The following is a 72,089-nucleotide window of genomic DNA, read 5'->3' on the forward strand; positions in this document are numbered from 1 at the left end:
CTTCTAACTTGTGGACTATTTTGGTATTTGTTTTATGTCTCCTTTGTCGATCTTGTATCGCCTTCCATAGCCCTTTATTAGTTCATGACTGATAAGTACATTTTCATGAAGCATCCTCCCTAGAACAAACGCTGCTTGGGATTTATCTATAAGATAGTCCATACTGTAGCCAGTGTGCAAGCATATTGGAGATAATTTTGCATATGGATGGGTCTATAGTCCCTGATTGACTCTGGGTGCTTGATTTTGGGTATGAGAGTAACAGAAGTCCTATTAATAGGTATGATACATATTACCGATTGCAAAAAAGTGGAGCACAACATCAGTCACCTCTTGACCTATAACTGACTAGCTTTTCTTAAAAAAATGTGAATTAAAACCATCAATTCCAGGGGTTTTGTCATTCGCAATCCCTTTAAGGGAATTCTCAACATCTCCGGCATTAAAAGGTTGAATAAGTTGCATTTGCTGAGTTCTTGTGAGAGTTGGACCATTTCTGATCATTGCAGGGTGAATTACAGGCAAATGAGTGCCTGCTTAACCTAACAGTGTTTTATAAAAGCCCACTACCTCATTCTTTATTTCTTCTGGGTTCTTAATAATAATACCAGCAGCTGTTGTAAGTATTTTAATCTGGTTATGCAGCTTTCTCCCCTTCATCTGTGCAAAAAGATAAGTTGTATTAGAATCCCCTAATTTGATCCATTGCACTCTTGATTTTTGTTTGTATATAATCTCCTCTATTTGGCTCCATTTGTTTAATTGTAATTGCAGCTCTTTCTCCTTAGCAAACAGTTCACCTGTTATGGATATATCGGTCATGAGACTTTGCTTAGCAAGTAGATCCTCCCTTGTGTTATGTATTCTTTCAGTTACACCTAGAAACTACTTCTTATTTAATTGTTGCATTGCTTGTCTCACCCCTTTCAAGTTTTGCCATACACCCTTCAGCCCCTATCCATGCAACACCCACCTAGCCTGTACTGCAGCTTTGAACTCAGGGTGCTGGGCAATGCAATTGTAGAATATAAAAGGTCTGTGCCTATTATCATCTACCTCCTCCAGAGATAAGCTGATTAGTGAATGGTCTGAGAATTGAGGCTCCATAACTTGTACTTTGGAAGAGGCATGTGCATTGGCCATTCTGCATTGAGGAAAACTTTGTCAATCCTTCTATACACATGCCCATTTTTTCAGGTAAAAGATCTCCCTACTGCAGGTAGTTTTGAGATATTACAGTCTTCCGTAAACTCCTTGAAGCCCCTAATTTCATATTCTTGTACTTGGGTACCCATCACTTTATCTTTTAGAGAGAGGATGGCATTGAAATCCCCCATAATCAACCAGGGTTCCTGGACCTGTACATAAATATTTCGTAGAGTTGTCCACAAAGAAAGCCCGACAACGATGGTGTGTAGGTCATATACTGCTGTAAATAAGAATTTTCCATTTCTTGCATGGCTGGACAGTTCACCATGTATGTATTGCTCAGCCGTCTCAAGCATTGTGAAACTCACTTCCATAGGATCCTGTCACGACCCAAACTAGGGCCTGGCCGTGACGGACATCCCGAACCATGAAGGCCCGGGACGCCCTTCTCTATCTGGTAATCATGCACAACATTCATTTAATAAAAGAAGATGCGAAAACATAATCTGCTACGGAAACATAGTCAATTCTGAATTCAACATAAGTATGAAAAATGAAAATCAACTACATCTAATAACATCTGACTCAATCTGCGAAATCTCTACTACAAGAAAATCTGACAACTGTCTGAAACTGGGACAAGGCCCCAGTAGATCAAAACAGAAATAAATGACATAATCTGAAAAGACAGACCTTCTGAAATAGAGAAGGCTCACCAACTGGACACTGCAACTCTATTTGAAATAATCTACTGCCTTTCTGGACCCCCAGACTGAGCCTCAGAACCTGGAGAGAGGAGTGAGGGTCAATACAGATGTACTGGTATGCAAAGTATTCCTAAACAAAGCTTTTATATAAATAAAATAGTTGGAGAGTAATTTGTCAAATACCATACATGAAATAGTTCTAAAACACATGGGCACTTTCTGAAAATCACAAATCATTCTTATCAATGCACTGTCTGATCTTTGTATTAATTCTGAGTTAGGTGGCACTCCCCTACAATTCTGATATTCCATGGGCAGTATGGAATCCGTTATTGACTTGGCAGGGAAGCCCCCAACCCGAGTGTGCCGCAGGGATTGGAGTTTCTAATTTTGATACGCCACACGACACTAGGCTAGCGTAATATAATATACCCGGATCGACAAATCACGATTTTGGGCAATGAGTTGTCTGAACTCATGCCTTCTTCGGGAAACCACCTAAGCTCTCTTTATGCCCAATTTTATCCCATTCTGAATCATGCATTATTCTAGTTTTCAACATCTGAAAATTCTGACTTTAAACGTGCATTCTATTCTGTTCTGAATTACATGGCATAATCTGAATTGGTGTCGTCACACAAAGACTTGCAAGTCCTATTTCTGAGCCATAATGCATCATGCATAATTATTTCATTGAAACATAGTTCAGACCACCCAAACATGCAAATAGTATAAGAGATTTTATGTTCTGAAAGCATAAGTCAAAACTATGCAAGAACTCTTCAAACATAAGGTGGTCATGTGCTTTTAGCAAAATCCATGCACTCTTTCATTATATGTATTTTCAACATTTTTCAGTACAAACAACCCTCTCTTTTGAATTCAAGATTCATAACCAAATCATTCATAAATCAAGACACTTCGTAACATGCTTTTCAAGATGCATTTCAAAAACAATCCATATCATGTGAAACATGGGAACAATCACATCAAGATAGGGATTTCATGTGAGTCATGCTCTCAATTCGAATATTAACTTAAATCACATACATACATATATATATATATACAATTTCAAATCAATGTAGGGAAGGTCAAAAAACTAAAACAATACCGTCAAGATTTCTAAAACATGAATGTATTCATAAATCTGAAAACCCCTTTCTTAAAATCATGATTTCTATGCCCATGAGATTTTAGGAAAACCCTGCGTAACTTAATTCCAGAAGATAATAGGTAATTCTTGAAGCTTACGGATTGGGGATTCTAAATCTTCAATCGTTTTTGAAAACCCACGGTTTAATTTTGAGATATTCGGGTTTTAAATTTGAAACCCTAGGGTGAGTTCTTGATGAATTTTGGTGAAGGTGTATGTATTTAGATGTATTTGGGATTAAATTTCGTGTTTGAATGGGTTTGGGGCTGTGGGAAATGTCTAATTTGACCTTGAAATTTAAAATCCGGGACTGGAACGCCGTAAAAGGCTTCACCGCGATGCGCTGGAAATCGCGGTGAGCTACTGGAATTGACAATTGTCAATTTAAGGCTCATCACGACGTAGTGGCCAGTCAATCGGGAATGCTGACACTAAAAATACTCTAACTTCTTCACCGAGTGTCCGCTTTAGGTAAATTTGGTATTGATGGAAAGCTTATTCGAAGATATTTCATTTGATATATAGTAAGCCACCCAGTTCGTTATATACAAAGAGCTATGGTCGATTGAAGTTGACTCAAGTTTCGATGCTCACTAAAACTCGAACGATATGAAAGCTTTCAACTTGACCTTGAGTTAGGGGACCTTTATGATCTCAATTGATGCTCAAATAGGTTACCACACTACATACTTGATTAACATGGAAACTTTTCATAGGATTTATGGCTTTTGGATCATTTACGCATAGAAATGATGGTTTTCATTCTAGCCCGAAACACGGGACGTTACAGATCCCATACTATCCAAATTCTACCTCTAACAATAGTATCACTTTATTTATTATAAAACCGACTTATCATCTCTAACTTTATGCTCACTTACAGTAATAATACTGACTTTATTTCTTCTTAAAAACAACTTTAGCTCTTTTTGCTTTAATTTTTGGTTGAAGCCCCGTACATTCCAGGCAACGATCATATTATATGCAGGGGTCCGATGGTTTACCACCTGAGGTTTCAATACGCACTCCACTATTTCTAGAACCTGTCTTTGAGAGGATATTATCAGTATATGGTTCAGGCTCCAGGTGTTGCTTCTCCTTATCTTTTACACTAGTTTTCCTTTTCACAGTTTACCACCCATCTTGGTTATGACTTCTTAATTGTACAGACAGACCATCATCATTTGTGCTACTTTCCATAACATGCTCAGTTCTTTGAGTTGCTTCATTTTCCCCATCCTTTGTTGGCTTCCATGCTTGTTTCAATGTAGATGCCTGATCACTCTGTGGATTTTTGTTCTTAACAGGTGAGGGCTGCAGATTTCTCTTTGCAAACATATCCCACTTGTAAGCATTTTTGACAAAAAGGTAGGTTTCCAATCATACCGTACCTGTTGTTCGCATATATTTCCTTTAGGGTCTTTCACCTTTATGCTCGTAGGAAATTCTCGAGTAACATCGACTTCTACTAAGATTCGGGCATACGAGATTCGACTAGCCTGAGTAGTACATTTGTCAGCATACAACGGTTGTCCCAAACTACTCCCTATTTTACTTAAAGCAACAACATTCCAACAATTCAAATGGAGGTTGGGAAGTTTAATCCATAGGGGAATGGTAGACAATATCTCTTCCTTGAAATTGAAATCTGACGTCCAAGGCTTCATAATTACTGGTCGCTTTAGCAGATAATGTGGCACAAAACATAATACACCATCTCTTTCTCCTTCACAGGCAAAACGAACCATAGAATACCCATTCGTATGATAAAGCATCGTTGGTTTGACTGTGTAAGTTCCCGGCACCATGATAAACCTCTCCATAGCTCTTATCGATGGGGTCGTACCCACAACATAAAGGACTATAGCTGCTTTTCACTTAGCTTCCTCACTAGCTACATCTTCAGTTGAGATTTCCGTTACTTTTTCACCATCTGTAATTGTCGGTGGAATGAAAGACAGATTCATACCTTTAGAGGCCATACGATTAGTACTAAATAGGTGTTTCCATTCTTTTGCCGGTGTCATCTCCGACAACAATAATTTGCGAGATGCATCAGTTTGAGCAGTGCCCTGTTCCACTAGTCCATTGTTAGCGCTTGTTATAACTCTATGTTATAGTCTTCATGGCCTCGATTTGATGATCCCCATTCGCCCACTTGGCAAGTTGCTACTAAGAACAACGAAGTCAATGATGCTTCTAAAAACTATCTACGTTCTTGTTAGAAGATTCATTCTTTCTTTTCTGTTCTATTGAGAGGTTGATTCTTGTCTACCGCCTGTGGTGTTGGATAAAAAAGATGATCACATCTAGTTTTGAGGTTGGCCTAACCTAACTTGATAACACGTCTATAGAGTTTCTCGACTTGAAAATTAGTGCAAAGTGTCTTTCTTGCTCGGTGATTAGTTAATGAAGTCATTCTGATTCGTGACTCGTCTCGTTTGAGCCTTTGACCAGTTTGACATCGGGTCAAATCTATCCTTTTTGACATTATCCCTTCTCTTAATCTACTTTAGTTACAACCGAATAAGGAACGTTAAGGACCCTATTTTTCATTTTGACATTCCATCTCGACCTTATTCTATTTAAACATTTTAATCCCTTTTTTTTGTAACCTTCAAATATAAAATACTACTACTATTTTTTTTATGCTTTGCTATATTTATTTGTATTTTTCAAATATAGTTTTGCACTTTAACAACTAACCAACTTTTAATAATTTTAATAAAAAAGATAAAAACTAATGGACGTCCATCGATTTTCTTTACAAAATAACAATTTTCTTTTTATATCTTTTGCACGTTAAATAACCTATACCAAATAATATCTTCTTATGTTTAAATATTATATTATAAAAAATAAATTTAGAGGGTTAAAATAAAATATAGTAAAATTGAAATGAAATTCCAAAATAAAAATTTAAATAGGATAAAAGAATTGTCTATATGTCTAACATTTTTAAAAAATAGTATTTTTGATCTCCCAAACTTGGCCAACAGGCTATAGTAGAAAATAGAAAAGTACTACACATAAAATCCTTTATCGCCAACCGGGCTCGGATAAACCCATCCCATCCCCCTCAGCCAGAAAGAATGGCGATTCTTGCACTGCCATTAGTCACTTCAATTCTCAAACCCAACAAGTCTCACTTCTCCTCCTTTCTCCTAACCACCAAGCCTCTGCCCATCATTCTCCACAGGCGTTTCTTCTCTAAATCTGCCGCTGTATCTGCACTCTCCACTTCTTCTTCTTCTAATGTGTCTCACAATTCAGAGCATCAGAAGAAGTCGTCTGTTCCTACTTTTCAACAAGCCATTCAAAGGCTTCAGGTATTTTACTTAAATGGGGTTACAATTTACTTTCTTGAGCAAATTACAAATGTATATCTTACTTTTCTTGGACATACTATGTTTTTTTTGCAAAGAATTGCTCTTCATGGTTTCAATATTATATCAAGTCACTATTTTTATGTGTTACTTGTCACGACCCAAAAACCAAGTATCATTATGATACTTGCCTTGTTAGAACCTTTTCAACATGCCCATAAAATTGAGAAGTACAGGAGGAGGTTGGGGATGCCTACTGCTTTGTCAAATATTAATGGGAAAATATGGGCGTTTGTGGATGAGAATTATGAGGTCACGGTGCTCATGGATACGGAGCAGCAACTCTCTTTGAAGTTATTCAATAATGAACTTGGCAAGCAGATAATAATTAGCTTGTTTACACAAAGTGTAATGGCAAGCCTTGACTAGTAAGCTTATCACCCAAACTAATATGGATTGAGAAAAACGACGTCAGAACCCACGGCAAGACTCCTAGAGCGGAATCGAACCACATGCATATATAGTAAAAACGGAAATACATAGTCAACGACACCAGGTTTTGGGATTTGGTTTGTATCATTGACTATGTATTTCCGCTTTTACTATATCTGCGTGTGGTTTGACTCCGCTCTAGGAGTCTTTCCGTGGGTTTCGATGTCATTTTTCTCAATTCATATCGGTTTGGGTGATAGGCTTACGTGTCAAGGCCTGCAGCGACAAGTGCCACCACAACCCTTGGTTTTTGGGTCGTGACATTACTACTCGTAGAGCAAGTATAATTTAGTTTTTACTTTGGTTTGTTCGATAATGGGAAAGGAAAGTGTGACAGGTAGGAATGGTGTACACTCTTGAAATGCTTGTTTTTACTATGGTTTTTAGAAGCTACTTCTGTCTCGCAAAGATTACAGATAAGGTATGCGTACACCCTACCCTCCCCATACCCCACTTGTGGGATTACACTGACTAGTTCATATTCTCATACTTGCTAAAAGAGGTAGATGAATGTAGTATGGATGTTTTCTGGTTGCTTTGTCTACCCTATACATATCTCTTGATTCTCTTAGCTCCTCTTTGGCAAAGATTAACATCGACACTCTTAATCATTTTTAACCTTCCCAATCGATATAGATACACTTCATATCTATCTTAGTATTATCTATGGATTAACCTCTCCTTTTAACATGGTAGGAGTATTGGGGTTCCGTAGGATGTGCCGTGATGCAATGCAGCAATACTGAGGTATGATATTATCCTTTTTAGTACTCAAAATGTACAAGACATAACAGGAAAAAATGAACTTGCTTTTCCGCTGGAATTGATGTTTTGCTTTTTCATGAGTCTTGATACCTTATCAAAGTCATAAATTGTGATTTTCAAGTTGCAAGAACTAAGTGTATTCTCCTCGCCTACTTTCTTTTTTGATAGTTGATGTGCAACTTTTATTAGTATACCTGCATAAAGGAGTTGTTGAGCACATTCTCCTAAATGCTTTAGGACACGTTTATACGTACCGTATATTGCACTGAATCTGGATTGTATGAATACATATGATTTGATAAAATATGCTTTGTAGTATAGCCGTACCATCAATGATCTTTTAGTGGTTATTAGATCTCTGTGCATTTAAATTAGAACTTTTTTTGATATCCATGGTGTCCGGGCCAGCTTTCGCGCACCTCCCTAAATCCACGGGATGCCTGTCACTTGCGACCAACAACAGATATAAGGTAACTCTATCCACCAAGGCTAGGACAAATGGGAAGAATCACCTAGTGTCTTAGATTGTCACTGCAATGACCAGGCCACACCCTTGGATGCATTTAAATTAGATTTTTAATCTTTAAGAGTTTTTCATCTTACTTTACTAACTTGCTTAAGTTCAATGCATTGACCAGGTTGGAGCTGGGACTATGAATCCTCTAACATATTTAAGAGTTCTCGGTCCAGAACCGTGGAATGTTGCGTAAGATTTTCTGATTGGCTCATTTCATTTATTAAGTTCTCCGATGATATTATCATCATCATATTTGACCTGAATTCCCTAAAGGAGAGAGGAAATGTGCAAAAACGTCGTCCACATCTTAGAAAGTCTCTTTAATGTGAAGTAAATGAGAGTGAAATAGAAAATGTTGCCGTTTTAACTAAATGAGAATGAATTTGGCAAAGAGAATGGACTAATCAGTTGTGCTAGCATACAGCTTTATTCCAAATATCCTGTTTCTTTAGTTCACATCTGTCCTTTTTCCTTGAGGTGCACCAGAGGAGGTGTCTGCAGTAACTGATTCACTATCTAGTTCTTCATGCTTCACTTACTCTTTTCTGGATTGCCATACTCTTAATTTTGGGCGTGAAGGATGATGTTATATTTGCAAAGAAGTGGATACATTACTATCTAGTTCTTCATGCTTCACTTACTCTTTTCTGGATTGCCATACTCTTAATTTTGGGCGTGAAGGATGATGTTATATTTGCAAAGAAGTGGATACATTACTATACTCTCATGTATGGCTATAATTTGACTGTCTAATGGCAGGTATGTAGAGCCTAGTATCCGTCCAGATGATAGTCGTTATGGAGAAAATCCAAATAGGCTTCAAAGGCATACACAATTTCAGGTTAGTTTGCTTTCAATTTATTGTCTAAAATTCTGATCTACACTTGATTGCTTAGTGCTGTTGAAACTCTATATGCGATTATTGTACATCCGACTTAATTCTTCTGGATGCTTTTCCTGTTTGAACTGAAACTCAGGTGATTTTGAAGCCTGATCCAGGAAATTCGCAGGACCTGTTCATCCGTAGCTTGTCAGCTTTAGGTATACCTACTTTCTTTTTTCCCTTTTTCTTTTTCCTATATTATGTCTTCCAGAATAACTTATGTGGTAGCTGCAGCAATAACTTCTTCCATAAAGTACTTCTGGTAGGTAATAAGACTCCTGCACGGCCTACCAATCTAAGAACTTGCAAACTCTTATCATATTTAAGCTTTGAAGCCTGGGATATAGGACCATGATTTCTGATCTTTTGCTTTTTGTGTTTTGACCAGAATGCCGTGGTCACTAAATTTGGATATGTGTCTGATCTGCTATCTTAAAGGCGTACATGGCAACTACTTTTTAGAGATAGAGCATGTCTAGAGTTAGAACTAGGATATGAGATAATCTAAGTTTCAGGCAAAGAACATGTTGGGAAATGTGATTAAGAAGAATTGCAAGGATGAACTAAAAGAAATGTGTCCAATATAGATGATTGATCGTGCTTTGCTGGAATAGGTCAAGGAAAGCAGAGTTTCTTTCTGTTCATTAATCACATAATATAACTTTGCTTTATATCAACAACAACAAACCCAGTGTATTCCCACACAGTGGGGTCTGGGAAGGGTAAAATGTACGCAGTCCATACCACTACCTCCGGAGAGGTAGCAAGGCTGTTTTCGATAGACCCCCGGCTCAGGACAAAGAATAATAAGTAAATTCATAATAAAGCACGGTGGAATAATAAAAATAAGGCACCCACACAGTAGAACCCTATACTAACAAACCAAAGGCACCCTCACCCACAATACCCCCACCCCAAAGCTCTCCTAGCTTTCGACTATGGCCCACCCACAGGCACTAACCTTCTACTCTTATCCACGTCCTCCACACCTTCCTATCTAGGGTCATGTCCTCCGTAAGCTGTAACTGCTCCATGTCCCGTCTAATCACTTCCCTCCAATATTTCTTCGGCCTTCCCCTACCCCACCTGAAACCATCCAAAGCCAGTCTCTCACACCTACGAACTGGGGCATCCGCGCCCCTCCTACTCACATGCCCGAACCATCTCAACCGAACTTCCTGCATCTTGTCCTCCATCGAAGCCACTCCAACCTTCTCCCGAATAATCTCATTCCTAACCCGAATAACTTTGCTTTATATGGCGACCTTAACATATTAAAAGGGAATTGACGGAAAAGCCCTGAGAGGAACTAATTTTAGGAACTCAAAAGTTAAAAGCAACTTGTTAGTTATGGTAAAGAGGCTATTTGTTTCTTTTGTTCTAGTTAATATTTGGCACACTTTCCTACTTTACTATAGATGGTTGAATGTTATATGTAGAGAACCATATGGTTGAATAGGTTTTCTACTGTTCTTAAAGACTTGTATAAGACAGCTATCCTTCCAAATTAATTAAAAGAAACTATATAAAAAGAAAAGAAGTAGGTGTCTGTTACATTTCCTCTCCGTGTTCTTATTTTTAAATAATATAAATTTTGTGTCACTTGATGTCTAGGTAACAGCCATGCTCAACCAAGTATGCATACACTTACTGTTAGTTTTTTCTCCTTTGTCGTTGTTGGACGTTCGTACAAGTTTCATGTCGTGTATGTATTTGTGTTTCTTGTATACACACACAACACAGACATATGTGTATGTGTGTATATTAGTTCTAGAAATTGTTTTGGCTTGAGCTCTTACTTTATTGTGTTGAAAGGTATTGACGTCAATGCTCATGATATTCGCTTTGTTGAGGACAACTGGGAGAGCCCTGTAAGATTATTCTTTCACTTGATAAGGGATATTTGACATTCGTACATATGCACAGTGTTTCATGAACAGAAAATTTCTTTTGTACTTATTTCCCTGTTCAGGCAAATTTCCAACTTTTTGTTTGGATTTGCATGAATGTTTTTTTCTACTACTTGGTGCACAGTAATGTTTGTTCCTTCCCTCTGCATATCACAGAGCTGTATTGTTAAATGTTTGTTGGCTTGAACTACTAGTAGGTGCTTGGTGCCTGGGGATTGGGCTGGGAGGTTTGGATGGATGGAATGGAAATCACACAATTCACCTACTTCCAGCAGGTTATTCTCTCTCTTCAGACAAAAGGTGTATTGCAGTTTTAGAATCCTTATCTTTTCTCGACAAGCACATTTTAAAAACTTCATTTGCTTTACTGGTTACTAATGACTTAAAAGAACTTGTCCTTTTTGCTTTTCTGATTGACCCTTTTTCTATATTTTTGAACACATCCAGTCATTAGCTCAGTCATTAATTTTTAACTTTCCAGGCTGGAAGTATTCAGCTGATGCCAGTATCAGTTGAGATCACTTATGGGCTTGAACGTATCCTCATGTCACTTCAGGTTAATTTTGCTTGTTGATATCACTTTCAGGCTTGTTCTTTCTCCTCTTATGCTTTTTTTTTCTTTCCTTTTTTTCTTCTTCAAACACATGATGAGGTTCATTATATACATTCTGCATTCTCTTCTCACTAAGGGATAAGGCATTAGAGCTGTTTAATCTTTTAATTGGATCATACTGTGTTCGAAGCACTTCTTACTGCTTTATTTCTGTACCAGAACCTCCAACATGATATCTACATTTACTATGTTTCTTAGGTAGCAGAAAGACCTTCATATTCGTCACTGCCCATATCTTAGAATATAAAGAGGATAAACTACCTGCATTTCTCTTCTGGTTCTCCAATATTTTGCTTTTTATGACTCATTATTACTTAACTGCAGGGTGCTGACCATTTTAAAAAGATTCAGTATGCAGATGGCATTACATATGGAGAGCTTTTTTTGGAAAATGAGTAAATAAGCTAATTCAGCCAGAAAGCTTTCTCCTTCCTCTTTGATCATTTCCTTACTATTAGATAGATCATTTTTCCTCTTATGCCTTTTGAGAAATTTTACAGTCTGGTGTTTCTTAAGGCTCAAACTATCTTGGATAGTTAGACAGTATCTTCTTCATTTTCTTGTCATTGGGCATAAATATTGCTTTTAACTTCCAATTCTAAACTGTATAGAAAATGAAACTTGTATTTATATTTAAAATGTATAAAAGGAAAAACAGTTGTAGATGGTGCATATCATATGATAAGGGCCAGAATGTGTAGACTTTTTGTGTTTGTCATGTAAGCAAATCAGAGTGTTTGCAAAGATTTTACTATTTCCAACTTAATTTGGAAAAATTCTGAATATCTGTCATAATTTAATTAGGAGCACTTATCAGAAAAATACAACTAAAATTTGGAGTATGTGTGCTTGATACATCTGTCATTTTCGGAAAAGAGATCCCGATTGAAGCTTCTGTTTCAGGAAGGAGATGAGTGCGTATTATCTGGAGCATGCTAGTGTTGACCATATACAAAAGCATTTTGATCTTTTTGAAGCAGAAGCTCGCCGTTTGCTTGATCTAGGCCTTGCAATACCTGCGTATGTACTTATATCTTAATGCTAATTTTTCCCCACGGAATGGAGATAAGAATAAATCTTCTGTGAACTTTAGCATCAAGTAACATTATTCCCTGTACTGTGCTAGGTATGATCAGCTTTTGAAGACTTCTCATGCTTTTAACGTTTTAGACTCGAGAGGCTTTGTTGGGGTGACAGAACGTGCTCGTTATTTTGGGCGCATGCGTAGGTAGACATTTGTATCACTTCTCTTGATTATTTTTCTTGCCAGAGAGTTTGTCGGGTTTCCTTCGGTTGATGATTGAGAAATCTTACCTTTTTGGGCACATGTAAAAATTTGCTCCCGCAGTTCCAAATGCTAGTATCATACTTAATATATATTCCATCTGTTTCATTTTATATTACTCTCTTTCTATTTAGTTTGCTCTATAAAGAATTATACCTTTCTATGTTTAGGAATTCTTTAACTGTATGCCTCTTATTTACTTCTAATTATGTGCTCTTGGAACCATAGAAAAGACATGTTCAATACCACAAATTCTAAGGGTACTTTTGATTGGTGCCAAATGTTTTTCTTTTATCTCCTTACCTCCGTGCCTATTCTAACACTGCCATGTAAAATGGAACGGAGGGAGTAAAACTTTATTACTGTAAAGAGAGGTCAGGTCTATTGGTGCCAAGCCTTTTTACCCCAAAAAAATTTAAAGGCTCAAGTTTGAAATTTTTTGTTTTTATGTATGTTTTTTGTCCCCTCGTGCAGTTTGGCTCGTCAATGTGCCCAACTTTGGTTGAAGACAAGGGAGTCTCTTGGCCATCCCCTAGGTGTTGTTTCTCATAGTGATCATCTTCTTGTTCAAAGAGGGGTCTCGGAGGAAGGAACGGGAAAGGTATGTTTTTTCACTTAAGATTTTGCTTGGAACTAGAGAAAGCATGAATTATTTTAAAAGTCTGCCATTCTAAAGCTTGGTTTGTTTACTGAATGAGAGAAAGCATTCCTTTGGCCCCATTATTTTAGTTCAATAAGAAGGATAAATAAACATTCTGATGTTCCTACCAAACTAAACAATGGAAAGAAACTGATATTCCCACTCTTTTACGCTCTATTTTCTTTTCTGTTGTTCTCGATCCTTGTCTCTTCCTTCCCTAGTTTCCATGCATAGATTAGTTGGTCCCTTAATTTGCTGTGCATCTGCCAAAAGAGTTGTAACTTTATTCTGTTTCTTTTATTTACTATATCCTTCCATTAACACTTTATGAACTATATTGTTACTGTTTATGTTCTTTGTTCCGCTGCTTGGGGAGGGGATCCATCTGTAGAAATGATGCTCCCAAACTAAGTTTGAAAGTTATGGGCTCTTTTGAGTAGACTACGCTATCCATCCCTGGTCAAATGATCCTTTTTTTTTTCCAGAAAAGCAAGGTTTATTTTGAAAATGTGGTTCATTCCTTTTCAGTGATCAGTTCTATGAAGGTTTCAACCTTTTCTTCTCAAATTGCCGTCATCTTGTAAGAAGAAATTTTACTTCGATTCCATTGCTTAGCCTGCGAGTTTTTAGTTACAGGCATGTCGAGGTCATCCTTTTCCATGGGGTCTTTTTAGACTTCCCCTTTCCTTCTTATTTTCCCACTTGGCTCTTCGCTCACTAGCATAATCTCCATATTTTCTTGGTTTACCTGGTTTTTGATAGAACCTGGTTTTTGATAGACTTACCCGCATGCATATTTTTTGTGGACGCTTGATTTGAATTTATGGAATATTGGTTTTCAGAGCTTGCCAGATTGCTTCACATTCTTTTCGTAACCTTGTTTTAAAGCATAGGTAAAATTTCTTTCACACTTTTTTTCCTGTGATACAGGTGCCTTCAGAGCCACGGTTGTTTGTTCTTGAAATTGGGACCGAGGAGTTGCCTCCAAATGATGTATCTAGTGCATGCACACAAGTATATATCTTTTTTGTCATGTGATTTTCATTCCTATTATTTGCAAGTTATTATTTGCAAGTTTCTCTTCCTGAACTTTATACTGTAAATACGGTAAGGGAAGCAGGGAAGAGAAACCGTGCTTGTCTTTTCTCTTGCCTTAATTCATTCTGATGTGATCTGGTGTGAGTTCCCAAGCAAGCAGTTCAGCTTAGTTGATTGTATTACTGCTCCCGTTAAATCTGATTTCTATTTGTGCTGGTCATGGCAGCTCAAGGATCTGATTGTTCAGTTACTGGACAAACAAAGGTTGCCTCATGGGGAAATACAAACACGTGGCACCCCACGTAGATTAGTGGTATGATTTGTTTCATTGTGGTTGGTCTCCTTCACAAATTCTCCTTTTCTGGTTAGTTTAAAAATCTGTGCGAACTGTCTATGAGACACGAACTGGTAGGAAAGTGAGTGCAGGATTTTGGAATATTTTATCTAGCATTATCGATATACTTTTTATATCTGTTCTCAGATCCATGTTACTTAAAAATGGAAAAGATTGAAGCAGCTCCAATGCCTGCAGCTTCTTAGAAAAACCTTTGCCAAATCGTTTTTATGTTACATGTGTGGTTCAATAAGTATGAAAGCCAGTATCAAATCTTGTAAATGCTACCAGAATTCTTAAAAGTACAAAGCCAGTACTATAACATCTATTTTTATCGGAACTTCTAATATTTTTTAAAGAATGGCACATGTTCCAGAAAGAACAAAAACCAAACTCCATTCCCCCCCACCCAAATTAGAATGTCTGGATAGAAAAATCCATGAACTTAGCTGAGCTGGACTTTCGCTTTTTCCTCCCTTATTTTCAATTTTTTCATGAGCTTCATTTAAGACTGACTTCATATCTATGTTTTCCACCTCACCCAACAGTGTCTGTCATTCCTAACTTATATCCATAGATTGCATCCTAATCATCATCATCATAGTCATCATTTTCCTCTTTGTTGTCTTCTCCTCACCATTACTTAAATTTTCCCTTCTTAGAGGGCTTCTTGCTCCTTCCGTAGTTGGAAGACAATGCTGATGTGGCCGGTCCTCGCTACATTTGTTGAGTCCAACTTGGAGTTGATTTAGCTTTGCTTTGCTTGCCTTGTGCCTTGTGCCTTGTGCCTTGTTTCTGTTTATAATAAACTATCATGTTTAAATTTATAAATCGAACAAATAAATGCCCAAGAACCACAATGCAAAATATATACGAGGACCTTTGAAAGGAGAATGCTGTGTGTGAAAAGATAAATTTATCATGTTTGGCCAAGCTTCTAAACTCAACTTATTTTGAAAAGTGCTTTTTCCAGAAGTACTTTTGGGGAAAACTACTTTTTCTAGCTTCTAAAAAACAACTTTTGCTGCTCCTCGGAAAAACTTATTTTCTTGGCCAAACGCCTCATTTTTTTTTTAAAAATGATAAAAAATGACCTCCCAAAAGTTCCGCCAAACGGGCTATTAGTATGAATTCTCACCTCTATGGACTTCAAAGGTGTCGAGTAATCTTATTTTCTTTTCTTCCTTTGCTTTTGAGGACTTGGAGTAGCTCTTAATTGTTATGTATGTCAAATTTTGAGTTTTGGAGGTAAGGCTGGCAAATTGATAGAATGTAGGGCTCAGTTCAATAGTAGATTTGTTAATCCTGTTCAAGAGGATGGTTTCTTTGCCAGGAGTTGAGGTGTCCTTCATTTTGGTCTATTTACAGCATTATGGCATCAGAAATGGTCATGCTTGTAAAGTTTTCTCAGCCTTACATAATTGTTTCTTACTTCTATAAGGGCCTTCCGGAAAGGTTCTCTGAAGTGGACAAATCTCCATTTTCATGAATTGGTTGAGATTTCTTGTTCTTGCTCTCACTACCTCCTAGTTAGTGCAGTTTGTCACAATTCACTGGGTTAATTCTGGAGTCTGAGTAATTTGATACTCAATAGTGTGTAAGACGTACTCGTAGTTTTATCTATCCAATCCCAACTTGACCGAGTTCTTGTTAAATGAGCTGAATTAATAACAGTAATTAACATATCTATAGCATATTGGAGTCTTTTCAAACTGCATCATGGACTTTGTGCAAGCCTTGGACTTTCCACCCGTCAACGTACTTCCTGCAAACTCACTACTCACTGGTTTCTCGTCACCTTATAGATGCTGATAAGGATCATTTGCAGGTTAGCATTGAGAAGCTACACCCTAAGCAAGTGGAAAATGAGGTTGAGATTCGTGGACCTCCTGTTTCTAAAGCTTTTGATAAGGCTGGAAATCCTACCAAGGTGGAGTGAATTGAGTTCTAGTTATTCGTTATTTTGATGGAAGATTGCTAGAATATGTATTATTGCTTGTATCTTGGGTCTTGGCCTGCTAAATAGAGGTGAAGGGAAAATTGCAAGCGAGTTGTTTCTCTTTTTGACAAGAGAACTGCAAGCAAGTCATTTTTCCCCTGAATTATTAGGGACCAAGAACTCATATATTTCCTTACATTTAAAACCTTACACAAACTAATCTATAATTAAATGTTGCCGGTGTTTCCGAGAACAAGTTATACGCTATCAATATCAGTCACCAGCTTTATATTTATATTGTTACTATCTATTTTTTGTTCAGGGAAGCTCTGGATTAAAAATAAAATTGCACATCATTTAGGGTTTGATGACAAATTGCCACACAAAGTATCCTTAATAGTTTCAATAGGACATGGAAATCCGCACAAAAGATAAGGCCCTAGCAGTTAATTTTTCCCTAGGGTAAATTTCCAAATTCCCATCCCTGGTTCAAACTTAGGTTTCAATTCAAAATTTTCAGTTCTTGATATGAGCATGATCCTCTCTGCTTGAGAAAATCCATAACTTGGAAAAGCAAAAAATCAAGATGTATTTTTAGGATCTTGTAAATTTTTAATGCATATCAATAAGGCTCAACCTAAGTCAGTTAGATGATGTATGTAATTTGATTTTCTGTTTTCCTGAGAATATTTAGACTCATTGTTTAACATCCAATAGTGTGATTTAATTAACAGTATTTGCTCTCAATCTTCTTTTTCTTGTTTTGTTTCTCACATGGCGTTAAAGCATCTCGGAGATATTAGTCATTGTGCATTTACAAGTGACATCAGGCAGAAGAGGAATCATCGTAGCTAGATTTTGAGTAGATTCTCCACTTGAACTTTAAAGAATCCTAACAATGTAGTAGCTAGATCTAGTGCAGATTCAGAATACTGAGCATGGCTTTGGCTACAAGTGAGCTTAGATGGCTAAATCAATTTCTCCAAGAGTTTAGCTGTTGAACAGTTATACTCGGGAATTTCTCAGTTATAAAACATGATCAAGCTGCAATGCATACGACTTCATCTCCAAGTGTTTCAACCTTCATGAAAGAACAAAGCATATGAAAATGGATTGTATTTTTATTAGACCAAAGATTGAGTCTGGGTGTATTATGACAGGTTTCATCAACTAAAATATGATTAGTTAGCAAATATTCTTAGAAAATTACTCTGTGATTCCAGAATTGGGTATATCTGTGGCAAGTTTGGACTGAGGCATACTATCTAGATTCCAACTTGAGGGAGAGTGTTTAAATATTAGAAAATATGTCCATTCCTTGTAAATATGACAAAGATCGAGAATCCCTATATTTGTAATTTAAATAGTTTATTTTCCTTTTCTGGAATTCTTGTAAGCACTATTAAATTCCAAATAAGAATAAATAACCAAGAGATTATATTCCCAAAATTTCTGGTTTTACTCCTTTCTTCAGATATAGAGGCAATGTATGACATCTCTCTTTTGTATAATCAAGCACTATTGTAACTCTTGGAAGTTATATTAGTAAGTTTTCTCCTTATAGAAAACATACAATAAAATAATTATATCATCAAAAAAGAAAATGTTCAGTATTTGTCTTGTTCCATATTTCAATGTTCCTTAATAAATCTATTGCCATATATTGCTTGTATGCTAGACTTAATTTTTGAATTGAGCTCTAATCAAGTTTATTATTTCAATGAATGTAGGATCATTTTGTGTTTGCTAACTCACATTTGATCTCTAAGCAAATTTCCTTTGTATTTGATGTACTCAAGTCATTCTGAATTATTCAATTCATACAACTTTCAGGCTGCTGAAGGTTTTTGTCGCAGAAATAATGTGCCTTTAGCCTCCATGTATAGACGAGCGGAAGGTACTTTACGTTACATTAGATGGACACTTATTTTACTATCTCAGTGTTTGTTAATGTGAATCGTGGTGTCGATTTAGTCTATCATATGCTAATCATAGAAACTTCTTTTGCTTAAATGTGGAAAACTACTTGGATTTAACTTTTGATGTCTGATATGCTATTTGCTATTGATATTCCAGACTCCACTTGTGGTATTACACTGGGTATGTTGTTGTGATATGCTATTTGTTATCCCGTAAAACCTGTAAAGTACTTACCAAAAAGATCTGAAATTTTCTATTCCCTATTTTCTTCTTTCAAATTTTGTTCTGAATTTTTGTGAGGTCTACTGTTTCTATGGTTTCTTAGCAAAATTGTGCCATTTTTGGACGATTTTAGTAAAGAAAATTGGAGGATGTATCACGGCAGTGAATAGAAATAAAAGAGTTGTAAAGAGCTTCTACTTTTTATTTTTAGTGTAATAACAGAATACTTGTTCGTATAGGTATGTTGGTAGAGCTTCTACTTTTTATTTTTGGTGTGATAACAGAATATTTGTTTGTATAGGTACGTTGGTAGGTTTGGATGGAGATCTGTAGTAGCCTAAAAACATCATTTTACATATCTTTTGACACCATTGTTTTATTTGATACAATGAAATTTAAACATCATTTTCTAATTATATCTGTTGCTCGAAGGTTATTCCATCTCAATAGTAGAGACGTACCACTGATTCAACTAATTTTCTTTGACCAAGTAACAAAATTTTTTTTAACAAGGGCAAGCTACCATTCAACTAATTTGTTGTATCAGTGTCACATATGCTTCAAACACCTGTAGATTTACCAAACAGACCCAAATGGAGGGAGATAATTACTTCTATAGATTTCATGTCTGACAATGCAAGACTAGGAGAGTAGAGATTTCTTTACCATTTTCCTCCTGACAAGAACTAGGAAATACTATGAACCTTTAAATCACTGTTGACCAAAATGTTCTATGAGTTTCTACTTGTGAATTGCGACTCATTTTGCCCTTGTTGACAAAGTTCCGAGCCTTATTTCGGATACATGCCTTTAATGGGTAACAGCACAGTAAGGTTTGTTACTACAGGTGGCTGCTGAAGCAAGTTAGACATGGTGCATTTCACTGTTCAGCTGTGTGAGATGTTTCTTTTGATCTATCATTGGTTCCTTAAGGCTCTTCACTCCTCATCTTAACAGATACTTATAGCTGTATAAATTGTCATTTTGCCCAGCAAAAATAAATTAGCTATATAAAAGTGTTAAAGGTTTCACTGGTTCACTGTTTGCATAACTGCATGTTGCTTGTTTATCTGCTTTTTCTATGCTACAAATGTTTGTGTTTCATTGTTTGCTTCTGATTGCAGGGAAAACAGAATATGTCTATGTTCGTTTGGTGGAGCCAGCACGTCTTGCATTCGAGGTACACATAGAAAAAGTGTTTTGTGTATGATTTCGTGAAAAAGTTAATTTTCCCTTTTCAATAACTAGCTGACCTTAGTAGGGTAAGTGACCAAGGCTACTGCTGCAAATTCAAGGTTAATATGGAGATAACTTGTGATTAAGTTTGGCTGTATTTGATAAAGATTAATTATATGAACTGGATAACGGAAATGGGTATATTACTTTTGTTTAAGTCCACATAAGCTGAATTGAATGAAAAATGTTTCTGGCGCTCCTTATTTAACCACAAGAATGTTATTTAGGGCAGCACCTATGATGTTCATGATTGGCATCAAACTACATCAAAATGGTGTAGTTTCTCTTCTTCTGAAGCTTTCTCTGAGTGTGTGTCTGTGTGTGTGTGTGTCATTTTTTCCTTCAGGCCTTTTAGCATAAGTGGCTAGCATGCAACCGAAGATACTCTGTTACTCAAACTTCTTTTATCAACTTGAGTTGTCCGGGGATGAGGCCCACGTTTCTAAAGAAGTTCACTATTATTATACTCTGGTGAGGACGTGATTTGCGGTAACTCGTGGTCGAAGGACTTTGGGAAATACCATTTTGAAATAGCTGGAGTAAGAGGATGCAACACTATGTTCCCTCATGAGTTACTCGTGTGTAGGACGTACATAGATATCTCATCATATTGTTCATCCACTCGTGTGTAAGAAGTACATGGATATCTCATCATATTCTTGTTCATCCTATATTAGTGTTTTGTGATGCAGAGGTGGCTCTACTACTAGATGCAAGCACATATCCTATGGTTTCAGGTAGTTTTAGGTCTAAAATTCAGAATAAAGAAATATGCAATTATTCTAGAGGGAGAGGTATAGAACATGGAGCAGCTTTTGCATGTGTACTAATTTCAAGGTTAGACCAGTCTTAAGTCTTAATAGTGTGCCTGGGCATACATTGGATCCACCTGTAAGAAATGTGTAGCAGGGATTCTATGATTGGAGGAAGTCGAGAAAAGATCTATCGGATGGGGGAATGTGTGTGTGTCTCTCTCTCTCTCTCTATATATATTGATAGCCATGGTGTCTGGACCACCATTCGTGCACCTCGACTAATTCCATGGAAAACTTGCCATCTACCACCACCAACAATTACCATTTATGGGAAGTAAGCACCTAGTGTTTTTTGTCTCTGCTGAGATTTGAACCCGAGACCTCATGGTTCTCAACCTAGGCCACACCTTTGGGTGCAAGAGATATTTGTATTAAAGGAAAGTAGATTCTGCTAGAAAGTACTCTTATTAGTATTTCCATGTACATACATGTCCCTGATTCCCAGACCTACAGTTGTGTGAGAAATTTGAAAGCTGAAAGTGATTTTTCTGAGCTGCACGAATGAGGATGTGACTAAGTACTGGTTGATAGATTGGACAGAGATCATCGTATCCTAAGAAGATGTTGGCTTAGAGGTGAGAGTAAGTAGTTTTAACGCGGTTCGAGGGGATTGAGCTAAGCAAAAGATCTCTTTCGTAATACAGGCTTCTTGTGTTTCTTCTGGGTGTAGACCGCTATTAGACATGACTTAGTTACGAGTGCTGTCCAACAACGTGACATGGCCAGCTAACTTAGTTACGAGTGCATTGTCGGTGATTTTACGTGGCAGTTAGCTGGCCATGTCACGTTGTTGGACAGCTTGTTTGAAGAACGATGAAAGAAATGGACACTAACTAGGAAGTTGGTAGTAAATCTCTACGAAAAAACTTGAGCTACCTTTTGAAGTTGAGTTACGCCCAAAATCTGTGTCTTAAGATTGGCATGTGGTATGTCTTTGGGGTGTGTCGACCATTAGGCATGACTTAGTTATGAACACATTTTTGGTGATTTTATGTGGCAGTAAGCTGGCCATGTCAAGTTGCTGGACAGCTTCTACGAAGAAAGATAAGAGAAAAGGCCAACACTGTAATGGGGGAATTTGGTAGTGAATCTCTACGAAGAGCTATTTGTTCAACTTGGACTGGCTTTGGTCCAAGTACCTAAATTAAATGTCTGTGGATCTGAATTCTGTAGTTTTAATTTTATCTTTAATTGAAAATGAAATATTTAGCCTTCTTTGTACTTGTTCGAGTTAATTTTTGCAGCAATATTTATGCCTTCCTCATGATTGGTACGTAAAACCTGAACAATCTCTTAAAGGTTGCTGCATGTAGTTCTTCTATTGCTCTGTATAAATGAAATTGTTTTTTTTTTGGAGGAAAAAAAAATTAGATATGTTCCCTTTTTTGTTTTTCATTATTTAGCTTTCCTAGATCTCATTGTTTGAATCACTATCAACAGGTTTTGTCTGAAGAGCTACCTGAAATAATTGCCAGCATATCATTCCCCAAGTCAATGCGTTGGAACTCTGATGTAAGTGCTACGACTTTGACTAACTTTTCCTTGCAATATGTGTGAGTTGTGACCGTATTTGTTTTTATCTTTTTCAGTTTGTTTGTTATGATCCAAGTGTTGTATTGCCTTTTTTTAATCATTGAGATTATGTAACAAACCTAATGTAAAATTGGGTTGGAGTTGAGCTTCAACGCCAAAAACACTTTGGCTGTTACTGTTAAAAGATGAGGTTTCACCAGAGACTTAGTTTCAAACTCATTTAATAACGTGTCTTTATTGTTATCAAAAGGAAAAGAAACCTTTGCTTTTGTTCAAAAGAAATTTTTCTACAACAAAGCAGGATGTACTGAAAAAGAGTAATTCTCATCATCCCAACCAGGAGCTACACCAGATAAAAGAAATCCTCCAATCATGGCTTCAGGGCAATTTTTCATGAAGAAGGCTATTACGTTACATCATAGAAACTTAACTCTATTATATTATGTGTTGCCCAAAATAAAATCTCGGATTGTTCTGAAGTTCTGCGTTTTCTTTATATGCCATACTACATAATTAATCGTTTAAGATATTATGTTCCATTTCTTTGGAGGAACTGTGCTTTTCTTCTGATCTAAGTATATCATAATTTTCTTTTGGGTCAATTTATCCTTTCCCTTTTAAGGAATCTTCTCCCCTTTTTGTACAAACAGAGATCCAATCAAGTTTCTTTTCGGATTTTCCATATCCTTCTTTTTCTATTAAAGATAGAAGTTTGTTATAATTTACTTATCCATGGTCATTTCTTCTTATGTGAAAAAAAAAAGACTAATATATGTGTCTTATGGGATTGAGATATAGCAACAGTAACGTGTTATTCTTGAATTAATCCCCTTAACCTCTGCTTGTCCGTTGTCGTTTGAATGCTTCCCTCTTTTCCATTATTTTCCCCTTTTCTTTCCTATAACAAAAATACTTGCTACATAGTAAAGGACATTAAATCAACCTTGAACTGAGTGATATATTTTTTGTTGTCCTTTTCAACTTTGCTCTCTTTTCCGTTTTAGTACTACAACAAAATAGTCAACTAGGCTTATGTTCCCAGAAGCAAATTTATGTCATTGTCTGGTGCTATTTTTTCTTTAATTGGCATTTTGTTCAAACTTAATCATCAATTTTTCTTCAATTCATTCTTCACAGCCCTTTGTACTTTTAAATTCTATAATTGTAAGAAAATCCGTAAATTCTGTATGTGTATAACATGCTTTCGAGACTGTCATGCAGGTTGCTTTCAGCAGACCAATTCGTTGGATTTTGGCCCTTCATGGAGGTGTAGTTCTTCCCTTCATGTATGCTGGAGTTGTAAGGCAAGTTTGGCCTCCTGCCTGCTCCTTTTTCGGTTCAAAAGAAATTCCTTTACTACTACACTCCATATGTGCCTAACAGGTGACTTGAGGTTTCGATACTTTCAACTCTTAGTTTTCTTTTTTTTTTTCCAAAAGGAAAAAAACTAGATATTCTATGATTTATCTCCTTTTCTTGCACGCATCCATCACAGAGAAGGGGAGAGAGACGCTGGGGGTGGGGGTAATAAAGCTAATTCTCTGCTTTATGTTAACTGTCAAGAAACAACAACATTCCCAGTATAAATCTTGCAAGTGGGGCTTGGGGAGGGTGGGGTGTACACAGACCTTACCTTACTTTGTAGGGGTAGAGAAACGTTTTTCAGAACATGGTTTGAAAGAAATGCAAGAGTAAAAGCTACTATACAACTACAAACTCTAATTGACTGAAGTAGAAAAAAATACCATAAACACCTTTTCTCCGCAAAAATATTTGAGCGAGACCAATGTTCGTTTTTTCCATTTTTTTAACTGGTTTTGCAGTTTTTTTTGTCTCTTACTACTGTTTTTCTTTGATTTCGCTACAGTGGAAATGTTTCTCATGGTCTACGCAATACTCCATCAGCTACAGTTAAGGTGTGTAAACAAAATTTTAGACATCTCGCTCCCGCCTATGCTCACCATTTTTTCTACTTAAGTGTTAAGTAGTGGTAGTGGAAGTGGGGGTATGTCACACTTGATCTTTTGGAAGCTCTTCTACTCTTGTCATCATGTTCAAATTTTAGAACCCTGTCATCCTTTAGTTGCATCTACATGTGTTCTCTCTTATTACATTTGAAAATCAAGGGAATTGATATTGTTATATCTTCAAATCTAGATTTATTGAATTTGAGTATGCAAGCAGCATTCAAGTCGTCCTATATTTCAATCTTGTTCCGTGGGTCCCCATTGCCTTGTGGCAGTGCCCAATCATGTTTATCTCAGAAGAGCGTGCTTAATCAATCTTACGGAAGTGCTAAATGAATTTATCTTAGGCAATATTTCTCCGCGGTAATATCCAAAGAGTAGTACTTGGACAACACTATTCAAATAATACTTCCCCAACGTCTATTAATTTGTGTACTACTCCAATACACTATTGAGGCATTATATATTCCTATATTACTCAAAAATAATTTATGTCTAGTCTTGAGTGTTCGGGGAGGATGGTTATCAAGTGTCTTACATTGGTTGAGTGGTTGTGCTATCATATCCAAAGATGATCTTGCACAATTCCATCTCATGAGTTAGCGCTCGAGTTTGAGTTAGGCGCAAACATCATTTTCTTAACAATGAGTTTTTCCCCAACTGTAAATAATTTATTTTTATCATATCAGGAAGAAATATTCACATATCTTACGTGGTTCAAGACTCATATATACATAGTTAATAATTGATTCAATTCAAGTTCCCTTTTCTTTTTCTCTATTTTAAATATTTTATTGTGCACTTTTAAAGGAGAATTTGCTGTACTTACTCTACCCTTGGAAACAAATCTCTGATGAATTGTTTCAACAAAATACTACAGATATTGGATGCAGAAACCTATGCAGATGTAATGCAGGATGCTGGGATTCTTGCTGATGTGGAGGTAATTCTAGTTCTGCATAAACTTCCATTTATACTTACTACGCTTGTTGATGAGCTTTTTGATGTTTAACTATCATCAAATGTCAGCATCGCAAGAAAACAATTACGGAGAACTCAAACAATTTAGCAAGAAGTGTACATGGACATATTGTAATGAAGAGTGATTTGCTTGATGAGGTAACAGATGAAGTTTCAGATTTTTCCTATTCAAATGTCAGACAAAACAGTATTTAAGCATTTTCCTGAATGCTTAGGTCGTGAATCTTGTTGAGGCACCACTCCCCGTACTTGGAAAATTCGATGAGTCCTTCTTAGAGCTTCCAAAGGAACTACTTATAATGGTAAAATCTCATATTCTCATGAACTTTAATTGTTTTGTTGCTGTCTTCATTTGTGATATTATAAGGATTGAGCAAAAAAATACTATCGTCTCTGGTGAAGGAAATAAGCATGGATATTCTACTTGTTGACTATAACCTTTTAACTCATCTCGTTCTCAGAATCAGAAATTTAGATGTTACAGTTCTGGGAGATATGTAATGCTTCTGGTACTGTAGGCTTTTAAATGCTATAAGAGCTTCTTTTAGGATATGTATTTGTGTCAACTTCCTTTTCTTTACCAAAATGATATCTATTTAATTCTCTTTCTTTCTTACTTTTATCCAAAAACCAATTTCTTAATTCCTATATGACTGCTTACTATTGCAATACGTAGAGGAATATAAATGGACTTTCGTGGATCCATGCATATCGGTTATCATTGGTGACTGTCAAGCATGGCCTTGACTGCAGGGTCGTTGAAGGGTGCTGGTTTAAGAATGATGTTCTCTTTGTCATTTTCCTTACCATTGCATATTATTACTTTTAAGTATTTCCGAAGCTCTTTATTATGTCAGAGTTAGTAAAAACCTTTCTTTTCTTTTTTTTTTGCATTGTGCAGGTGATGCAGAAGCATCAAAAATACTTTGCCATGACTGATGAGAATGGGAAACTTTTGCCTTACTTTGTCACTGTGAGATCCTAACTATGTTGTATCTGTGGCAAACTGTGACCTGCTTAGCTTAAAGTGAGACATTAACTTGTAACTGGTAACTTGTTATGGATTTAACTTTTCAGGTTGCGAATGGATCAATTGATGACAGGATAGTTAGGAAAGGAAATGAAGCTGTGCTAAGGTTATTATCCTTTAGTTAGGTTCTTTCCTTCAATATTTCTGAAGTTTTGGATTGAGGTGCTACTTGCACTTTTTATATTCTACTTGATCCTTTATCAGCTTACTTTATGGATAACTGGTATATGCTTAAAGATATGAACTGCATACACATTGCAGAGCTCGATTTGAAGATGCAAAATTTTTCTATGAGATGGACACCAATAGAAAATTTTCTGAATTCCGTACTCAACTGAAAGGGATTCTTTTCCATGTAAGTCTTAGAATTCCATCTTGACTTTCGCCTTTTCCTCCTGTTGCGGTTTGATGCTTCAAATTTCTAATATACTTTAGCTTTCACTGGCCTTTCTAATTGGGGAATTTTTATTTACAGTAAATTTAGTTAATCCATATTCTGTGCATGAGTCTTATGCAATTGATAGTTATTAAATCTGAAATTAGTCATTTTGATGTACATACCAGCACTTTGTTTGCATAATCGATGAAATCTCACTTTCACTTAAAATATATCAATTATGAAATTGTAATGATATCGTATATTTGACTAGTGTCAAGCTAAATTTCTATAAATGGACCTTGATCCTCACTCAACCCCAAAAGCTAGCTCTAGAGGTGAAAACTGCCTAAGTCATATATAGAGACCACCCATTCCATATTGGCTGATGCAGGACTCTTCAACAAGTCCTCTGCATGCCCAGGATTGAACATCTGAACATCTGGAACATGGACAAAAAACTTTGGTGGCCCAACCTCGGGAAACCAAGAATTCAGATGCGTCCTTCTCTGATACCATGCAAAGAAATGAACCTTTGACCTAACTCAATCGATAAAGCTAGCTCAAGAGGTGAAGAGCGAGGATTGCCTAAACCATACAAAGAGATCACCTATGCTGTAAGAGCCCAATGTGAGACTCTTCTACAAAAATGATAATTTCGCTGATTCTTGCAATATGTTAGTTCTGAATCCTTATTTTCAGCTGATCTTTAGTAGTTTTCACTAAAGATAGTGCCTATACTCAGGAGAAGCTTGGGACTATGCTAGATAAGATGACACGAGTTCAGAATTTGGCTGGTGAAGTTGGGTTGTCTTTTGGAATAAGTGAAGGCAAACTCAAAGTCATCCAAGATGCGGCCTCATTAGCCATGGCGGATCTTGCAACTGCAGTTGTTGCAGAGTTTACTTCTCTCTCAGGGACAATGGCACGCCACTATGCACTTAGAGATGGCTATTCAAAGGAGGTAGTGAGAGCCAATTTTCTTTAAGGATCCTTTTATGATTAGTTTCCTCATTCCTGTTGAATTGATCCTAAATTTTGTTTTTGATTATCTTCTAATTGTATTTGTTAACTAATTGTATGCGTATTTTGTTTATTCTAAATTTTCATTCCCTTATTTCTGGTCTTTAATTTAATTGCTTTACTAGCACTACTGCAAAAGAAGCGTCTTCCAAAGCACTGAACAGATGAGGTTAAGGCTGATCTTTGTTTCTTATAGCAGGAGTGGTTCTCTTGGAGTTTAGCCTTCACTAATATTGAATTCCGAGGGAATCAATGTTTAACTAGTTTTTTAGCCGGCAATAATCAACATCAGAAGAGCTTTATTTCAAAGAGATGGGAAATTTTGTAGCAAATATGTTAAGAGTGTTATGAGAGTTCTTTGTTCTATCCTTTTGTTTTGAATACAACAAGAGCTCCTTTTAAATTGGAAGAAGAGTACAGAAAAGAGGACCTGGTGTTCACAGGCTAGAAAAAATTAATTAGGGGCATGGTGATTTGTGTGAACTCCACTTTTGCTGAAGATCAACAACAACATACTCAGTGTATTCCCACAAAGTGGGGTCTGGGGAGGCTAAAGTGTACGCAGTCCATACCACTGCCTCAGATGAAGTAGAGAGACAGTTTCTGATAGACCGCTGGTTCAGGACTGATAGCAATATAAAAAACAAAAAAACATAAAAGCACACAACAAAATGGGATAACACACTGCTAGATAATAAAGAAAGTTTTGCTGAAGATCAGTCTAGTGAATATTTTGAAAGAGGCCTATAGCCTTGCACCACATACTTTGTCAAATCACGTGTACAAGCTTGGTGCAGAATATTGTTGAATGACTTTTGAATAGATCACTCAGATACTTTGTTGTACCAATATATTATAATTGCGTACCAATCATACTCTTGCCTGCTATTTCAATGAATTGCCTGCTATTTAAATTTATTGAAGCAAAGGTTCACTATTTCAAATAACTGCGAGATATTTTATTTTGTATGCAGATTCTCACTTTTGATTAATAAGAAATTTTGGTTTCACCCTTTTTTGATTTATCTCAATGTATTGGTGTTCTTTTCATGTTATCTGACTACATTAAAAGTTTTCCTGTAATGCGCTTTTACAGATTGCAGAGGCTTTGTTTGAGATCTCACTTCCTCGATTTTCTGGAGATATGCTCCCAAAAACTGAAGTTGGGACTATTTTAGCAATTACTGACAGGTGTGAATAATGTTGGTTACCTTCAGTTTAGGTTTTTCCAGATGGTCATTAGGATTATGGATAAGTACGTTTCATGTCATTGCGTGTCACATGAACTGCTTCAAGTGGTCTAAACAAAATATGGGACATCTTTTGTATTGCAGATAGTTTTCGAGACTGAGATTTGTGTGAATGAATTTGTATTTGAGACATGGCATGTGTTTTGCATTAGCTAAGGGAGAATTTGTAAATGCACTAAAAAGTGGTGTACTTGTAATGATCTTCGGATTGGTAGTCTGTAATCTACTAAACCTGTTTAGCCTTAGCTCAATTTCATGTCAGGGCTTGCCTCTAATTGGCTGTTCTTAGAAATTATCCACCACTAATAGTGCATGCAAAAGATGCTTTATATTGCAGTGTTTTTACATGCTTTAACTCCCAAATGCATGCACTTCTTATCCTAGTGATACAATGATGAATGTGTTCTCTTGAATTTCATTCTTCTGACTTTGCAGTTCCAATTTTTTGTCGTCTCTCATATAATGCTATTTCTACTGCAGGCTGGATAGCATTGTTGGCTTATTTGCTGCTGGCTGTCAGCCAAGATCAAGTAATGATCCATTTGGCCTGCGGCGGATCTCTTATGGTCTTGTATGTCTCAATCTTGAACAGCCTGGTTCATTTGAAGAATTTTAGAAGTAACACTTGCTTTTGTTTTTCATAGGTGCAACTCTTGGTTGAAATTGACAGAAATGTGGACTTAAGACAGGCTTTAGAACTTGCTGCTGCTGTGCAACCCATTGAAGTAGATGTCAGAACAATCAATGATGTAAGATTGCCGCCCCATTTGCTTAGTTAGTTTAAAGGATTACAGAAGTATTGACTCGATTCTGTCTCTGTTGGTCTGGGTTATATTGAAGGGAAGTATGCCCCCTTGCAGTTGCCTGTTCATTATACCTTTCGAAATAAAGGATAAAATCCACCAACCGCAGTACGTTCTGTATGATGGATAATTTAATATGATGTATACCTACTCCCTCTGTTCCGTATTACTTGTCACATTTCCCTTTTAAACACGTCCTTTAAGAAATAAAAAAATAAGTAGTGTATTTTTACTAATTTACCCTTTAACTCTTTTCCGTTAATACACACTCTATTTATGAGCCTTATCCATTAAGACCAAGTGTGCCTCAAAATAATGAACTCACTTTAATGAGGTATTTAGATCAGTTAAGCAAAAGTTACTTCACTAGCACGGAATATATATAAATAGACACCGTAAACTCATTTGGTAACTCCACTTTAAGATAACTGTTTTTGCTAAATTGGATTTTTAAATGCAGTTATAATCCTTTTTTTCCAAAATCTTTTCAAACTGTTAGTTTTGAAAAATTTCAATGTGAAATATTCTTGGAGCCAAGCATTTCTACATGAATATGTCAAATGATTAGTGTTTAATTCTTTAACAGCTACTTCGACTTCATTTTTTTTGGGGGGGTGGGGGTGGGGAGTGGGGGGTGGGGGGTGGGGATTATGCAATTTAATTTTTTAGCAGCCACCTCAACCTCTTTTTTTTTTTTTGGATCTTCAATTATCGGATAATCAGTTTTTAATTCTTTCTCCATCTTTTTCAGAAAATATATTCATGGTATTTCCTTTAATAATAGTTCTTATAGATGTAGTTCCCTTTTTTGACTCAATGAGTACAGGAATAAGGCTAACAATAACTTCTTTGAACTATTCAAATTTACAAGATTCATGCATTGTGATTAATTGGTCACTTTAAAAAACAATTAATTTAGTGGCAATATGAGAAGGAATAAATTAATTCCATCTTGGTTTTGTAAATTGAAAAATATTTATATATATTTTTTTGAGAAAGTAAATTGAGAAGTATTTTGGGACACATATTTTTTAGTAATGTTGGCAGGTAATATGGGACAGAGGGAGTAGTAATACTAAGTTAATGTAGGTGAACTCTAGCTATAAATTGGTAGTCTTTCGTCCTTTGCGCAATGCATGCAGCTGTCCTCTTCTTATATCTCATTCTCGCAACTTCAGCAGTCATAATATGACATGATATTCTTTTTCTTTTGTCCATTGCGCGATGCATGCAGCTGTCCTCTTCTTATATCTCATTCTCGCAACTTCAGCAGTCATAATATGACATGATATTCTTTTTCTTTTGTCCATTTAAGGTACATCAATTTGTAACACGCAGACTAGAACAATTCCTGGTATGTTCCGTTTTCATGCACGCTATTACTCCACTGTTGTAATTTTTTTCCGCTGGTTTTTGTTTTCCCTTCTTTCCTTAGTCAGTAATCCTTTTAAATATGTCTTTGGTTTCTCTGAACTTGGTATTGATTTTGCCTCTTTTAGGCTCCATATTTTTATCATCTTAGTGTATAAACTATTTCTAGGTTTCCTTTTGTTCAGCATTTGAAGACCGTGGAATGATTTTGATCTCTTCAATAAATCCTTTTTATCATTATCCTTGTGAAAAGGATTATGGTCTTTTGCTTACTGACAGTGTTTAGGACCATTCTATTACTACCTCCTCCTCCCTCCAAAAGGAAAGAAAGGAAATAAAAGAACTCTCCTAAGACAAATGATGCTATATTAATCGGATACATGTCTGCTGCATTTTAATTACAGATGGACAAAGGTATAAACCCAGAGGTCGTTAGGTCTGTTCTTTCTGAGCGTTCAAGACGACCTGGTTTGGCTACTAAGTCGGTGTACAAAGTAAGTACTATCAGTTTCCTTTCTTGCGCACTCACTTACTTGTTATTATGCTTTGCTGATACTTTTGCCACTTTCATGTCTTAAGAGGCAGTACCTTTTGGATTCCATATGGCAATTCAAAAATTTTCTTTTAAAATTTTTATCAACAAAAGTCAGAATGCCTTATACCCAAGCGGCACACAGCTTATGAGTGCCCTATGGAGAGTCCTCTTCTTTTCATATTCTGTAATGCATGTTGAGGATCATTGCCCCACTTAAAATATAAAAGGTAGGGACACTCGTAAATGCACTAGTGAGTGTTTTCTCTTGAAAGCTCTTTATTGCTTTCTCCCTATGTAGTCCACATAACTTCTCGAATGGAATGTCCTGAAAAATTGGATGCATTAGAGATACACCTGAGTGTCCAGGAGTTTGATGTGTCCTTGATGTATCTTCCATTTGCTATTACTCCACTAAATGTTCAATTGTTGTCTCCTTTGAAATGACAACCCCGTTTCCCGCTACTCTCCACTATCATAAAAAGTTACTCTTTAATTTTATAAGAACTTATTCTTTGTACTACCCCATTGCATCATAGTTTGACTTTGAATGCAAACTTTATAATTTTGAGCATGTTCTGTAGTACAATAATTTTTGAAAAACATGTTCATTAGGATTCTGTCACTAAGTATCCTGGAAACCTAATAATGGTAGAAGTACTGTTGTGTATTTTTCATTGTTCCTGTGTAGTTATAAATACTTAGATTTATCTGAAAGAGTTTATGCATATCTTCAATCTGGAGTTTGATACGTTGTGTTAGAAGTCAATGATTACAATAAGGAGGCAAGATGATATCTCGAGTTATATCCTTGACCCTGGACACAGATAGGCGCTTGAGCAGTGCTGCATCGGGAGGAGGTTGTATTATTTTTAACTCTCTTTTCGGAAGTTTTCTCTATGTGCTCGTGGTCAAAGCTACCTTTTCAGCTGAACCCGACTATAAACAACTACTATGCTTCAGTGCCAAGCAAGTTACTGAATTCGAGTATAGTGTTCAATGAATTATAACTCTTCATCTAGAACTATAAATTACAGCTCAAGAACTTTGGGCTTCAATTCTCCAAATTTGTGGCCAAGTGTTAGGAATCTTTTTAGTTGCTTCTTCTTTTGATAAGTAAAATGTCCTGTATTGTGTCTTATGTTGAATACATATGGTTGGTTTTGGAGTGTAGCAATGGGCTAGTTTGTATAGATGTATTTATTCAAATTCATTGTGATGTTTTGGACTGTGTGATTGAATATTTATTGCCATCATTTGTAGCTGGAGTCCTTGTCCAAAGGGGAGCTTTTGCCTAAGGTTGTTGAAGCATATTCACGTCCAACAAGAATTGTTCGCGGGAAGGATGCCGATGTTGATGCAGAGGTGCTTCTTATTCTGTACTCAGCGAATTTCCTTCTGTAACATAAATCTTCTCTGTGCTTATACTCCACTATAAGAGGTTTTGAACATATTCTGTCCCATTGAGTTTCCTTTATAGAATAGCTGTGCATGTAAGTAGTACCTGTAACACAATTGCATTCTTGATACAAAGGGCATTTTGGTGTTATCTAGAAGCTTTTCTCTGTGACACAACTACCAATAATTTGTTTCAAATTGCTCTGCTAAATTGGTAATACAATTGTTAATTTGTCAACCTCCATGGACATCTTACATACTGTAGCATTGGTTTCTCTTCTTAGTCAAGAATCACAACTCTTCCTACGATTGGTGATTAGTTGGTAAAGTGTTGAGCATAAATTGTTTTTTTTTGGATCATCTCTATGAACACTCAATTCTGCAACATCAATGATTTAGTTGGCTGCCTATTAGCATTTTTTGTTCTTATATAGTAAAAACATATTTTTATTATAAAATTAGGTGGATGATCAAGCTTTTGAAACAAATGAAGAGAAAGCTTTGTGGAGCACGTTCTTGTCATTAAGAAGTAAAATTCATACAGGTATAGTCTCACCTCCAGATGAATAACCTTTCCTAATATATTCAGATAAATGTAGTTGTCTGTCTGTTCCATTGATGTTAAATTATAAATATATTCAACTTATTTTGCTCCTTGTTATTGGTGGGTTGGGTTTTTCACCAAAAGACTTGCAACTGAGCATGCATGTGTGACTGTTCATCTGCAGACATGGAAGTTGATGATTTTGTTGAAGCATCATCAGTACTTGTAGAACCGCTAGAGGATTTTTTTAACGAGGTCTTTGTAATGGTGGTAAGTTCTTCTGATTTCATTTTCTTACATATGAGAACTGTAAAGCATTAACCAGATAATCTTAATTTGTGCACATCCAATAGAGTATAGGTTTATACCTGATGAAGTGTTTGAGTTATTTTTCTTTTTTAGTTTAGTAATTTTATTTCTGAAATTCAGTTATTTAAGTTGATATAAAATAGGATTTATTAGTCCTAGTTGAAGGTAGAATAGGATTTTATTAGTTTCCTAGTTAGAAATAGAATAGGAGTATTTTTGTCTATTTATATTCTCAGATGTGGATGAATAAACAAGCAAAATATTTTCTATCCTCAAACGTTTTCTTTTTCTCTGTGTTCCGTAGAACAACAATTGGTATCAAGAGTCAATTTCTTGAGGGATCTGTGAGAGAGAAGACCCCCAAAAATAACCTTGCGTAAAAGTCAATATTGTTATGGCTTCCAACAATTTTTCAATTCCTTCACCCCCAATTTTTTCTGGTGAGAATTATCCAATTTGGGCTATCAAGATGAGAACATACTTGCGAGCATATGATCTGTGGCAAGTGGTAGAGGTTGGAGGAGAGGTAAATCCTTTGCCAGATAATCCAACTATGGCGCAAATTAAGAATCACAGAGAAAAGGTTGCAAAAAACTTTAAAGCTCTCTCTTGCATACAATCAACACTTTCGGAAGTAATTTTCGTTAGAGTTATGGCGAGTGAGACCACAAAGGAGGTTTGAGACAAGTTGAAAGAAGAATTTCACAGAAGTGACAAGATTAGGCAAATAAAAGTGATAAATCTGAGAAAAGAGTTTGAAATTCTCAGAATGAATGATTCAGAAACTATTGAAGAATTCTCCAACAAGTTGATGAACGTTGTAAACCAAATCAGACTTATGGGAGAAGAGCTCACAGATTCAAGAATCATGGAAAAGGTTCTTCTAAGTTTGCCGGAAAGATTTGAAGCAAAGATCTCCTCACTCGAAGATTCGAAGGATCTCATAAAACTGTCACCTTCAGAACTTGTACATGCTCTTCAAGCTCAAGAGAAAAGAAGATCCTTGAGGCTAGAAGAAGCTACTGAAATTGCTCTTCAAGCCAAGTTCAAAGGGAAGATGCAAATGCAAGAGGAAGGTAATATCCCTGAAACTTCTACTAATTCTAGTAGAAATAATCAAGGCGATTCTCGCAATGGAGTCAAGAAGAGAGAAAACTTTCTTCCATGCAAGTACTGCAGAAAAACCAATCATAAAGAGGATGATTGTTGGTTTAAGGGGAAGGAACCACCTCTCCAGTGTAGATATTGCAATAAGCTTGGTCATATTGATAGGTTTTGCACAGGTATTGATAGGTATTGCAATAAGGAGGAGTGTTGAAGTATTGAGTTATTTGCTGTTATTTTTCTTTTTTAGTTTAGTAATTTTATTTCTGAAATTCAGTTATTTAAGTTGATATAGAATATGATTTATTAGTATCCTAGTTGAAGGTAGAATAGGATTTTATTAGTTTCCTAGTTAGAAATAGAATAGGAATATTTTTGTCTATTTATATTCTCAGATGTCTTGGTGCTTGCATCAATCTGCTTTTTCTTTTCTAATTCAATTTCTCTCTCAATCTAAAAGAATAGTAGTTTGTCTTATAATGTCAAAAACTAGAACTACCCAAAATTATAAATACCTGTTCCTCCAAGTTATTTCTTCATTTCAGTTCTTGAAGAAACTTCATGACCATAATAGATAGCTGCCCTACAGTTTTTCATGTCATGTTATGCCTCCTATCTCGTGCTGTATTATTGATTTTGTTCTAAAAGCTTAGACATCTCCACTGCATATTGTCAATACACCAGTTGCAGTCAGACATTGTTCTGTTTTGGCTTAGACATGTTCATTGCATATTCCTACACCAGTTGACAATTACGTAATTTTGTTTCTGAATAATTCAAAAAAAAATCTGATAGGTTTGGTTCCCAACATCATATTTGAAGCCAAGTATAACTAAGGTTTTGGATTTAGTTGGAAATGTTCTTAGTTCCAGTACCAGCACTCTCTCAATACATCTACGACGACTATTACTACGCCTCAATCCCCATAAAAAGATAGTTTTGATACTTTCCTGCACTGTAGATTAGCTGTTAGGGAATTGTACGGTGCGGCTTGTTTCTTAACTATAATACAGAGCTTTTTCCTACCACACGTGTATGTTCTCTCATATGGTTTTCAATAATGTGTACATTTCTCACACTTTGGAAAGCAATAATGTATTTTATGATGAACCAAAGTAGCAAAATCTACACCTGATTCTCGTGCATATTTGTGCCTCCTATTCTTATGTTAATTGTGCTTTTATGCATACTGCAGGATGACGAACGGGTCAGAACAAACCGGCTTGCACTGCTGAAGAAAATAGCAGAGTTGCCAAGGGGAATAGTCGATCTCTCAGTTTTACCGGGATTTTGAAGTAACAACGAAGAACAAGTAGCAAATAGTCATTTTTTTTCGCGGAGGCAGCTAGGAAAAGGGATACGACGACAACAGAGCCAAGTAGAGAGGAGAGACTATTTACACAGATCTCATAACAATGTCACAATTTTTGACTGTTGTACTAGTATGTGACAAGTGAATTCATCGCTTGTATGTTCACTTTGCCTGAGGAATGTATTATTCTGGTTCAAGTTATTCAAATAAAAGTTCATTTGGGTAATCAAGTAAAAAGCAATAAATATTCAGATTTGTTAAAATTTGATAGTCCATTAAATTAAAATTTTAAAATATGTGAAAAGATCTTTGGGAAAACTTAGATTTGCACAAAATAATGTGTTTTATTGCCAGAGTAATCGGTACTCCCTTCGTTCTTAATACATGTCACCATTATTATTTTCATTTTCCTTAAAGAAAAACACCTACTACATGCTAAATTGAATAAATTACTTTTTATTTAATATTTATTTTTTTATGACAAAATAAAGTTTGAGATCATTAGGTTAACGGTTTTTCCACGTTGATGGGAGGGTAGCCTTGTTGGATTGTTTAATCTCTTTTTTTTTTTTTTTTTTTTTTTTTCTATTCATATTTATAGTTCACTCACGTTTAAGACACTACTAAAATGACTTTTTAGGTAAAATGCATAAAATTTATTTTTTATTTTAATGTTATAAATGTTGGAACTTTAATGCCAAATTTAAGCTTAATCACATTTTGTATAAAGAAGGAAATCTTCTAATGATGAAGACATATATTGATATAATATTTTGTCATATAATGTATTAAAATATTATCAAATAAATCTCTAAGATCTATTATTGGTAATTTTGAGCGATTCCATTTCTACAAAAATGGTTAATTGTTACATTACTATAAATGGATAATTTTACAAAAAAACATACTGCTATAAAGACGATTATTTTATATTGTAAAAAGTTATTATAGAGAGGTAAATGTTACATATAAAAATAGTTAGTTGTTATAATAAAATAATGTTTTAGAAAAACGTTGTTATTGAAAGATGTGAGTGTACATTATAATGGACTGGGGATTATATCAGATTTGAAATCTAAAAGGTTTAGGATAAGCAGGATCATAACTGAAAATTTGAAATACAAGTTCAATGCGATAACTCATGAGGCTAATGTGGAGGGGAGAAGTAGTTTGAAGTACCTTGGGTCTAGGGTTGTGTAAAGATTGATTTAGCCAAAAAAAAAATCGAACCAGTAAAATGTTATTGGTTTATCTATATTAGGTAATTAAGTTCGACTTAACGATTTTACAATTTTTTTTAATTGGGCTATCAATTCGATTTTAATTTTAAGATTTTAGTTAATAGTCAATAACCCAATAAGATTATATCAAAATTATCTTTTTATCCTTGATTATAAATAGTGGCTTTAGATTTTAAATATATATTCTATCGTTTTTTGGATTATATAATTATTGTCTTAGCGTTGTTGTTTCCTTTCTAAAGTTGTCTGTCCGTGCAAACTATGAAATGGTCTTTTTTCTTTTTGAGAGATTATTATCATTACCACTATATTTAAATGTGCTACTTAACTAGAAAAAATAAGTCTTTTTCAGTAATCACATAAATTTAAAAAATAAGTCTATTTTAGTAATAATATACTTGAATTTGCTTATGCTTGTAAGTTGTGTAGATTTTTATGTATGAAGGTAGTGAATGAAAATAAGAGAACATAAAGAAATTATTGGAGCATTTTTTTTGCCGGTTAAACTAAAAATCGAACTGTTAATGATCAAAATTGATTAATCAAAAATCGACAACGAATATCTTATTCGTTTAGTTATCGATTTTGCATGTTTATAATCTGAAAATCGATAAATCGAATTGGTAATATACAAAATCAAATTGAACCAATCGATGCGCACCGCTACTTGGGTCTATTATCCAGGGTGATAAAGAAATTGAAGAGGATGTCACTCACCATATTAGTACAGAGTGGATGAAATAGAGTCTCGAATCTGAAATGTTGTGTGATGAAAAGGTGCCTACTAAACTTAAGGCAAGTTTTACCGAGTGCCGGTTAGACCAGATGTTGTATGAGTCAGAGTGATGGTTAGTCAAGAACTTTCACATCCAAAAGATGAAGATAACGGAAATAAGGATACTACGATACATATATGGATTGAAATATGTCTAGAAATGAAGATATACAAGACAAGGTAGGAGTGACTTTGATGAAAGACAAGATGAGGCTAACAGGATTGGGATGATTCTGACATGTGATGAAGAGATGCACATATGCACGTGAAAAAAAAAAAGAAAAATACAATCTTTTTGAAACAGCCTAAAAAAAACCAAACAAATTAAAATGGAGTACTATATTTATTTTTAAAGAAATCCATGTAATTAGCAATTTGCTAACGGGATTACTCAAGATAAATATTTGGATTTGTTAATTTGATATTCATAATTATATGATTAATACTCACTTTATTTTAAAATAGTTGGTCCTTATTGACTTACACTATTTTTAAGAAAATATTAATTATGTGTTTATTTTATTAAATTAACCTTATTAATTATGTTTTGAAAGTATAAATGTGGGTATACACACTTTATTGTAGTCATTTAATAATTGGGATAATCTTAAAAGTATAATCTTTTAATTTTATAAATAAGATAATTAAATTGAAACAAATATTTTTTTTTTAGTAAAATAATCAACCATTTTAAAATGGAGGGAGTATATGAAAAGACTTTGGGAAAACTTAGATTTGCTCAAAATAATGTGTTCTGTAACGAGAATCAAAGTTTCTTGGACATAAATCTACATTAAATGGTATGTCTGTACATATTAATTAATGTGAGATATCATCGGACAAAAGATGCGTTAGGATATTACTCCCTCTATTTTTTTTGTAAGTATTTCTTTTGATTTGTAATTTTATTTTTAAATAAATATATATTTAATTTATTAAGGATATTTTGATCATAATCTTTTTAATATATTCTTTAATTTAAATATAGTAATCAATGTAAAATTATCATTTAATTAGGAGCTAAAGTTATTTTTAATTTTTCAAAAGTGAGTAATTTATTAAAAAGTGTGCCCAAAGAAAAAAAAATCCACATTGTATTTGAACATGAGAACATTCACATGTAAAAATTATAATGTCTTCAAGAAAGTTTTTTCACGTAAAAATTATATTTTCTTAGTATTAGTTGAACACTTATCATTTTACAAAGTGTTTAAGAAATCATTAATGATATGGTCAATTTCACTGCTATGCCTTTTATCTATATTAATGGATATAAAGATATTTATTTTAACTTTTAAATAGTATATTAATTGTAGGGTCAAAATTAATTTTTTTTAATTAATTCTATCTTGACTTAGGAAGTGATAATTAATTTGGGACATTTGTTTTTAGTAAAGTGACCAACTAATATTGAATAGAGGGAGTAATGTCTTTTGTGTTGCTTTCTCCGTTCACTTTTACTTTACATTTTGACTTGAAACATTCATTAATAAAAAAAATTATTTACATGACTATTTACCATAATTTTTTCATTAATTGATGTTTACTATTGTGTCTTAAAATTAGTTTGGAGAATAAACAATTAACGCTAAAGATAAAATAGAAAAAAAAAACTGCCTTTTTGTAATATGTCAAAAATAACAAGTAAAAATAGAAATTTAATTAGAAAAGTGACAAGTAAAAACAAACAGAAAAAATATGTTTTTATCTTGCTATATTTACTGTTGAATTGTGTATTGTAACTGCTCATTAGAGGCGAATCAAAGGTAAGGCTAGTAAAGCGTTTGCTTAAGCCTCCAAAATTTTGAGGCATCAAAAATTTTAATAGTAAATTTTATGATTTTCAACTTAACTTGAAATTTATTTTAAGAAGATTGTGAAATACATCTAAAAACAAGAAATAATAAAGAAAGAAAAAATTATTTAATTTTTACCAAAAATTATTTTAGAGCTTTAAATTAAACAACTCAAATTTCATGTTAATAAATAAAGTTTTAATAACAACATTTAAGTTAATATAGTGCAAATAAGTGACTAATATTTTATTCACTAGAATTAATCCTTACTTTTATTAATAATCGTATTAAAATGTGAAGTTAAATGGTATGCTTCTTTTAAAAATATTACATAAAAACCAATTAATAATCAAGAATAAAAAATAAGATACTTTTAAATTTTTACAGCATTATTTTTGTATATATATATATATATTTAAGATCTTTTATTAAAATTTGATTTTAGATCACTAATTTTATTGAGACAGCCCTGCTAATTCCGAGTGATTTAAATAGATTAAAAAGATTAAATTTGTAATTAATCCTCTACAATCTTTATCGTGCATCTATAGTACTGGTTCTTCCCCACAGAATCTGGTCAATCATTTGAGTGTCTGAACATACTCCCTCCGTTTCATTTTACTTGACCCTTATTAACTTGGCACATTCCTTAAGAAATTATTTAACAGAGATTTATTTTACTAAAATAATCCTATTAATTATGCATTGAAAATATGAATTTGAGTAAATACACTTTGTTTAATCATTTAATGTTGAAGATAATATTGAAAGAATATAATAAAATCCTCTTGATTTTATCAAAGAAACAACTAAATTGAAACAAAAAATTTTAAAAATGAAATGGAGAGAGTATGCGATTTATTGGAATTAGGCAGTAATTTGAAGGACTGACTAGCACTAATCTTATACTTTAGGACCAAACTGACACAATTCATATACTCCGAAAACTTTACTGCAACTTGCCTTGCATTCAGGACCACAAAAGTAATTACTACTCCCTCCGTCCCATTTTATCCGTCCCAAATTTTCTAATTTAATGTGTCATTTTACTTGTTTTTTTTTACTTATCAAGACAAGACAATTTTTTTTTCATATTTACCCTTTGCATTAATTATTTTTTCTTCAAATTAAAATGTAAACATCATTTAATAATAGGGATATTATGGTAAACTAATCATGTTATAATTATTTTTTTAATCATGTGTCATCTCAATTTGAGACGGGTAAAATGGAACGGACGGAGTATAAATATATATTCTTAAAGGAGCAGTCATACTATTCTTTTCACAGAGAAAGCAATAAAAAAAATAATATTAGTATTTCTTCAATTTGTGTAGTCAAATAAAAACGTATTTTTTGGACCTTAGAACATTATGAGCGGCGAGATACTCGTATCGTATTCGCATATTCTCTTGACAGTCTCTCAAATACAACTACCTTCAGACACACAAAAATACTTACTACTATTTACTAGTGTGTGTATATATATATATATATATGGCTCTCACAACGTCATCCATAATGAAATCGACTTGAAATTTCTATTGCATTAATTTTAACCTGATTAATTGAAAAGTCAAAGTGTTTAGTTTTTCCACATTGAAATGTCCGAATAGGAATAACCAAGGTGTGTGTTACATTTAATTATTACAACCTGTTTATAGCATAGGAATAATTGCGGTTCATTTGATTAATTCAATTGTATTCAAGACATGATGAAGAGTGGAGAGGTGTATTGTTATACTACAAATGGGAGTAATGATATACTAGAAAGAGGCAGTAGTAACAGTAGTAGTTTAGGGAATGAGATTGAAGAAATTGAAGAGGATCATTATGTTCCAGCTAGTGAAGTGTTGGAGATCAATAATGATGGAAATAGAGGAGGAGGAGGACTAGCTACAATTAAAGAAGGTCATGAAGTTGAAGGGAGTTTATATTCTTTTGATTTTCATAATAATGGGAATGCTGTTGTCTATGTTGCTGTTGGGAATAGTAGCAGTGGTAATAAGATTAGTAAGGAGTCAAGTATGGATGCTCTTGTTTGGACTCTCAAACATGCTGTGGTGGATCCTTCTAATACCATTGTTTTCCTCATTCATATCTATCCTGAAACTAAGTCAATCCCTACTCCTTGTAAGCTCTTTCTTTTTCCATCTTTGATCATTGAATTTCATTCTCTTTGGTATGTTCACTGGGGGGTGGGTTGACTTTAGCGAAGAACTGAATTTAGGTGATTGATACCGCCGCCAAAGGATGTGGTGCAGTGGATGGGGCTGCTCCTCCCTTAACCAGAGGTGTCGGGTTCAAGCCATGTGTATGGAAAAATCCCTGGTTGGGAGTGCTGCCCCCGAATGGCCCTACCCGGCGGGAATCCGGATTAGCCGGGCTCCAATGTGAATACCGGATACCGGATACCGGATGGGAAACCAAAAAAAAAAAATAGAGTTTAGGTTAAATCCTAGTTTGAGCATATGTTTAGGTTAAATTCTAGTTTGAGCATAGTTACAAAGACGAGATTTGATTAGCTAACGACGGATGGTTCTAAAGGCTAACTTTGAGTATGCACGTCTAGACACTTCAACTCGTCTCCATTATGTCAGATGAACACTGCAACTTCAAAAATGATCACATAGACACCTCCAAAGTTTGTGCGCCACATCAGTGTTGGGTGTCCACGAGACAAAGTGGGGATGAGTTGGAGTGTTTATCTGTTAGTTGAGTCCAAGTTGAAGTGTTACTCGCCAACTAATGCCAAGTTTGAGTATCTGCATACTATGCCGATTCTAACTTACAGGAGTTGCTGCCTCTTATAAATCACAATGCCCAATCAAGCACATGATACTAAACGGGCAGCAATATTTTATATTCTGGAATCTGGATCTGCTTGCGGGCTGCTCATGATTTTTAACATCATTAATTGTCTCTAAAAGTATTAAGAGCTAGCATGAGTTAGTCCGGAATCTCCTGGCTTGTTTCATGCTTGAGGAGCTTGTTTTTGATATGTAATATACCAAGAGTAGTACTTCAACATTAATTGACTAATTGTTACTTGGTGGATGATGGTTACAACAGTGGGGTTGATTCCAGTAGGTCAAGTGAGTGCAGAGCAAAAGGAGAACCACATGGCTCAAGAAAGAGGCAAGAGGCGGCACTTCCTTCAGAAGTTTTTTGATGCATGCTCTGCTACAACGGTACACATTATTAGTGGCTTCTCATTTATCTAGCATATATAGGTGCCTGATAAACAAAAATAGCCTAAGGGGCACTAACCATGTTTGAAAATATGCACAACAGGTTAAAGTCGACACCATACTGATAGAGAGCGACACAGAAGCCAAAGCTATATTGGACCTTATTCCCATCTGCAACATAAGAAGGCTGATCTTGGGCACCTCTAAAGCAAATCTCAAGTATGAAATCTCACTTAAATTTTAGAATGCTTAGTCCCCTCCTAGCTATGTCCTCTCTGAATCTTGGTCTAGCTAGTAAAGTTTCTGCCATGCGACCAAGAGGTCACGGGTTCAAGCCATGGAAACAACCTCTTGCAGAAATGCAGGATAAGGCTGTGTACAATAGACCCTTGTGGTCTAGCCCTTCCCTAGAACCTCCACATAGCGGAAGCTTTAGTGCATTTGGCTGCCCTTTGCCCTTTTGTTAATCTTAATTCGCTCCCCTCTGAAGTAATTCTTTTCTTTATGGGTCTTAAGGAAACTAAAGTCGAAAAAAGGTGGTGGAACAGCGGATCAGATATTACTAAATGCACCTGAATTCTGTGAGGTTAAGATAATATGTGAAGGCAAGGAAATGGTTGAGCTGCAGACGTTTGAATCTCCTTCTCCCCAAGCCACTACTGTTAACAGTCCAAAGCGAATTCAGAGTCACAGCCAAGTTCAAGATCAAGCCCAGAATGGATCCTTCGGATGTGGATGCTTTAAAGCCAGAGTCATGCCTAAAATCTTCAACAATCTGCATTAGCATCAACATCCAAAATTCAAGGCTGGATGTCAATTTCAAGTATAACCCCTAAACCTGGCTATCATATCATACAATAGAATTTGCACGAATGTCCGTAACTATTGTAAATCCTGAAACAATTGATATACACACCATTGATGATATGTTCAAAAAGATGTAAAGTTCTCTCTTTTTCTCTGATTCAATTAACTAGGTATCTATAGATCCTTGTAACTTTTAGTATAGATGGTCACTCTCATGAAATGATATATAGCTGTGCAAGTTAATGATGGCGGCTGAAAAGGAAGGAGCTAAAGGCCAAAATCACTAGAAAGAAACATGGGTGTTTTTCCTTTCCTCAAGAGACAAGCAAATTCTATACATACAGGAGAAGGGAATCCTCTGTGACTTCACAATACATAATGGTTCAAAAAGAATGACATTTGGAACTGTTATAGACGGTGACAACAGGAAAAAATCTTACTTGTATACCACTTGATAGGTAAGAAAAACATGTCTTCCTTATTTCTAGCAATCCCATTTACTATTAAGCACACCTCAAAGGCTCAGCCACCAATGTTAAAGATTCTAGCCAAGCTGGTGTATCATAAACATATGGTATGTGGACAACTAGTGATTTAGTATAGAGTTGGTTTATTTTATTACTTAACCAAGTTGAAATCCACATTATTCATGGGAGTTCAGAGATGCTCCTAGACCTTTGTATAACGGTAAGCAGAAAGCTGTTTCCTTTTAGCTTCCAAAAGAAGCTAATGGCGCTTCTGCATCATGTCACTTGGCAGAAAATGTGGATTTTGTGAGTAAAGTAGAACCATTTGTCTAGAGTATAGAGTTGGTTTATTTAATACTTAACCAAGTTGAAATCCAAATTTTTCACCGGAATTCAGAGATGCTACTGGACATTTGTATAACGGTAAGAAGAAAGTTGTTTCCTTTTAGCTTCCGTAAGAAGCTAACGGCGCTTCTGCATCATGTCATTTGGCCGGAAAATGTGAAATTAGAGGTCTAGCAGACCCAAAAAACACGTTGAGGTCCACACAGAATACTGTCACTTGCCTAAACTACCGGACTTATAATGTGGGGATGGGATACCTTTATATCAGCCATTTGGAGGAAAAACGAAATAGAAAACAATGAGAGTTTTTGAGCAGTGACAAAGGAAAATGAAGCTTAAAAATGAAAGGTAATCCAATGAGTGAGAAGAAATCATACCTCACCGCTTGTTCAATAAAAAATTTTCCCGGCTGCCTCTGCATAAGAGTGCATAGATCTCCTCCAGGGTAGTATTCCGTGACCAAACATGAAAACTTGTCAGTCTCAAAGTGAGTGTAGATAGTTGGAAAGAAAGATGGTCTAGGGACTGTTAGATTTCCCTTTCTGTCTGAGCAGGAAGAAGTTTCTTTAGACTGGGTAGAGATGCTTTATCCATGAGTTCCATAGCAAGTAACACCTAGCTCCAGTCAACTCAGCCAAGTAGACACTTCCGATATATCCACAACCTGACCTCTTTAGCAGTCGTAGGTGGATCAACAAATATGGTGGATTAAGCAAAACTTCAATGAGAGGCCTTAGGCTAAGATACCATTTCAGATCGAACAACTAGGCATTTGCTTTATGGGGATTGTTGATGCTGCTAAAGAATCTGCTGCAAGTGCTCTCATCACTAATATCGGGGCTAGTACTTCCTCTACACAAGCTGCTCTTGCGACTCTCAATGAAATCAGAGTGATCACTTAATTCGGCACTTCCACTAGTTAAGGCTAGACTAATAGCGCCATCACTGGTGTTAACAGAAACTAAACTGTTCTATACGCGATGTTTTTTCCCTTTTTTTTTTTTTTTTTTTGGGTTTGCCATCCGGTGTTCGGTACCCGCATTGGAGTCCGACTAATCCGAATTCGCGCCGGATAGGGCCCCATTCGGAGGATAGCGCTCCCAACAGAGTTTTCTCCATACCCAGGGTCGAACCCTACCTTCAAATTAAGGGCCGAATACTCAAGTGAGCTTCTAGTTCCTTTCCTTTCATTAAAAATTCAGGCACGGACACCTTCACAATAGCAGTGCAGGAGATATTTGCAGTCAGATATCTGCTGTTAGGTGACTGCAACAGGTTTTTGCCTGTTGACTTCACATATTGCCACTCAACTGATAGTTATTATCCCTGAAAGTCACCTTTGATCGGAAAGTGACTTTGTGAGATAATAAATATTAGTTAAGTGATCATCTCAAAAATCTAACGCGGTTTTTGCTCCAATATGTTGGAATATCTATTTCAAGTCAGCCATTCCAATTCCCAGTCACCTGCAGCAAATTTCAAAAATCTTTCAACCGCTCCAATATGTTGGAATATCTATTTCAAGTCAGCCATTCCAATTCCCAGTCACCTGCAGCAAATTTCAAAAATCTTTCCTTTCCTTTTTAAACTTCATGTCAAATCAAAGGATGCCACATAAATTGGGACAGGCGGAATACTACTTACTAGTTTGCTGCGGTAAGGGAAATTAAAATTTAATCTCATGGTGTGATACCAGGCAAGGTGTAGCAACTCTTATATAGTTTAGAAGAAAATCTGAAAAACTAAAGCACATTTGCATGCAGAATGTAAAAAGGATCAATTTTTTAGGACATGTTACATATATAGGATAGGAAACTTAAAAACCTGTAAGATAAAGTAAACAAACAGAACAAAGAAGGTTATTATTCATAATACAGAAAATATGAGAAGAAACAAGAAATTAAAGTGAACAATGACCACTATCAAAGCACTGGGTGTAGCCTGACGCTTCATCGAAAAATTGTTCTATGTATAAAAAAATTGTATGGTGTATATAGTCAAAAGTTACTTTTCATGATACGTGTATATTAAATCTTGAACACCCTTAATAAAATATCTGACTTTACCACAAGTATCAAGTCAGTTCCTGGACGAATAATATGTGCATATTTAATGTAGACAGATCAGTGTATATAAGCAAGGCCGATTAGTTACTTATAAAATATCTTGAAGAATGTTGGATATTTGCACAAATAACTGGTCGGATTCGGGATACATAAATTATACACTTACTATACATGATTATATACATATACCGACTATTTTAAGTTTATACGGTTGACTGAGCAGCTATTCGGGTTAATTCTTCAAATTATATATATAAATAGCCTAGATGCAAAAATCTTATCTTGAAGATGAAGGGGTAAAATTTCAACTGAAGAAAAAGCACCTAAAGGAACCCAGTCTAAGAAAACATATAGTTGAGGGAGCACATTATCCTCCTCCACTATAAAGATAAGCTGTTGAGAGTGACAGACAAATTTTGACCAATGTAATTTGAGATGTCAGTCTTGGGGGTCTATCGGAAACAGCCTTGCTACTTCTTCGGAGGTAGTGGTATGGACTGCGTACATCTTACCCTCCCCAGACCCCACTATGTGGGAATACACTGGATTTGTTGTTGTTTTTGTTGTAATTTGAGATGTTAGAAATTTATTTGTTGATGATATTTGAACAAGATTTCTAACTTTAAGTTAAAATTTTGATTTCAAATCACAAAATTTGCTTAACAGGTAGAACTTTAATTTTTTTATAAGAAATTTAAAACTTGACCTATAAATTTATAGTATTTTGTAACAAAATATTCATAATCTTAAATTTTGTAAAAAGAAAAAGACTCACCCTCGATGTATTTGCATCATGTGGGAGGATTATATTAAAGAATAACTAATTACTACTATTATTGATTTATTGAGATAGCGAATCTTTATAAAATTACGCGTGTTTGAAAATTTATTATAGCATGTACTCGTCATTCGCAAGCATTTGTTTATAAGAGGAATAGGGAAATACATTATAAACATACAGTAATTTAGTTGTGGCTAGAAATTATTTAAGCATACAATATTTTTAAAAGTACCGTAGAAACTTTTGATTATAATTTAGCTTTTTCATGTATTAGTATTCACACTTCATGATATTTACAATTATAATTGAAAAGCTCTCCTACAATGTGCATAGCACAAATAATAATAATCACGATTGATTATATCACAAACCTCCTTGATTAATTTGCAGCTAATTTAACACTGTTTGTAAATCTCTTTTGTCTCTCTAACAAAATTATTCACCAAGTGCAAATATGTCTTCAAATCATGACACGTGGCTACGTTTAATTTGCTAATTAAATCTTTGCTGCTCAACTTAAGCTCCTTCCCCACCTCAGCATACACCCATTGGGTATCTTCCATATACTTTTCAAGCCAGCTTGGCAGTCTTGCCATCGTGGCATCCCCTCGGCTTGCCATGTCATCAATCACGAATCCCGGAACTCTTGTTATTGGATCATCAGAGTTGACTATTCTTAGTACCTTTATACCATTTTTGTCCAACTGGCATCTAAATCTCTTGTTACCAACTCTAGGCCCTCCAAATGACAACACTGTCACCATAGGCAAGTTATTAAATTTTGTTGTTATATCATATGCTGTAAGTATAGCTAAGGCTCCTCCAAGACTATGTCCTGTAATTGTTATACTTAGAGATTCATTACTATAAGTATTGAGAATACTGGTAATTTCTTCTGATATTGTATCTTGTAAGCTTGAATGACCTTCAATCTTTGATGTGTACATGCTCAAGAATCCACTCTGTACCATTGGTTCGTTATTTTCATAAGGTGTCATGTCACCGGGCACGCAAGTCAACGTGGCACGTAAATTTTCAAGCCATTCCGAACAAGTGGCAGTACCTCTATAAGCAATCACAATGTCACGGCGACCGAGCCGGGCAATCTCATCCACGTCATCACATACCGCCACGTAACCAATCCAGCTGGATTGCGGCAGCATCAAGTTGGGGATTCTCTCGATCCACCGTGGCATTTGAACATTACACGTGGCATGCAAGCTTTTTACTACCTTGTACCCACTCTGTCCCAGTCCACAATGCGTCAGCATTGTGCCCTTGGGATACCGACAGGTCGCATACGTGGCTGATGATGTGTCAAAGTCGAAGCAGTCATAGGCCGCTTCTATAAATTCCCCGTACCTTAGGATCTCCTCGCGAAGATCACTGTCTAGAGGATCAAGCAAACCGTCCCAGTTATTGATTCCCTGAAATTCCATCCACCTCTCTCCGAGTCTGGCTTCGCGATCATCAACTACGAGGCACTTATGACCAGAACCGGGGGGACAGGAGTTACTGATTTTGCTGATCCGTCGAGTAGTAGTAGTCAATTTTAGAGTAGTAGAATAGTACGGCCAAGTATTAGGGAGTGCTAGTCCAAAATATTGGTTGGTTAAAAATAGCTGATTTGGGCAGCGCATTATTATGTCGCAATTTGCTGCACAAGTTAGCTAGTTTGTACAATTAATTAGTTGTACATGTTGTATTATATATAATCACATTTTTGCCTAGTTGATGAACTATTCCAAAATTCCCTCCTTTCTCCCAAGCCATATTGACTGGATTTAGTTACAATGACGCAAAATATAGTGTGTGTTTTTGGTGTGAAGTAATAAAATGTATAATTTAACAGCATTAAATTTTAAAAGTGCAATATCTTTAGTGGTAAAAGTTGTTGTAAAGGTTAAATATACTCTCTCTATCTCATTTTATATGTCGTCATTTGAACAGACACGAAATTTAAGAAATAAATGATGACTTCATAAAATTTATAAAATTGTCCCTCTTAAAGTCACTTTAATGTTTACTTTTTAATTGTATTTTCTTATTAAGTGGGACCCAATAAGGAGAAAATAGGAATGATACCATTAAATGGTTGTCGAATAAGGAAAGAAGACATTCTTTTTCGAACGAATCAAAAAGGAAATGATTACACATAAAATAAAATGGAGCGAGTATTAACTTTGAATTCTGGCTTTGCTCTCTTCCCCAAGCTAAAAGAGGAAGTTAGGTGTTGTTGTGGGGGGAGAATATATATACTATATATTAATTCTTAATTAAAGAGGATTAATTGATAGAGAGGAATTGAGATCATTGAGTTTCATGGGATAAGTATAATCTGACAAAAGTGTTTGGCAACTGAGAGATGATGCATGTTGGAATTAATTAGATATAATCCTTCTTTAATTTAGTACTATTTCTCTTTAAAAAACTAGGAAGTTATTGTTATTTTTAACATTGATGACGCATAAGAAAAGGTGAAAATTAAACTATAATAAAAGCAGCGTGTCAAAATAATGATGGAAGAATAAAAAAGAGAAGAATTGTCTTTCACCCTTAAAAAGAAAGTATAGGTCTAAGCCTTAAAATTGAAAGATTTTTTTTTTATAATTTTTTTTTTTTTCGCTTTAATAAGCCTTCACAACATAAATTTACATCAACTGCGCTAGTAAATTTCGAACAACATAAAAAAGTTTAAAATAAAATAAAAAGTATGACTTTGCAAAGGTCATATAATCACACTTTTGCTTGAAGTACAATAACTTTTATTTGAAGTGTAATAAATAGATACAAAGCATTTATAAATAATTTGAATTAATTGTAATGTGTGTGATTAACATATATAGCTCCTTTAATGTAGTTACTATAAATATAGGAATTTTATCTTTATAAAATATAGTATGTATTAGTTTAGTTTAGATATTTGAATTCACATGAATAACTATATTTTGATACTCGTAAAATGAAAGCCACCATTCTTTAGAAAAGATCGAGCTAAAATTATCGATAGAGATAGGCATATGTCTTTTTAGTAGTACTAAAGAAAGAATATTATAGTAATTCACAGCGAAACTTTAACACACAACTCTAGATTGTGCAAGAATATCCTCAACTTTAAGGCTGCTATTTTTGCTAATAATTCCATAAACTTCACGTTAAGTATCACTATATATTGAATTTTTTTTGCTTTAATCCATCACTTTTGGATTATGAAATTTAGAAGAGTATATAGGATCTAAAGTCTATAGATTTTTATAACAATTTTAAGTTACTATACGATAATAATTGAGTTTACAGTCAATATTTATAAATATTTACTGAATATATATATATATATATTGAGTTTGAACAAAAACTACTGAAATTTTGTGAATCCGCATACAAATTTGCCAGATCCGGCCTTGATAAAATCCTTTCAGTTTGGAACTCATGCATGGAATGTTGGTTTGTTATACATATTCGGATTCAAGATATTGTTTTAATTTTATTTAGTTTAATTTAATTTCTCTTAACGCTAAGAAAATAAAGAAATTTTATGATCCTTAAACTAAGATGTGTTTGGTGTACCACAATACCCTTTAATTTTGTAGTCTCAAACATAACAGGCGAGGTAATATATCAAAGTTAGTTAAAGTTGTCAAATTAAGAAAGAGGTAGTATTTTTTATAAAACAAATTATAACAGGTGGAGTAAAAGAAGTTTCAGAGTGAACCTACAGGTACATTGTATACATGCCTCTGATAAACTTAAATATGTGACATCATTCAAGATTATCGTTAACTAGATGATGAAGAGATGTTAGTTGATCCTCTATACATAAAAGTGAATGATCTCAGCTACTAGACCTAGACCTATTTTTGAAGGCTGCTTTTGATAAGTAATTAAAGTATTTGATGAGGTACGTAGCTGGTTTAAGTTAGTTACGTACGTTATTCATAATTAATAAGCCGTCATTAGCAGCTCTAGGATAATAATATATTCGATGAAATTTCATAAGTTGGATTGACGTACAGTATAAGTAGACCTTAACTACCTCTTTCTTGAAAGGTAAGGAAATAGACCCTCGACTCATCAAGAAACATATCAAAGCAGTTTGAGAGCAGAAATAACGGAGGTGGCTAAGAAATGCGATGAATTTATTGGCATTTTGCAAAAAGGCAAACAGTAAATACAATAGAGTAATATTACCGTATAATTGAAATAGAAGAAACAATAGACAGTAACAAACATCGAACACATAAAATAATGCCATAACCAAAATAGAAGAAACAATAGATAATAACAATATCGAAAACCAAGAAATTGCAAGAATACTAGTGCAACTGCAACTACCTACTAATTTTCCACCCTAATCAGTGTCCTTCGGAATATCCTATCTAAAGTCATTAGTACCACATTAATACTTAATGTAGTCATCAGGAATAAGTTGAACCCCTTCGACTAGTCTGTATATTTACTTTTAAACCCCCTCAATGAAAATTCCGACTCCGTCACTGCCTAATTTGACATGTATGAAACGATGACTACACCTATCCGTCAAACAATACTTGTTTTTTATTGGCCAATAAATAATAGGAATAATTTTACTATATCAACCTTTGAATATAAAAATATAATGCCTTGAAAAATGCATTGAATGATTAATAATATAGTCGACAAGTATTGTTGGACAAAGGAAGTAGATAATACATCGCCGTTCATCTTTACTTAACCACTTTCCTATTGGCACAAGGATTAAGAAGCAGTAAATTATAGGAGTAATTTTACCATTTGAATATAATAAATTTAATGCATTAAAAAATACATTATATGATGAATCATATTTAATATTAAAAGTAAAATGAATAGAAATAAAAAAAATTATCCATTAATTTTATAAATTAGACAAATATTATTGGTCATCCCAAATTAGAAAAGTGAACAAGGAAACATCTACGGAGGAAATACTATTGTGGTGACAAAACTAGACCATTCCTATTTTTTGGAACCACTTAACCATCTAATTTAACATGCATGAAATGACAACAATATAGTACTATTGTGGTGACAAAACTTAGCCATTCCTATTTTGAGGTGCCACTTAACCAAATAATTTGACATGAAACGATAACTACATAGTACTATGTGGTGATAAAACAACTTAATCACTGCACCGTTACCACAAATATGTGATGAATAAAATTGTTAGGGTCACTCCAAATGAGTGGGCAAACAAATCTACCCCAAGGATTATATAAACCGCCTAACCAAAAATTCTTCAACAGCAAACAACATATCAGATATTCACGCTCAAGAGTCTCATATTAAATATTACATAAAATTTCTATTTTGAAAAATAATTACAAAAATCTCATATTAATTACATAAAATCTCTTACTTTTACTCTCTCTCTCATCCCCTTATACTAACCAAAATAAGTTTTCTGCTTCATATTTTGTGCACCGTTTTTTACTCCATATCTGTGCTCCTTTATTTACGCCTAGAATCAAGCTAACGTGATCTAGGGAGTTTCAAATTATTCAGTTATCAATCATTAACTGAGCAAAGTTCACCTTCTTCATTTAATTTTAAGGGTTTTTTTTTTCAACTTTACCAAATTAAATTTGGATTCGAATTTTTCTTTGCTGCAGGTATGTACTCATCAAAGTATCCGCTTTTGTAATTCAATACCATTGTGAGAGTTGAATTTTTTTGTATTTTTTCATATATTTCAAAGTCAGATCTTTGTTTTTTTTGCTATTTATTTGAAAGTGGTTAATCCGTAAAGTATAAATTTTGCAATGGAGTCTGGTCCGAGCTGTATAAGATTGAGTTGTATAAGGTTTACACATACATGTAAAACTGTATAAGATTATATTATGACTTGTATAAGGTTTACACATACTGTTGTATCGGGTTGTCTTTTATTTGTTTTGACAGTCTGATTCTATGTTTATCCTTTTTTTGTGTTTCGGGTTGTCTTTTTTTTATTTTGGCAGTCTGATTCTATGTTTACCCTTTTTTTGTGTTTCTTAGATGGTTATTGAGAAGGTTTTATTTTAAAGTTTATTATGGGGTAGATTGTAGATGGCTATTGAGAAGGTTTTATTTTTAAAGTTTATTAGTGGTAAAAAGAATTTGTTAATTGATTAGGGGTATTTAATTAGTGGTTAAAAAAGAAGAAGAAATTGTCGATTGTTTAGGAGAAAATGAAAATATTACGTGTTTTAAGGTGCATAATTATGAAAGAAGTCTACTACTTTGTTATATTAATACCAAGGTACTTGACCGCACTTCGCGCAGTCATAAATTTCTTTTATGCAATAAATTTTTTAATTGAAATACAATAATATTTTATTTCTTGAAATTAGTTTGATTATATCATATTTTTAGTTTATAATATATAATACAAGGGGAATCTTATAGCATGTTTGGCCAAGCTTATAAAATATTTATTTTGAAAAGTGCTTTTCAAAATAGTAATTTTTGGTGAGAAGTAATTTGTATGGCCAATAAATTGAGTAAGAAGTTTTGAGCAATAATTTACATTTGATCAAGCTTTTAAAATAGCTTTTAAGTGTATTTTTCTCAAAAGTTTTTTTTTTTTATATATAAAAAAAAGTACTTTTGAAGGAAACTATTTTTTTTCTTTAGTTTATGAAAATTGTTTCTTCTACTTCTCATAAGCACTTATTTTCTTAGAGAAGTTTGGTCTAATACCTCAATTTTTTTAAATAAGCAATTTAAAAAAAAAAATAAACACTTTTGGATAAAAATAAACTTGGTCAAATGGACTATCAGTAAAAATTTGTTTTTTCACATTATGGTTTTCTCTTCTTTTTTTTTTCCTTTTCGAAATAAATAAAATAATAATATATAATACTTGTACATTTAATTCTTATTTATAGTTTTTTTTGGCAAGCTTTTTTATTAAACGCTAAATAAAGAAAAAAATAGTAAAAAAGTGAAGAAAAATACACACTTTGAAAGCTCATAGCCAACCCTCTAAATGGATCAAAACTAATGAAATTAAAGAATTTTTTTAAAATAATATTTAATTTTGGCAAAAACTATGTACAAATTTTTCTTTCTCTTTTTCTTTTCCTTCATTATTACAAGCCTATATTGGATACTTCACGTACTGTGGCTATATTTTATTTTTATTTTTAAAATTAATTGTCAAAAAGCATTTTTTTTAATTAATCTCCTAAATTAATGTAAAATCCCCTAAAATCAGAATTCTATTTTCCAAAACAACACTCTAATAATGTCCTCTTAATAAATTGAAAGTGCTTTTAATGAAAAATGAAAGGGAAAAAACTTACACGCACCCGGTGTATACACCAAGTCAATACATGCATGTCATGTGTTTGAATTTAAAGTTCATGTTACTTAACCAAGATTAATCAACATATATTTTACTTGATTTAATTAGATGCACATCTTCCTCCGGGGGGGCGATTGGGGCGTGGACATAAGGGTCTTTATGACACAATCAACAATTCGCTTCATTTTCAATTAGGCCTTGCTCTAGTTTTATGGTAAAAAAATATTAGTTTGGTGTATATATCGGGTGCGTGTAAGTTTTTACCGAAAGAAAGTGAAGGCAGGAGCTAAATTTTCTCGGTAAGTAACGTAACATAAGGGAAACTAATTACTTCATGGTGTATAATATGAAAATTTACTTTCAATACTAATACTTAATCATTAAGATATTTCTATTGATTCTTACTTACCATCAAATTTGTAATTCACATTAATTTTGGTATGTAAAATCTCAAAGATGATCATTTCGTAAATAAATAAAATAAAGATAGTACTTTCTTTAAACTCCGTCCATTTTTATTTGTTCATTATATTAAAAATTGATGTTTAATAATTTCTTGTTTAGTTTAAAAGATTATTAGATAATTTATTCATTTGTGCTTATTTTACTCTTAATTTGAATATTACTCATTATCTAATACATTTCTCAAAATATTAAATTTAACATATTGAGTAATATAGTAAAATCCATATTATTTAGTGTTTATTAGAGTGTATCAAGTCAATAGTGAAAAAATACTATTCAACGGAGGAATAATGTTAATAGATAAATGACCTATAGGAGCACTAATTGACTTTCAGGGCTATAGAAAACGTTTGTTTTCCTTTTATGATATTATATTAATGATTGCTGCTAATAATGAGTAGTAATCAACCTTTCATTTTTAGTATGATTATTGGGTTATCCTTTAACTTAATCACTTAATTTTTTTAAATGAGAAAAACTTCATAAAAGGAGAAAATAAATAAATAATATTTTTTTAATAATTATGTTTTAATAAGTTATGGAGATTATACCCATAAGGTTTAATTATAGAATTCTTTTAATACAAGGGTATACATATTTGATTTTAGAATAAAAGTGTATTCAAAACCAAATTATTTATATTGTAGGTATATAAATTTTAATTTTAAAATACAGGAAAAAGAATTTGTTAATCTAATACACTAATACAAATGGTATAACTGAAACTCATTTGACAAATAATGTATGATAAAATAATTAAGTAGCTAAACACGCCTTATTACTCTCATATTTAATTTATTTGTCATGTTTTGTTTCTCGCAAGTTAAACTTAGTACATTTTAACTTACATTTTAAGATTATTCTTTCATCATATTAATATGAGAGAGATTGATTATATATGTTTACTTTTGAAATAAACTCCTTTTCTTCACAAAATTTAATTTCACAAAACTATAAACCATTAAAAAGCAAAAGGAAGTTGAAATTTTTATCATGTCAAAAGTGTTTATGCTTTAAAGTCCTAATAAGTGGTATCTAAAAGAGTTGTAATTTTTAATTTGAAGAGTATTTAGAGATATATTTAAAAGTTGAGATTCAAATTGAGAAAATATCATTAGCTATTATTTCTTTTTTATCCACACTTAATTGAGAGAGATTTCACCAAAATATGAATAAATGAAATTATCTCTTATAAATAACAACTACATAATAGTAAGATTTTTAGTGCTTCTTAACATTTTAAATTTAATGCTGAAAATATTAACTTTAATAAAAAAATACACAAGAAAAAATGAAGGAGGAAAAAACATTTTAAATAAAAACATAAAAGAAGGTAAGGAATTAGCAGCGTAAAATAGTCAAAAGAAATAATGACAAACATCATTTTCAGCTCCTTATATGCCATTTTATATCTTATTAATTTTTCATTTCCTTTTTCGTTCATTTTCTTTATTATATTATCTTTTAACCTCATTGATCTTCCTTCTTTTTTATGTTTATGGAATAATATCTTCTTTTAAATTAATTTTTTTCTTCATTTAGTATGAATTTTATAAATAGAATAATTCTTTCTTCAAATAATTCTTCTTTTTCCCTGGACACTTTCCTCACTCTTTCTATAAATTTCTCTGTTAGATTGATATTTTTTTTTTCAAAATGTAACACCTCATAGAGTTTTTTTGAGGCAATATAAAACCTCATATTCTCATTATTTACGATGAAGTATAAACATTATTTTTGATCAGTTTGCATCAGAATGACAAAAAAAATATTACAAATAGAAAATAATTGCAGCTTGAAATCGCTTCACACAACAATAACTTGTTTTTTACTATTTATCTTCACAATCTTTTTGCTCCATCTTCAACAAAATTTATCCTTCTTCAAATTTGAGTGTATTACTCGACCAATTAAGCGAGGTGCAACTTCATCCACTATTCCGCATCCTTTGTTAGTCATAGTCGTTTTACAATCTTTTTTCTCCATCTTTAACAAAAAATTATCCACCTTTAGATTTGAGTGTATTACTCGATCAATTAAGCGAGGTACAACTCCATTCACTACATCACATTTTTTTTATGGTCATAATTATTTTTACTATATAGAAGATTTTTAGAAGGACCATGAAATAGTATCACTTTCAGGGGTCGTTTGATAGAGTGTATAAGAATAATGCAAAATATAGTGTACTAATAATGTTTGCATTAATAATGCTTGTATTAGTTATGCATGTGTTATTTCTTATACATTGTTTGGTTTGATGTATAAGAAATAATACATCTTACATAATTTCTATAAAAGAAATGTTTGTTTACAAAAATACCCTTCTTTGATTTTGTACATTTTTTTTGCAACAAAATTCTTTTGTCATTTCAAATATAATTAGTATTGTTGAACTAGTATATAGAGGTTTCGAATTAATTGCAAGACCTTCGTCTTTGCGTATGAATTATTACGCCAACGGATTAACATAGTCGAAACAAAAATAAAATATAAGACATAAAATTAAGAAATATTCTCAACTTTTTTTTTTATCTTTTTAAAGACTCTCGAAGCAAAGCAAAAATATGTTACAATTATTTAAATCAATTATTTATTGTTGTAGATTAAAATGGTGGAAAAAAATTGTGAAATATTTTGAAAAGATTCACTATTGCAAATTAAAATGGCGAGAAAAGGAATGGTGAAATGTTTTGAGCGGGAAATTGAGGGGTATTAAAGTCATTTAATAAGTTAATGCATGTATTAAAGCCTTTCCATTACTAATACATAAAAAATGGATGGTATTAGTAATACACACCTTAATACACATTAGAGTGTATAACTAATGTTTGCATTAATTATACATAGACTAAAAATTGTACCAAACAAGATATTCATAATACATTAATTAATGCATGCATTATTTTTGCCAATACACTCCACCAAACGACCCCTCAATTTTCTTAAGAAAATAACATTTCAAAAAGAAAAGAGGCAAAGTTAATAAGTCAGATACTCAGCTCATCTTTTTTATATGCTAAAAATTAAACAGTTTTGCAAAATAAAAGGGATTTGGTCCTTTCATTTTTCATTTACTTAAAATGTGTACTAATTTCAATTGATGATGATTTAAATGTATATTAGATAAATGCATTGTCCTGATAATAATAATAATAATAATAATACACTAATTATTTTTGTAAAAGAAACTTAAAAAATATTTCTTCTCTTATTTTTATTATTGTATTACACTTTACCAAATATACTTTTTTGCTATTATACTTTTTTTATATCTATATAGCTTGTTGCTAATATATTATTTTCCACTTTTCTGAATGATTTTGTTATCTAACATACGTTAGGTTAGGATACCATTTCCTTTACAAAAATTTCTTAATTTAAGAATGAGAGAATAAAAAAGTAAATAAAGTTGTAAAATAAGGAAAGTAATAAATATAGATGATATATATTTAATAATTGCACGAAGAAAAAGAAGGCAATATAATAATTATTGAAAAATAAATAAATAACAGTAATAATGAGGAAAGAGAAACGGTAAAGAGTAACTAATTTTCTGAAATTTTTCTAAATATAAAATTAGAGAAAAATTCAAGAAAATGAGAAAATAGATAAATAGAAATGAAGCTCATTGAGGCATGCCACATCAGTGATAGTTTAAGTTGAATTGTATTAAATAAAGAAACGATGAGGAAAAGACTTTCAAAAAAGTAAAGAAAAAAAATCAAACATAAATATAACCATAGTCCATAACATAATTTGTTAGCATATTAGTGATTATAAAATGATTGTTAATTTTCAATTAAATTTAAATGTTACTTTTTTTTTCTCTTAGAAAAAAATTGCCTACATTCTTTTGGCATAATTAGTTCATTAGTCAATTCATTTGTAAAATGATGAAGAAAGAAGAGATCAAGCTCTCGCCCACAATAAAAATTTTTTTAGTCTTTTCTTCTTTCACTCACTCAAAATGCAGTAACAATAACAAAAAATGAAGAACTTTAAACTCCTCTAATACACAACCTTTTCATTCCTCTTCGATGCCTCGTATTTAAAAGAAAAACAAAGTGGGAGTAAATAAACAATCAGTAAAAATAAAATTAAGCTATTTAAACATTTTAAATATAAAAAAGAATTCTGATTCTTTGCATGTGATCAAATGTAGATCATCAAACGTCTTTTTTATACCACATCAAATTTTAAAAGTATCAATATTATACTATTCAGCTATAAAAAAAAATAGAAAAAACATTACCAAAAAAAATATTCATGTCAAGTTGCCAGTGACGATAATGAATTTGTCCCTTTCTTCATAAATCTTTTTATGATGATTTTTGAGTCTTCTCTTATTTCTGCAAAAATAAAACATCACACAAACTAATGCATTGCAAATAAAAATTGTAAGAAAATAAATAAAATTTCACATATTACATTCTTGCTTAAATAAAATACAGCCTTGGAGACAAGAAAGAAAAATAAGGGAAAAAAAAACAATTATTTTTGAACCAAATATGAAAATATTAGTACAAGAAAGAAACTGAAAAATGATATCGGAAAAGGAAAAAGGAAACAAGACAATTTCGTACTTCTCCAACTACAAATGAATTACAATTTCATAATGGTCTAATACTTACTCCATCATTGGCTCAAATTTATAGTCACAAAATACTAATAATCTACTAATGGAAAGCTTAAGAAGGTCATGCACAATATTTTGGTTACTGAATATTTTTTTCGGTGCACAATAAAATATGTAAAAGAACACAAGATGGAGATAAACATGACTCAAAAAGAAAGAATAATATATACTATAGGAAACATGGAAAACGTATATATCAATGTTACGTGGGCTGAATGAAAGGTTAAGTGAGATTTATTTCAAAGTTTGTGGGTTAACTACTTTTAACTCTTGCAAATGAATATTCAATGTATGTATAATGCCTTTTCAAATTCAATCAAATATTAAATCAATTTAAAAGCTCAAAATAATTACTCCTTTTAAACTTGAAAAATGAATTAAAAAGCTCAAAAAAATGACAAAAAAAACAAATAGAATTCTAGGCCTTAGAGAGCGCCACGTCATTAATTTTCTAAGCCTCTTTTATATATATATATATATATATTGATTGATTTGAAGTTTATCATTACTAACTAATTTTGAATTTGATTTATCAGTTACTATTTTTCTGCCTCCATAAAATCAGTGCATTAATTAATGACGTTAATTGTGAGAGATAATAATGATATCATACTTTATTTCCATAATTATATGCAAATTGATTCACCTCATATATTATAGTAATGTATAAGAGACATAATAATGTATAAGTATTTTTCAAAAATTAAGAGAGAGAATATAACCGGAATCCTATGTAATTACTTTCATAGAGATTGAAATTTATGTTGTTTATCCTTCTTTTTCATATAGGCCTGGAAAGTAGAAAAAAGGCTGGAATGCCAACAAACGCCCATTATATTGAATTTCCGAATAATCGACATTTTAGGAACGTCCTGAGTCTTTGGACTGAATGAATAAATCGTCCACCCCTGAACCATAAAATGAACTTTTTATCTGTTGGGAAGAGCTGCAGTCAGATTTATACAGTGAAAGCACAGCATTGCCTCAGGCTCAGTTTAGAGCTGGAACAACACACAAGCAATTGTTCTTGAAAAGTCTAATATATATTTTATCTTGGAGAAAGATATCAAGAAGATGCAGAAACCTTACAAATGAGAAATCTATCACTTCTAATCGCGACACTCTCTGCGCAACAAACAGTAGCTGGTGTCTATCTGCCAACTTCCTTGGCTTCCCGATATATCAGAATTGATCATGTAAGCAGGCCGATAAATAACAAAAATAACCAATGGTTTCGTTCCTTTCAGCTTCCTTTTTTTAAAAAAAATAAAAATCTCATATCATGTTGTATCACTGTTTTCTTTCTTAACCCACTGAGTGACTTGTTTTCTTGAGTTGTGAGGGACTTGTTTTCTTGAATTGTGCCCCTGGTGTTTCTTAGTGCCGGAGTTCCTTGCTCTACTGGTACTCTGTTTGTTTGTGGAACCACTAGGATTTGTTCTGGATTTGGCTGCCGGATCTCTGTCTTGTTGCTCACTTCCCTCGGTGGTGGATGCTGTCGATGGTAATGCAGCGGGTTGTGGAAGATAAATACCTGGCCGCAACACTTCATGCTTTTTTAGTTCAATTAAGCCACCCTTCTCTTGCTGGAGTTGCAGTATTGCAGCAAATTTCTCTCTTCTTAATTTTTCTGATTCTGAGAAAAGAACTGTGCCATCATTGTTGACTTCAGATCCGCCGGAGCTCTGGATTCAAACAGTGAACAGATATCAACAGATCTTCCAAAGAAATTCCAATAAAAATACCAAATCGTTGTAACTGAACAAAAAATAAACACTCATTTAGTAACTAGGGGCACTAACAAACTGTATACTGTTTCAGATTTAACATATCAGGTTTCCGAGTTTTTGTTCCATATTTAATAGGCAAACCTTTTACAGTTTGACTTCTAAAAGCTCAATATAGAAACCAAACATCCATAAACAGTCACTATAAAGAGTTTACAAGAATCATAATCCACACATAAAACCGAGGCTGTGTGTATATCTGCCTAATCCTCTCTTCTTCTTTTTTGACAAGTTATCTGCCTAATCCTCTTATCATCCTCATTATAGTGGATGATGGGTGTGGTGGAGATGGGGTGGGAAACGAATGACGTGCAATCAATGTATTCACCAAGTTTTTTATTTCTATCCGTGAACTTTTGCCTATTGGTCTGGACAGTCGTGCGTAGCTCCTCAAACTATTTTTCTTATCTGTTTCTTAATTCTTCGGCAAATGCTGTATACAATCCCACAACTTCTTACTCCCTCACCATTAATTTACCAACAATTCCTACTAACTTTTTAAAAAGCCAATACAATGAAGAAAAAGGAGGATATAGAAATTAACCAATGAGCTAACGCTTAATTCTCAAAAAATTTAAAAATTTGTGTTAGAAAAAAAAAGAGATGCATAATACATCACATCGGATGCACAAGGACATCCACAAAAGCTTATAAAGACCATAGGTAACTCCATCAATTACCTTAACGTTCTATATTTGGATGTTCAAACACATTCACAAAAAGGATTTCTATATAACACTTTGCAATTCTTTATGCTTGTGAGGAGTTTACTTGCACAATTAAGGGACAAGAAATCTTTCTTGATGAAACCAGGAATTTTCATAGGAGCTTATATTATACTAGGACTCTTCAAAAATGTTAACGGGTGTGTGTCAGATTCTCCAAAAATAGTGTATCTTTGGAGAATCCAACACAGGTGTGGCATCAAAAGTGAAGAGTCCGCTCAACTTAGATAGGAGCAGCTGTTACAATATTTCAGCAATCAAAGTGTTTTCCCTATCTAGAAATTCGAGAAAAGATATGAATTGACTGTTAAATAATTGAAGATATTTGCGTAACTTACCACAGCATGTTGAGTCTTCACAAAGTCAAGCACGTGCTCAATGTCCTTTGCAAGAAAAGACTTGCGACAAACCGGGCACTTCCTCCTAGTTTCTTCTGTTGAATTACACATCACCAACCAAGATAACTAGTGAGCTATGGAACAATAAATGTTGGAAAACTATGTCCGCAAAAAAGACACAGATAAAAATAAAAATTCACCCTAGGTTTGTCCCCTAAAACCCCCAACTGTAAACACTCATGTGGAAAATATTTAAAAATTAGAAACCTTTTAAAAAGTACTATTACTCTTGCAACTAGACCATGCATGCAGAGAATATGTGAATACATGAAATATTTCTACAGAATTTCATTAGTCAAGTGAATTGGTCAAAAATAACCATTCCTTGGCAAAGTTGACAGGACACATGGGTTCCCCAGAAATTGGTTGAGCCCACAAAACCTTTTTTGTGCATCTGTCATCCTATTGTCTTTTTTCCTTTTTTTTTTTTTGGAGTTTTTCTTTTCTTTTTTTTTTTAAATTCTCCTAAAAGACCTGTCCTTGCTTCTCAACAAAATCCTTTTGACCTTTTCTAAATCTAATTCGAGCAGGAGAAGAAAATGAAAGAAGAGTATGCCATAAAACAATTCAAATCCTAAGGCATCAATTTCATTGCAACTGACCATCCTGATCCCTGATATTTCGAGAAGATGAAGCAGAACCAGAAGCTGAAGGGGAATCAGATTCTTTGGGTAGCTCAAGCCAATTCCACCATCTGATGATGCACTCACTGCAGCAGTAAGAAAAATAAATGATTTTAAAGTTGCAACCACGTATCTTTCAGACAGTAGACAAAGTTATCATAATAAAAAGGTCTACCAACAAAATTTACCAGTGAAAGCAATGAAAACAAGACATCAGTTTCATAAATGGCTCAGAGCTTGCTGAATCTTCATCAACTAATGGATACAAGCACAATGGACACTCTCCGTCAGGGTGATTCATACTCGAAAGCCGCTCCACTGCTTCCTAGTAATACATTCAGAGCATTAACTTTCTGAAATTCTAACAATTATTTGGACCATTTAGCAACACATTGCCTGAGTTATTATAGCTCATAAAACGTGAGCCTCTGATGTAAATGCTTATTCTTAAAATCAAAAATAGAATTATTCATTAGCATTAAAAAAACTAAAACAAATCCAGGATCAATCAAGCATATAAAGGACAGATACTTCCTTGACTGACATCTGCAACCTAACAAACTTCAATATCCTTATTGAAACTGAACATAAAATATATGCTATTCTACATCTACTTTGCTCCAGATCTGCTGCAAAAATATCAGTATGTTCTTTGAATTCATTTGACTGCCTCTCAAGATTATTAGGAAAAAACAAAAGGGACTTTTCCTGAATCTTTCCTCACATCTTTTAAGACCGAGAAGGAAGATTAAAGCAAATTTCAACCAAAACAGACTGAGGAAGCCTAGCAAACCAAGAAATTTGTACAAGGAACTACACATCAATAGCTCGTTCATTCAACAAAATAAGGTGCTTCCGACCTTCAAACTTTGCTCAAAGAGATTGTATCTTGAAATGTCTCTGTTTATTTTTCTTTGGATTGTCAAAGGAGGGTTGCCCCAAATTATATAAGAAAATTTTCTAGGACATTCCAACATATAGGCCTTAAATCTTTGAAAGAAAAAATAAATGCATAATTGCTCGTACATGAACAATACCCATATCTAGCCCATAAAAGTTCAACTGATTCCAACACTTCACTACTAGACTTGCTATCAGAAAGAACCTGAGCACCCTGCCGCTAAGCCAAGTTAAAATACCCGTAAATTTATGGTTTCTAATATAAATGTATATTATATAAAATAAGTAAATACATAGTCAAACTCAAGCGAAAAAGATCATTAACCCAACAAAATAGTACAAAAGGTATCAGAAGTCAGAACCAACAGGAACCACAATTGTCTTCTTTTGGTAATTCTCTTATAACTGAGGAAACCCGTGTGATTTAGTTTTCCAACTCTGGTGGACTCACAGGTCAGAAAATGAGGAAACATTTGTTTGATTTTCTGCTTAACTACCAGACTGCGGTGTAGAAGTGGAACTCGTGACATGCACTCAACTCATACATGGTTGTACTTCTGTACCGTTCAACCAAAAACCTAGGAGCTTCTCTATATAAAAACCTGTTCCCCTTGAAATATAGAAGTCCTCTTTTTCTGTCCTAAGTACATAAGGAAAAGCATGCATATTTTAAAAAAAATTCAGGACAAAAAGAACCAAAGTATACAGGTATTCTTATTTATCATAATGAGAGTTCTGAGATTCTGGAGCTATGTTTTAATAAAACTATAAAAGAGGATAAATTGTCATCAATCACCGAACTGGATCTCAACGGTGCAATGGTTACCTCACAAAGTGCTACAAGCATTAGACACGAGGAGAGTTCAGTAGCCCTTTCAGAAATACAACTTATCAATTGTTTTTGCCTTTGCTCATCAAGGCCCTTGGAATCAACAATTCTAATTGCAGGTGGCTCGTCAGGATACTGCCAAAATAATTATATTAGTGCAGGAAAGAAATATGAAACCTGCATACAAGCATGGCTATTGCATGAACTAGTTAACTACGACACAAAATGGGACACAAGCGTGGGTGGACTGCACAAAGCTATCAGATGGGGCAAAAAAGATGAAATTTGATAACAAAACGCAGATGAATTAGATAACAAGGCTCAAATGGTAATCAATCACCCCCAAAAAGAAACCACCGTGACAGATTGTTCCAACTTGCATATTCTGGACAATTTGGAAAGGGCGGTATGCAAGATGTTTGAAGGCAAGGGTAGCTCAACCTAGAAAATCAAGAGTACATGCATTTCTCTTTTTCATCTTTTGATGTAAAGAACATTTTGTAGATGATGCAGAACCACTGATAGACCTTTTTTTATCAGGAATGTAGAATCGTTGATAGACTTTTTTGACTCCTTATAAGAATATTTACAGGGGTTTGTACTCGTAAATATTAGATACCAGCCCTTTTTGGGTTCTGATGAACATAACATGTTACCATTCCACAAAACCAAAAAAAAAAAAGGAATCACACTGACAGTGAGAATAGGGTAACATTGTATTCACACCAAAAATTCATCATCCAACAAATGATGAATTGGAAGCTAACAGTACCTTTGAACCAGCCTGGATTTCAATGATTGCTTCCACAAACTGCAGAACAGGGGAAAGTTAACTTGAAACTATTTTCCTATAGCAAAATACAACATAAAGAATAGGAAAAGTAGACAGTAAATCAAAGAAGAAAAAGAACTGTCAAGCAGAATGCCACTTCATCAGATTAATTGAAATTATCAGCAAATATTGACAGCCTTAGAAAACATGAACTACTCCTATATCAGTTCTCTTCGTCATCGTGTGCATAGCGTGTATCTCATCTTTATCAGACTCCATCAATATCTCTATCAGACTCCGCCTCTGCATTTTCTTACACCAGCCAAGTTGCAACTAAACAAGAAAATTTTGATCCAGGCAATTCATAAAGTATTGCTGTCAAAGGTTTATCTGTATCATTTTGAGAGCATACAGAATAGTGTGCAGAAAGTTAAACTAAACTACTTTATTGTTATGTTGTTGGTGTAATCAATTATACTCAAATGGTACTGTCACTATAGTTGATGTTCTAGACTCAATATAGACATAGAGCAGTGGAGTTTGGAGTACATCTGTATATAAGGTTTCAGTAAAACCCATGTACTGTTGTGATATAATACAACGTTACCAAGTCCAAAAAAGAAAAGCTTTATCTGTCTCAAGCTGACATGGAAAGATGGTCAGGTCATATAGCTGAGTCTGACTTTCTGGGATTGAGGCATAGTTGTTGTTGTTGTGTTGTCAAAGAGTTAACTGAAGCATGCTTAACCCTGAAGTTACTTGATGCTCAAGATGAGGCGCAGCTTAAGGCCTTGATACAGGGGTGTATACCAGAGTTCAAGTCTAGACGCCAACAGTATTTTGTTACTTTTTGTTTGTTATTCAATTTTCTATAAGTTTTTTTTCCTCTTGACTTAATCTTTGTTTGACTCCTTTTTTTTGGGGTAATCTTTGTTTTAAGAATTTTTAACTTAAGTGTAGAACATAATTGAAGATTCCTTCTTCCTTCAAATTTATAGTTAACCTCTCCTCGTAAATCATAATAATGATGCTTGGCATGATGTTATAATTTCTTAACAATGGAATTGGAAATATCCATTGAATGTTGGCAACTATTTTGTACTTTCACGCTGACTGATAAGTTGAATTTAACTCTTGTTTACACAATTTATAGTAATAACAACAACAACGATAACAAACCCAGTGTATTCCCACATAGTGGGTTCTAAGGAGAGTAAAATGTATGCAGTCCATACACTACCTCCGGAGAAGTAGAAAGGTTGTTTTCGATAGTATTCACATTTTTATTATTTGATCTATTTGTCTATACAAATTGAAAAGACAAATAATCAAGTCGAAACCCAAAGTCTATAAAATCGATAAAATATTTGTCTTATTTGGAGCAGTGTAAATAGCAAAACGTAAAGCAAAAAATTAACCGATTTCCAGATGAATACGTAAAAATTAGGTTCTTCGATAATGTTTCTATGAAATTTTCCTTCAAAAATCTCTTACTAACAAGCCAAATTCCAGTGGGACACCCATAAAAATTATTCTTTTTGAGTAGTAGCTTTAACGTTAAAAGTGACATGGCACCCGCAACCTCAAAATCCTAGATCCGCCTCTGCCTTGATATGATGAATACCAAAATTAAGAACTCTTTTAGGCTTTAGCATCCAGCCTTATGCTGGTTTTTTAACTTAATTACATGCTTTTACTTCATAAATTTCACTGATTTTCAGATTTTTCACTTAGCTTGTTCTTATAATTGCTGTTTGTGATTGGAATTATTTGTTCTTGAATTACATTTTCTTTTTGTTTATTTTTTTCTAAAACCTTCAATTGTGTTTTGCACTTAGACCAGCAAATATTAGGCACTTTTCTATGTTTTTTCCCCTTTGACAGCACTGCATACGAGGTGTTCAAGTGTGCTTGCCCAAAGAAATTTTTGTAAGCGGCAATTACATGTAGAGAAAAGATTTGTCAATGGTTCCTGCCTCAGGGCAATTTGCCGAAGAAAAAACTACTCGAAGGGGTCTTTGGAATGAAAGGAACCGCAGGTGTTTTGGTGGGATCTCAACTCCTTTCATACACTAAAAGCCGAATGCTTAATGAATTTATTTAGTGGCTTAAATTGGGCTCCTGTAGCTAGCTGTAAACAGTTTCTGGATGGAGTTTTCTCTTTAGGTATAGATTAGATAGAGTAACAGAGCAACTCCTTTTATTCCCTGTAATTTTGTCAGCATCTTCTTTATGTCTTCTAGTCTTCTAATGAAATTTTCCTTCATTTAAAAAAATAAAAAGGGGAGGGGGGGAGGAGATTTGTTCCTCACCTGAATTCTGACATTTCCTCCTCTTCTTTTTTTCCCCTTTATTTCCCCACGACTGACTATCTGGATTACATTGTGTTCCTACTTGCCATATCGTTTCTTATGAAGGTGGCCGACGACAGATTTGGAAGGAATTCAAACTAAATTATGAAAGAACAGCACCAATGTTTACAGTAACAGTTCCAATGGATGCATAGAAAGGAGAAATAAACATAAATTAACCTTAAAAGAAGTGAAACCAATTGTAACAGGTGACAGGATGAAGACAAAAATTAAATAAACTCAGATATCTTCCCCCAAAAAAAATTGATATAAACATAATGAAATTAAGATCAAAAATTAATGATTAATGAGAAAGCCAGTTTTATTAAATTTATCAACTCGTCACTTAAAACAGACAGTAAGTGAGGATCATAGCCTTATAGGTGAAGCCAGGCACTTTAAAGAAGTGTGAACTTCTAATGATGACGAGCAAAGTGACCAAAAAATAGCAGTCGGTTCTTTGAATGTCAGCTTTGAGGAGCTGATAAATATTGGGTTATTGGGACATTAAAATTAGTGATTTTAACTGCAAATTGATTATTTAGGCCTAAAATCTTTTTTTTTTTTTTGATAAGGTAAAATTGTGTGTTTCTCTAGCCCTGTACTTCACTAAATGCTTGGCAGTTCACGACCCGTGGACCTTGTTATGTTTTTAAGCCTTACACTTATAAAAACACTGGAGAGAACATTGATATATGGAAAACTACACACGCAATGACAAATTACCAATCTAAATTGAAAGTGCGCTAGGGGCATATTACCATCAATACACAATGATTGTAACTGGTACTTAAAGCTGCTAAATTGCTACTCGACCACAGGTTTCCAAGGTGTGCTTAGCTTAAGTAGAAGACAGCTTATTGTAGCTCCTAATATTTTCGAATTAGCCACAGGTCCCATTCTTTAGGTTGTTATGTTGCAGTTATCCTATCTAAAACGTAGCTAGAACACAGTGAAGCGTAAGATCCTCCTATGTATATTGGAAGTCTTTGTACTTTTCCCTGTATTGGTGATAAATGAACTTTTCCCTTTTGTACTTCCTTTTATTTTGACGATGAATGAACTTTTTCCATATTCTTCTTTCGTTTCTTCTAAATTTTCTTCTTTTCTGGAGTCTAAAGGGTTCAGCCCAAATTTTCTTCTTTTCTGGAGTCTAAAGGGTTCTGGCTGAGCAAGACAAAGACGGAGTGCTTGAAATGCAAGCTCAATGATTTGACGCATGAGGACAAGGTGGGAGTGAAGATGGATTCCCAAGTTATTATGAAGAGGGATAGTTTTAAGTATCTTAGGTCTATGATTCAGGGGAATGGAGAGATTGATGAGGATGTCACCATATTGGGGCAGGATGTATGAAATGGAAGCTCGCCTCTGGAGTTTTGTCTGATAAGAAGGTGCCTTCTATGCTTAAAGGCAAATTCTACAGAGTGGCAGTCCGTACGGCCATGCTATATGGAGCGAATTGTTGGCCTCACATCCAAAAGTTGAAGGTAGCGGAAATAAGGATGTTGCGTTGCATGCATGGACTTACTAGGGGAGATAGAGTTAGGAATAAGACTATTCAAGAGAAAGTACGAGTGGCTTTGGTGGAAAACAAAATGCGGGACGTGAGGTTGAGATGGTTTGGACATATGATGAGGAGGGCCACAGATGCCCCAATTCGTAGGTGTGAGCGTTGGCTATGAATGGTTTCAGGAGGGGAAAAGGTAGGCCAAAGAAATACTAGAGGGAGGTAATTAGACATGACATGGAACAGTTACAACTTACTGAGGACATGACCTAGATAGGAAGGTATGGAGGACACGAATTAGGTTAGAGGGCTAGTTCGTGGGAGTGAGTTGCAGCTAGTAGATAGGATTGCTTTGGTGTAGCCATGCTAGTAGTCGTTGGGCTATGCATGTAGGTTGGAGTTTCTTGTTCGGAGGGTTTGGGTGAGGTGTGTGCTTTCGATTAGATAGTGTATAGTACTACTCTATGGGTGTCTTATTTTTGTTATTTCATCTTGGTTTATGTTTTATTACGACTTTGTTTATTGTCTTTTTTGTCTTGAGCCAGGGGTTGGGTTTATAAGAACAGTCTCTCCACTTCATCCTTCTTCAAAGGTAGTGGTATGGACTGCGTACACTTTACCTTCCCCAAACCCCACTATGTGGGAATACAATGTATTGTTGTTGTTGTTGGTTGTATTTCCTTTTCCATCATACAGTTTTTCCCTTCTTTTACAGCTCGGGTTTTGAGATTCTTATTCAAGCAGATATGTCACCCTAGTTCAAGATATAGGACTTGGATTCCACATTGCAAGGATTTCAGCCATTGGTGACATGGATAAAATTGGAAGGAATGAAACAAGGAAGATTAGCATAAACAGTGGTAATAACCACCATCGGTAACCAATAACCCCCAATAATAATCGCCAAGGATGATATCCACAAATAAAGAAGTACTCCCTCTATTTCAACTTGTTTGTCCTACTTTCCTTTATAGTCCATTACAAAAGACATGCATCGTTCCTCTTTTTTTTTAGCAACTTTTTAATTTCAACTTTCAGCACAGCATGTTTAAGACCAAAAGATTAAAGGACATTTTGGTACATCTGAAATATCTTCAATTTAAGACCACAACCACAAGATTCAAAAGTTTCTTTACATTCTTAAACATTGTGTCAAGTCAAAATCGGATAAACAAATCGAAACAGAGGGAATACCGAATTTCAATTTGGGGTTTATACTTAGCTCTCCACTCAACAACTAGCTTTTAGGGTCTCATTCTCCTATAGTTCGTATCACATTAACAACTTAGCAACACATTAATTAACCAAATAAAAAAAAAGAATCTTTTCGCTTGCCCCAACTCACAATCCTCTTACAAAAAATCCCAAGCTAATCTTTTTCAACATTACAGATACCACCTTGATTAAATCCAAGATGAAAAACAAAATCATACTGCAATTTCAAGAATCGAATCTGTCCTAGCCTTGATAGACACAGTTACCTCACGTGTAATTAGTCGAGGTGCGCAAAAACTAACCTCAACATCACGGTTATCAAGAAAATTATAAACAAAAAGACAAGTAATTTGAATTGAGAAAAAGAAAGAACCTGTTGAGAAGAGTCATCGGCAGTACGAGGTTTGATATGAAGATGAAAAGAAGGAGGGTACGTATTTAGGAGTAAACAATCATCGCCATATACAGCTTGCACTGCTTCTACTTCTGCAACTACTTCTTCTTCTTCCGCCATTTTTGGTGCCAAAGGTGGGCCTTGTTTTACTTTGCACACACCGTATATAACTTTGTACACACCGTATATATAGTGGAGCTCCTTCATATTTAATAATTAAAAAAAAAAT

At 34.1% G+C, this 72,089-nt stretch overlaps 4 protein-coding genes across 5 annotated transcripts; 2 read left to right on the top strand and 2 right to left on the bottom strand.

Moving 5' to 3' along the window:
• Nucleotides 1–5,994: 5,994 nt before the first annotated feature.
• LOC107845328 (glycine--tRNA ligase, chloroplastic/mitochondrial 2) lies at nt 5,995–36,706 on the top strand. 2 transcript variants are annotated; one of them, XM_016689592.2, is made up of 36 exons: nt 5,995–6,341; nt 7,527–7,577; nt 8,234–8,301; nt 8,872–8,953; nt 9,090–9,153; nt 10,811–10,866; nt 11,103–11,180; nt 11,387–11,461; nt 11,843–11,913; nt 12,422–12,538; nt 12,645–12,746; nt 13,278–13,404; nt 14,374–14,457; nt 14,708–14,794; nt 16,644–16,745; nt 18,588–18,651; nt 20,021–20,076; nt 22,388–22,459; nt 23,702–23,784; nt 24,348–24,396; nt 25,328–25,390; nt 25,477–25,566; nt 25,644–25,730; nt 26,330–26,401; nt 26,506–26,564; nt 26,720–26,813; nt 27,580–27,798; nt 28,954–29,048; nt 29,588–29,678; nt 29,752–29,856; nt 31,226–31,264; nt 31,686–31,775; nt 33,077–33,178; nt 33,674–33,755; nt 33,940–34,025; nt 36,364–36,706. In XM_016689592.2, the coding sequence occupies exons 1-36, from the start codon at nt 6,105–6,107 to the stop codon at nt 36,460–36,462; spliced, it is 3,198 nt and encodes a 1,065-aa protein (XP_016545078.2). In that variant the 5' UTR covers nt 5,995–6,104; the 3' UTR covers nt 36,463–36,706. The 2 variants fall into 2 exon arrangements, with proteins under 2 accessions (XP_016545078.2, XP_016545087.2); XM_016689601.2 differs by lacking the exons at nt 33,674–33,755; nt 33,940–34,025; nt 36,364–36,706 and adding an exon at nt 32,576–32,673 and having other exon boundaries at nt 6,008–6,341.
• A 4,959-nt stretch (nt 36,707–41,665) lies between these two features.
• LOC107845322 lies at nt 41,666–44,447 on the top strand. Its single transcript, XM_016689580.2, has 4 exons — nt 41,666–42,425; nt 43,365–43,483; nt 43,587–43,702; nt 44,000–44,447. Exons 1-4 carry the CDS (start codon nt 42,005–42,007, stop codon nt 44,265–44,267), a joined length of 924 nt encoding a protein of 307 aa, XP_016545066.1. The 5' UTR covers nt 41,666–42,004; the 3' UTR covers nt 44,268–44,447.
• Nucleotides 44,448–48,344: 3,897 nt separating this feature from the next.
• Nucleotides 48,345–49,589, bottom strand: LOC107860688 (phospholipase A(1) DAD1, chloroplastic-like). Its single transcript, XM_016706141.2, has one exon. The coding sequence runs from the start codon at nt 49,587–49,589 to the stop codon at nt 48,345–48,347; it is 1,245 nt and encodes a 414-aa protein (XP_016561627.2).
• An 11,679-nt stretch (nt 49,590–61,268) lies between these two features.
• LOC107845319 (E3 ubiquitin-protein ligase RNF25) lies at nt 61,269–72,088 on the bottom strand. Its single transcript, XM_016689569.2, has 7 exons — nt 71,840–72,088; nt 66,394–66,432; nt 65,619–65,756; nt 64,081–64,217; nt 63,872–63,978; nt 63,210–63,304; nt 61,269–62,044 (listed from the first exon to the last, which is right to left on the bottom strand). The coding sequence occupies exons 1-7, from the start codon at nt 72,065–72,067 to the stop codon at nt 61,640–61,642; spliced, it is 1,149 nt and encodes a 382-aa protein (XP_016545055.2). The 5' UTR covers nt 72,068–72,088; the 3' UTR covers nt 61,269–61,639.
• Nucleotide 72,089: the final 1 nt, after the last annotated feature.

Source organism: Capsicum annuum, chromosome 8 (assembly GCF_002878395.1).
Source record: "Capsicum annuum cultivar UCD-10X-F1 chromosome 8, UCD10Xv1.1, whole genome shotgun sequence".
NCBI lineage: Eukaryota > Viridiplantae > Streptophyta > Magnoliopsida > Solanales > Solanaceae > Capsicum > Capsicum annuum.

Bases quoted from the DNA above. Each gene is read 5' to 3' on its own strand.
- LOC107845328 (XM_016689592.2), top strand. From the start codon at position 6,105: ATGGCGATTCTTGCACTGCCATTAGTCACTTCAATTCTCAAACCCAAC. The intron at 18,652-20,020 runs GTACTTTACGTT...TTCTGATTGCAG, and splicing joins CATGTATAGACGAGCGGAAG to GGAAAACAGAATATGTCTAT. The intron at 25,567-25,643 runs GTAACAGATGAA...CTGAATGCTTAG, and splicing joins AGAGTGATTTGCTTGATGAG to GTCGTGAATCTTGTTGAGGC.
- LOC107845322 (XM_016689580.2), top strand. From the start codon at position 42,005: ATGATGAAGAGTGGAGAGGTGTATTGTTATACTACAAATGGGAGTAAT. The intron at 42,426-43,364 runs GTAAGCTCTTTC...TGGTTACAACAG, and splicing joins TAAGTCAATCCCTACTCCTT to TGGGGTTGATTCCAGTAGGT. The intron at 43,484-43,586 runs GTACACATTATT...TATGCACAACAG, and splicing joins ATGCATGCTCTGCTACAACG to GTTAAAGTCGACACCATACT.
- LOC107860688 (XM_016706141.2), bottom strand. From the start codon at position 49,589: ATGCGCTGCCCAAATCAGCTATTTTTAACCAACCAATATTTTGGACTA.
- LOC107845319 (XM_016689569.2), bottom strand. From the start codon at position 72,067: ATGAAGGAGCTCCACTATATATACGGTGTGTACAAAGTTATATACGGT. The intron at 66,433-71,839 runs GTTCTTTCTTTT...CCTGTTCTGCAG, and splicing joins CCGATGACTCTTCTCAACAG to TTTGTGGAAGCAATCATTGA. The intron at 64,218-65,618 runs GTAACCATTGCA...ATGTATTACTAG, and splicing joins TGCTTGTAGCACTTTGTGAG to GAAGCAGTGGAGCGGCTTTC.